Below are 72,089 nucleotides of genomic sequence, written 5' to 3' on the forward strand. Positions count from 1 at the left end.
CAACTCAACTAATAAACATAATTGACTTTCTGACTAAGATTTACAAGATAACCATAGATTGCTTCAAACCAACAATCTCCGTGGGATTCGACCCTTACTCACGTGAGGTATTACTTGGACGACCCAGTGCACTTGCTGGTCAGTGGTACGAGTTGTGAAAAGTGTGATTCACAATTTGTGCACCAGACACTACAAAAAAAAAGAGAGGTTAAAATGGCATTGATATTCAGGCAATTTTAAAGAACCTTCATAATATCCATACATTATGGCAACTTTTGTTGCTGCCGTAATTGGCTTTATTTATTTTGACGGTTCTGGTGATTCAAAACCGCCGTTTTTACACGTATATAAAATAATAAAACACAATCCTAGCTCATTCAATGAAATGAATATATGACGCTCTCATCTCCCTTCTATCTCTCCTTCATCTCCGACAACGCCGTTCTTCCCTCTAGGGCTTCTCCTCTCTCTGCCGATTACGATCTCTCCAGGTACCTCTCCCTCTCAAGTTAAACTAAAACAGTTACTCTGTTAGAGAAGCCGAAACCGAAACTGAAATGCTGTTTTATTTTCTTTTTTCTGTTAGGGCTGTGGAGACAAAGATTCCGGCGAGAGGCAATGATCTGGTGGCTACTGACCTCAGCATTTCAATTCCAGAAGGCACCTATTCTCACATTAGTAATTAAATTACCGATTTCTTCATTTTTGTTGGGTTAGGGTTTCAAAATTATTTTTGGTGCTGATTTTTGGGGGGTTTTTGTTTCTCTGTAGCTCCGCGATCGGGTCTTCCGTTGAAGCATTGGATTAACGTTGGTGCGGGGGTGATTGACGCCGGTTAGGGTGATACTGTTCAACCAGTCGACGATCTCAGGTCTTCTTTCGTGATTTTACCCCCTCCTCTCTCTCTCTCTCTCTCTTTCTCTCTCTCTCTCTCTCAGATCTTCTATTGCTTACTTCTATTAAGGTGTTTCTCCGATCTCCGATCTCAGATCTCAGATTTCATATCTCAGAAAAAAATCTGTCATAGCTTAGTTTCACAAAGCTTACATCCTTATTTGCGATTACTTGTAAATGTTCAGATTTTTCGTGTTTAACTTTCTATGCATTGTTATCTTCTTAAAATTATTCTAGATTGTTTATATTTGCACTCTGTTTATCTGTCGAGAAGAAAATTCTAAATTTTTTGGGATACACTGCTCTGTTTATTACTCTAGTGATACTACTTAAAATATTGTAGAAATATTTTATCACACTAATCTTTTTTAACAAACAAATTAATCAGATACTCATACAGGTGTTGAATTAGTTATGTAATTATATGCACTTTTTATGTAATTTATCTTCACTTTTTATATAATTTATCTTCACTTTAACTTTCCAAAAAAAATTTGGAAAAAAATGAAAAAGAAAAATCTATCTCTCTTACTTTAGTGTTAAGAATGATCAATCTGCTTACAGATGCATGATTTATTTATTTTTTAAAATCAGATTTGATAAATATTATGCTTATCTCAAGTGCTTATAAATATCTTTTTGATAGAACAGGGCATGACCAATTCTAATCCAATGCCAACTTGCGTGTTATACTACTTTGAGGATCCTACCTTATAAGCCACTTCAAGTCATTTTAAAATTGCTTTTTGAGATATTTCTCTGGAGTTATCAATCATGATATTCAAGGCATCCAGTTTTTAGTTCTTGTTGTATCAGTTTCTCAAGTTTCTCAGAGAAACTAAGTTTGCTAATTCTGTTACTTGAGAATAAGGCTTATGTGTCTTGAAGCACTACTTGCATAACCTCTAGTATAATCATACATATATATGGCGTATAAAACAAGAAATGCAGTATGCAATATCATGCGTGCATTAATTGAACTTCCCCAAGGAGTGGTTTATTAGGGGATTATTTATTGTAACATATATATATATATATATATATATATATATATATATATATATATATATATATATATATATATATTATTTTTATTTATTCTCTTTTATTGTCTTTTCCATTTATTCACTGTTTATTATCAGAGATTTTTTTTATTTAGTTTTTTTTAAGTTGTTGCTTATTGAGATGGAATAAGATTTACTGGTTGTTAGCGTTATTGTCATATATTGATTTTTGTGTTCAAAATTCTAGATGCTTTAAATTTCTAATATTAATTTTTGTGTTCATATACTGTTGTTGTTAAGAAAATTGCTCGAATTCGGCTCGGCGGTTCACATTCTCGTTAACTCGGCCGGTGTTCTTGATAGCAAGTACTCGACCATAGCCAACATTGCAGTGGAGAATTTTGATCACATTTTCAGGTACTCTAACTGGTTATTGTTTCTGACTTTCTATTCCAAAAGTGAAATTAAACAGTTAGGATCAATTGATAAGCCTTTTATAAATTGTTGGCAATTGATTGACAGAATTTTAGTTTAGTTAGTCAAGTAGCTGCATAGTATTAGTATGAGTTGGGATTCGAAAAGTAGAAATAATTTTTCAATATAGGTGTTCTTGCAATAATCAGATTAGTGCTAAATTTAATTTGTCTAATTCCGAATTTGTCCAATTTCTTCTTGTTAAGAGCTCCCAATCCCAATTTGTTTTGTTCTGTGTTTTTCTTCATGATCATCTATGTCAATGTCATCTATACAAGAATAATTAAGAACATCTCAGATTGTATATAGAAATTCTATGAATACAGACTCATGTCTTAGATAATGTAAGTATTTATACCTATATTTAGATCAAGATCATCTTCATCAGCAGTCAGGTTATCATTATTATCTACCTCAGAAGGGTGCTGCTACTGTGTTATGCAACATACCCCATCAGAAGGACGTGTTTGAATAAGAATTTTATACCAGAAAATATAGAAATAGGAAAGAGAGATTCAGTTGAGAAAATCTGTTTGTATCTGTATTCTCTGATTTTGAGATTTTAGATAAAAAGAAAATTAAACAAGTTTGGCTTTAAAATAAAGATATTTTGCATTGTTAAATTATTTGATTCTTTATATAACTTTATTTCTCCTAATGTATATGTACTGTGTAAATTATATATATATTTTTTGTCATGAGACAATTAACAAGGAGGACCTCTTATTTGTTCTGAAAATACACTAAATTATGCTGTAAAAGAATATAAGAAATTTGTGTTTAGTACTGTGCTATACTATGTTGTTAACTGATCTTATTTTAACTGTTAATGCACTCCAGCTCAAGATGAAAAATGGAGATGAGATCTTAGCTATTAAACATGTGGATGGAGGTGCTGTTGCATCACTTAGCTTTTAGGATGCCATTGATATGACTCTATAGTGGACATATTATTAGGATAATATATTTTATTGTTGGACTATAATTAAATTATCATGAACTAACTTGGTTACTTTTTATATCTTATAAAATATGATGATAGGAAATGCAGACACTTTAAAATTTTGCAAGTCAATTGTTGAATGCTTAATTACTCAATGTGCTTATATTGTTCTGGCATTCATGAGTTTGGATTCTGAAATTGTGTATGTTTATTATTATTTGCTATTTTATTCTTCATACCTTAAAATTTCTCTTCATTTTCCATTCCTTTCTTCACTCAGCTGACAATATTTTATTTTATTTTTTACAAAAGTACCAATATTTTCACTTTTGGATAATTTAAAATCTGTGTATGTTTAATTAATTACTGTAATAATTCTCACCCACACTACTAATCTATTTTCATGTGAAACAGGTTTTAGATTTTTTTCAATTCTTGCTGCTAGCTAATTTACTTTGAAAGCTTCAAGTTTTAATATTTGCTAGGAAAAAAAAAAAGAAAAATTATCATTTGAAAGAGGTGATTATAATTTTCTCATATTTTCTTTTAGAATACTATTTAAGTAAGTTTTTAATATCGTTTTTAACCATGCTATATATGCTTTATTAAATAAACTTCCGAAATTTTTCTGAGACATTTTAACATATGGATCTAATTTGAAGGCTATAGCTAATATATGATAACCCAGACCATCTTCATATACTCTCATTCCGTTCTCTCATCTCTTCATCCTTCACATTCTCCATCTCTCTCTCTCTCTCTCTCTCTCTCTCTCAATTCCTCGTGTTTAGGTCTGTGTTCTTCAATCTCAATCTCCTTTTGTCTTTGCTTTCATGTTTGCTACTTTTTCTCGAGTCATTCAATGGGTGATTTGGTGCAAAGTTTTTATTTTTCTTGCTTTTTGGTATGTGCTTATCAGTTTTGTTTTGCATGGGTGCTTCAGATTTCATTTCTAGGCACTACAAGTTTTTTGTTTATTTGTGGCGGTTTTTTTTTTATTTGTGGAGGTTTCAAACCCCCACAAAAAGGATTGTGGCAGTTTCAAAAACCTCCAAAATTTGAGGTGCCACGAGCTCCTTTGTGGCAGTTTTTCACAACCCTCACAATGTCATTTAGTGGCGGTTTTCTATCCCTTTTGTGGGGGTTCTATGCTAGCATTTTGTGACAGTTCTTGGTTAATGTTTGTGGCGGTTCAAAACCCCACAAAAAAAATTTTTGATTTAAAAAAAAATAGCTATTCTGTGGGGGTTTCAAACCTCCACAAACCTGTCAATATTATTCTTAAAATATTAATCTGGATGTTAGAAATACTTAAGCAAGACATTAAAAATGTAAAAAAAAAAAATTAAAATATTACATATTTAAACAAAATCAATATAGTACATTACCATCATTTTCTAATCACATTAATTATAACAACAAAATATTAAAAATAACATGTATTAAATATAGAATAATTAGAGAACACTATGTACATAATATATATATATATATATATATATATATATATATATATATATATATATATATATATATATCAAGTGAACTAATATCTAAATCAGCACTAACCATGTCTTCTATTCTTTTTTTAATCTGCAGATTACATATTTTCTACTTCAGTTACTGAAAAGCAATAAAGAAACAAATACAAAAGACTAAGAATAATTAACATTGAAATTGAAAAGGTACAAGTACAAACCTCAGAGATGCATATTGTTCGAACTCATTTTCAAGGGCTTCAGATCACAAATAAGTTACATTTACATGTGACTAATGATGAAATAGATGTAGGAGGATTATGCATTAGCATTTGACTTATAATTAAAAGGCAAATAGATGAAATTATTTATATGCTGAAAAATGCATAATAATAAACCCAATATAATAAAAAGTGAAATGATAGTCGGTATGAAAATACACCCTGACCTTATCATGTTCGCTGATACCAAATACATATTTGTTTTCAATTTTTATTATATTGGATTTATTTTTAAGTACCTAGTCCGATTCATGCATCTTCATAATCAATGAATTCACACAACATACCAATTCTCTATTAATATTCATGATATTTGCTCTTTATCTTCTTTATCTAAATTATTACAAACCACAACTAAAAATCTATTATCTAGCATTATTGCAACTATTTCTTTTTCTTTTCCATAGCCTTAACAAGAGGGATGTATAGACTGCTCCAGCAAAATCTACAATGTGAATAGTCACAGAATTTGAATAATAATAATGCCATATTACCTGGTATGAGTAATGGGTGTGCAGGTCCACGGATGACATGAAGCAAGTTTGTGATGGGTGTGTCTGAAGTCAAATATAGAAATATGATAAACTGGACATTTAAAGCTAGTACAATAAGAGTATGTTCAGGAGAAAGGAGCGCAGGGAAGAGTTTGAAGAGTCATTATGAGTTCATTTTACTCTTCAAATATATCCATTCTTTCTCTTTTTTTTGCAAAACCTCAACTCACAAACACGCCAAAGGATCACTAAAGAAGGATGCAAATAAGTTCTGCTATCTATCAAAAGGGTTTCTATCTTCAATTGTATCTAACTATCTATATTGGGGAAATATTGATGGTTCAACCCACCGTCAGAGCTAAGAATGAATAAGTGACAGTCAAGGATAATGGAGCTTACATGTATCCAGCCTAAAGGAAAGAGTGATAAGTTGTCCTGAACTTCAAATATTTCTTCTTCATTATTCAATGTTAAACACTGAACAATAAATTAAATTAGACATACATTGCTCAACTGAAAATAATTAAAATTATAACAAACAGTTAAAAAAATCATTAATGAATCATGAGAGAATTACAATCTTGAGTCTCTTAATTCTAAGGAATACTGTATTTAGCTCTATTCATATATGTTTTGCATTATTCCATTTGAGAATCATTTTATCCCCCAACGATAATCCCAAGAGAATTGGCTTAAGAACCAGTTTCCTTTAAAAGTAATTGAAAAAATCCTATCATATGATTTACAGTTCCAACAGAGGTTTAGTAGCACTTTCACAACAAATGTAGATAAATAATCTCAAATAACAATAAGAACAAATTATGCAGCACTCATAAACTCCATGCATCACAACCTCAGATCAGTAGAAGTCTCACTTTGTCTGATAGGATAAAATTGGAAATAGAAAAAATGAAGAAACGGTCTATATAATCATTTAAAAACAACAAACTGAACCACAAGAGTAAACATAACCATTATCTTACCAAGTCTGAAGTTGACTCCTGCTTTGGGATAATAAGTGTAGTGATATGAAAAATCCTGTTTTTCTGTAGACATCAGATTGCAAGCACAAAAATGTATTAAAATTAGCAACCAAAATATTTCTAGAACCCAGAAGTAAACAAAATTATGACTTCTTTTACCAGGGAGCCTACAAGAACACCACATGTCTCTAAGTTTTTCCGTGTGTTTTTGGAAGCCAGTCTCAAAAAATCTTCCATCATTTTCACAGGCTGCAACACAGAGTAAAGTGAACTTATAATAATTTATTACCCGGTTTAAGAATCAAACAAACCACACATAAGAACAAGTCACAATGAATGATCAAGAGAGTCCATGATGTGCTTTGAACAATTCCATTTAAAACGTAAAATAAATCAGGCTTACAATATGTAGGTGTCAGTATATACTGGGACCAGGTCCAGAATCTTGAGAAGATTTAGCTGGTCCAGGCCTTGGATCTGCAACTTTTGAAGGAGGAATGGGAGAAGACTCAGGATACACCTTAGCACTCTCTGATTCCATCCTACAAACCCTTGGCGTCACCATTAGCTGCTTTGATGACTGGAACCTTTACCAATCAATCAATATATAAGTTAAATAGAGGCTAACCTCTGGCCTTTATAGACTCTGCAGACGCGGGAGCCATTTTTGATTGACCAAGACCAAACTAGATTATGCAACTGAAAAAAATAAAAGCAAAGAAATTAATTTTGACCAAAACCAATATAAGAAAGATAAAGGCTTGCTTAAAGTACTCACTCATTTTGTAATCGGCGTAGAGGAAGCGGATGCTGAAACTGAAAGCAAAGAGAGTTGCTAATTGCAAAACCTAAAAGTTACACAAATATCAGCATAAATGACTTAAATGCATAATGATAATGCTGAAACCAATTTCTATAAACTAATGCTGAAAAAGGAAATGACTATCCATTGGATAAATCACTGCATATACTAATCAGTAGCTATCAAATCTTTGATCAAAAGGGGGAAAACTCCCTGGAAAAAAAAATTAAGAACGTTCCTTTTAAAATGAAACATCAGCATCATCTGTAATAAGTAATGAGAAATGAGGATCTAATTAAGGTGATAGAAGAAATGACAAAAAGTTAAGCTTATGATTTGTATGGATCACAAGCTCTCCCATTTCTAAAAGATACTTCAAACAGTAACATCAAAATAAATTGTTAATTGAAGAATTGGCTAAGTATTCTTGAGCAGTTAAGAATAATTGCAAGAGAAGTAATAAAGAACAAAATTAGTAACCAAAACAACAATAAAGACAATGCAACACTCATATATCATATGAAACCTTTACTATTCTCAAGATCTTAGTCCAAGATGAACTTGGAAAACTACATTGCAATCAATTTATAATATCTTGCAATCATAATATCTCAAACAAAATTAAAGAGCAAGAAAATAAAATATTATCACATAAATCACAAAGAAATTGAATAATATAGAAACGTAGAATATCCCAGTGAAACATGAAATTGTGGCAAGAATGAACAAGTAAAAGCATGCAAGCATATTCAGACGAGCCATTTCCATTTCCAATTCCATTTCAATTTGCAGGACGCCGCACAATGGTAAAATTCCATAATCATGAGTCCAGTTAACATAATAACCAAATGACAATTGCTTCATTGTTGAAACAAGTACGGTATTAGGCACCAATTTAACACATTAAAATGATTACCCTAAGCTGGTAGTGGTTGATCAAGTACGGTAAAATAGCACGAAGGAAAAGTCGCCGCGCTGGTTAATCAATTGGAACTTCAAAGAAGAAGAGAAACAGAGACAAATGAAATATGGAGAAAAAGAAGAATACCAGCGGTAGCTCGAAGGAGAAAACAGATCTGAAACAGTGGCTCGATTCAGAAGCCTTCGACCGCGGAAACTACGGCGGCAACGATGGTAGAAATCACGGCGGCAACGGCGGCATAAACTGTAGCGGCAAGCGTAGCGATAGAGCAAATAGATCTGAAACCATAATGTTGATGAGGAGGTGGCTCAATTGAGAAGCTTCCTGTGACAACTGTGGCGGCAACAGCGGCAAAACTGGCGACTATAACGGCGACGGTAACGGTGGCGGAACCAGCGACTACAATGACAACTACATCGAAGGTAGATAACTTAGGGTTTTGTTCATCGCCATTCTCTTCTCTTCTCTCTGCCTCGATGGTAGATAACTTAGGGTTTTATTCATCTCCTGAATTTTCATGTATTACTCTGATATCTAGTGATCTGCATTTGCTTTTGCTAACTTTGGCAATCCTCTCTTGATTTATATAACTGAACCCAAAACGTAAATTAAAAATAGGATAATTATTGTTATTACAATAATAATAATAATAATAATAATAATAATAATAATAATAATAATAATAATAATAATAATAATAATAATAATAATAATAATTGTTGTTGTTGTTGTTGTTGTTGTTGTTGTTGTTGTTGTTGCTCTCTTTTTAGTTAGTTAGTTAATATAATACGAGTTTTATACGATTTTTTTTTATAAATTATAATTTGAGAATAATATATTTGCTCTATTTATTTTTTTGTCTCTTTTTATCTTATAAAAAAAATTAATTTGCATATATACAACTACTTGAGAAGGAAAAGTTCACAAAACCACTGTTACAGCCACAAAATTATCATTTGAAAGAGGTAATTATAATTTTTTTTATAACTTCTTTTAGAATACTATTTAAGTATTTGTTTGATATCTAATTTGCACATACAAGAATTTCTTTTTATAGTAGCGTCTGCTGATATATACTAGTTAGTTGCCTAGTTAATATGAGAGAGAGGGAGAGAGATTTTTAATTAATAAATTTTTTAATATTCCTATTTGTAGTCCCTCTTAGTCATGTCAATCGATAAGTCATGGATTGGAAAACCATGAAACACGCACGAGTATAAAGATGGTCTAAACAAGTTTTTGACTTTCGCTTTTGAGCATTGATCTCTCGGGGGTCATTAGATTAAATGCCCTTGTCCAGTGTGTGGTTTTGGCAAGTGGCAAACAAGAGAAAAAGTTTTTGAACATTTAATAGTCAAGCCATTTTCAAAAAACTACAAAGTTTGGTATTTTTTTTTTCTTTCTTTTTTATAAGATAATACTATTTTTGATTCTTTCTCTTTCTTTTTATATATGTAGGAGAAGATTGAAGCACATAGCAGCCAACAACCAATGGAATCAACTGTTAATTCTCCTCTTGATGCTCTTGGAGTAGTTTTTGGGAAAGAGCACCCTGGTCGTGTTCGAGGTTTAAGTATGGGAGCTGTTCCAACAATTGCTTTCAAGAACAACACTACAAGGATTAGTCAAATGAAGTTAGGTTCTTCAAATGATGTTGGCACATCATCTACTTGTGGTCCAAATGTGCAAGAAGAGTTGGATACCATTAAAGTGCAATTGCAAGTGCTAGTCTCCTATATTGCTTCTAAGGAAGGAGGTAAAATTCCAATACAATTGGCTGGAATGTTCCCTACTCAACAAGTTTCACAGATAAAAATACAATTATCCTCTCTTTTTTTTTCCTTTGCTTTAATATGCTACAGCCTACATAGAATGATGTTTGAGATTGTTGTTGCTCCTCATATATTACTAAATTCTTTTATAATTACTGAAATGTAGATGGTTGTCGAATTTTTTGGTGCTTTGTTTAAGTGGATTTTGTTGGTCTGGATAATCATTTTTTGTGCTAGTTCTCTTAGTAGATAATGTCATAATGTGTTCTTTAGTGTCAACTAGTTTAAGATTTTCTTGCATTAAATCCTTTGTAAGGGTTACTCTCCTCATCCTTCTCTTGAAGGTTTTGAGGATGAGAAGGAATGCATTACCATTGGCTCTGATGAAGATGAAGCTAAGTAGTTCAATTCCTCCTATTTAAATATATATATATATATATATATATATATATATATATATATATATCATCTAATAACTAACATTATATATTCCCATAATTAATGAATAAGAAGGTTATCTCACAATGAAGAAGCATATGAATTTTCTTCAGAGATTAGAATTAATTAGCATGTATGTGTGTCTGTATTGAATGAAGGAAATTTAAATGCTTCATTATTGAACTACTATGTAATCCTCGGTTATTATTAAGGACTTAATTAAAGTGTTTGAAATCTTTCTCATATTTTGATTGATTATTTTTAATTTAATGTGTATGATGAGTGTTTGAAATCTTTCTCATATTTAATTTGTTCTTATATGTGAATTTTTTTAGATGAATTCAAATTCATAATTATCCACTTATTATTAATATATGCCTTTTTCTTGTATTTTCTTGTGCTCATAATAATTATATTTTTGTTGTAGGAATTGGATCAGGAGAGTGAGTGTAAACCCCGGTTAAATTAGTAGATAATTAGTTAATAAATTAGTTTTTTAATAAGAAGGATTAGAAATGTGAATATTATATCAAATTAGGATAGAGCTCATTGAAACAAGAATTTTGACACCAATTTCGAAGAAAACGGTTCAAAATTAGACCGAACGGGATTGAACCGATTGAACCGAGTCCAAACCGGGTTGTCGGTCCAACCGGACCAACACATTAAAAGAGCCGAAATCCCCTTTCTTCTTCATTTCCCCTGCTGCATCGTGAAGAACCCCAGGGAGAAGAAAACACTCCCGAACCTCCTACGATAAATTTCCAAATCCCATAACTTCTTCGTTCGAGCTCCGATCGTCGCACCGTTTGCGACCACGCGTTCACTGCGTCGAGCTCTACATTTCTAACAGAACAATTTCATTGGTAAGCTACTAAACACCCCCAGCCACTCCTTTCCCCTAATTTTCACTAAATTAAGTGGAGGTATTAAATTTCTTTGCTTTTTGATGTTTTAGGATCCAATTAGCTTGAGAAAAATGTTCACTCTTGCTTATGTGAAGCTTGGGTAAGGTGAGGATACGATAATTCTATTTTATTTTCATTGAATTTGAGCTTTGAGTATTAAATTGGATATATATGTGTTATGAATGTGTATTAGGTTGTAAATAAATAATTGGAGCTTGAAATTGTGAATACTGGAACTTGGAGGAAGCGGATTAGTTGAGGTTTTGAGGGCTGTGTTCTTTTAGGAAAATTGTCTTGAAATAATACTTGGGAATCGGCTAAGGTATGGTTTAGGTTTCTTGCATTTAATATATAATGTTCTGTGAAAACTTAGGCTAGATGACCATAGGATAAGTTAGAATGCAGGTGTATGTTTAATGTTTAGTAATTTGTCGATGAATATATTTGGTTGAAGTTTATTGGATAATTAGTTATTAATTTTGGATGGTGAATATTATTGTTGATGAACATGGTTGGTATGGTGCTTGTTGATTAATTAATGATTTGGTGAATTATTGATTTGAGGTATAACTATTGTGGAGGTTATTGTGATAATGAGGTATTTTGTGTTAGAAGTTTAGGATTAGTGAACTATGGTCCTTAGTTGAATTTTGGTTGTTGGATTTGAATATTGTATGAGTATAATTATTGATCTAAGGTAGATTTATTGTGGTAACTATTATGATGATGATGAAGGGTATGTTGAGTTGAAAAGAAAGCAGGTTTGGACCCGAAAAGGGTGGCAAAGTCCGAGTTTTAGAGGAGATGCTGCCGAAATTTTATAAAAAATAGAGATTTTGTTTATATGAATATTTAAAAAGATTTAGATTTAAAGGTTATATGGTTTGATTTTGAGTTATTAAGAAAATGAGCATGTTTTTAAGTTTGATTCATTTAGAAAAGAATGAATTATGTTTTGAATTGGAACTATTGATGGACGAAATGGGAGGTGTGATAATGAAGGATAAGGATTGAATATGATTGACGTATAATGATGAATGAGAAGCGATTGAGAATGATGTGGATGTTGATGAATTATAATTGAATTATTTAAATGGCTTATGAATTTGAATAATCTGAGATACGAGATTCCCTAGATTAAGTGTCGTGGCTTGCCACCACGTGTATCAGGTTGAAAACTCGATACTCTGTTGACACTACGACGTGTGACCGGGCACTATATAAATTTCCGAGAATGTTACCCCCATTGAGCAATATTGACTATATGAGAAAAAGCTATGCATAGACTCTTGGGGATGCACGTCGGGGGACAATCTAAGGACAAGAGTGGGATCAGGGGATTGAGGTGATTAATGGGAATCAGATGAATCCTTTCTTGATTAGGATTAGGGTTGATGGGAACATGGAGATCAATCCACTCTTCATGATCTTCTGTAGAACCTGCGAGCAGGACTTCATCAAGTTTCAATCTCTGAATTCGATCGTTTCAAATCTTTGGTGATAGAATTCACCGGAAACAGCCGTTTATTGCCGGAGACTTTCTTGGTGGACGATTTTTGGGAGGGCCATTAAAACTCTGCCTGGATTAAAATTCTCTATTCTCGACCCCAATCCAATTTATCCATACATTCAAATTTACCCTACATATTAATGAAAGTTTATTTGTGAACTTTTTATTATTTGTGAACCGGTCCCAATATTTTTTATTAATTTATTTTATTACCTGGTCTATCAAAGACCAGAAAATACTTTCCCCACCGTAGAAAGCTCCTCATAACAGAGAGCTCCAATAATGTAGAGGAATCAACGAAGAAACAAGAAGGAATTGAAGAACCTAGCTACCTATATATTCCATCGTTGACTTGACTTCACTTGCTTCTCTATTTAACCCTTAGCAAGCTATAAGGAATCACACGCCACTAACACACACACATACAACAACACTACAAGCATCATCAACCACTAACTTCCTCTCCAACTTTCAATGTTCCTTTAATCAAACATTATCTCTTCATAAGCTTTAGAGCAGAAATTCATTCGCACTTCTTTTCTTTGCCATTTCATAAAAAGATTGCGCGATGACGGAATCATTAGTTTCTTTGTTGACGAGGAAAACTTCTTCAAGCAATTGAGGAATCTTCCATTTCATTGGTCATCTTCGAGATGGTGTATGGAGAAGCTTGTGATGATTATTGAATGCAAGGAACAAATTTTTCTGATTGGTAATGATTTTGATAAATTACATTGCCTAACTGGTGAAAAACATTTCTTTTTTATTTGATCTTCAATTTTTAAATTACTTAAATTTAGACAATAATAAATTTAACATTATCCAATATCTTATTAATGTGGAAATTCTTTTAACAACATTCACCATTTTGATTTGTCTAATAATGACAATCTTAAGAGAATTTTTAATATACTCTATTAAAAATTCTCCTAAGATTGCCATTATATGATAAATCAAGATGGTAGATGTTGTTAGAAGAGTTTTTACGCTGATTATGATATTGAATGACGTTAAAATTATTGTTGCCTAAATTTAAGTAACTTAAAAATTAAAGATCAAACAAAAAAGATATGTTGAGGATTTATCAAGATCATTATTAATTACAAAAATTTTTTTAGGACCCCGGAACATACAATTGCCGTCAACTTCTTGTTGGTATATATATGTATAATAATTATCATCTTTTAATATGATATATGCATAATAATAAAAATTTATATATTAATTATTTTTATATTTTGTTAAAAAATATTATCAGGAAAGAGTAACTCTGAATGTAAATATAAATGAAATTGAGGTGAGCTTATGGGATAGGGTTTATTTTGTTAAAAAAACACAATCTTTTTACTTAGTTTTTGTTATATATTAAAACTAATGATTCCGAAAAATTATTTTCGTTTTTTGAAGGTTTAGAAATATTATAAATTTGTTTGAATGTATTAAATTATTTTTGCTATATAATTCAGTTTTGATCATAACAAAAATAGAATTAATGTACTTAATTTAGTTTTCATATATAACAAGAACTAAATAAAAAAAAAGATTGTTTTTAGTTTAGTTTTTAATGTAATTAATTTATTGACATATTTTATTGTGATGTTTATAAATTGTATCGCAAATTTTCTCCGGTTTAACTTATTTTTTATTTTATAAATTTAATGGAAGTAAAAGTCAAATTAAAGTGGATAGATTGTTATTTTTTATCTCCAGAATGCTAACAAATTATGTTATATCTCATGTAAAAAAGCATATATGTTAAAACAGAAATAGACTAAATTAGTTCGTTGTTGTTCATGCTAAGAAGAAAATGAGATTGAAATGAGGACAAACACAACACTGGAGAATTCGATTACAATAAGCATGATAATTTAATTTTGTCAGACAGTGATTTTTTTTTTCTTTTTCCACAAATATAGAAATATAGTCACTGACTAATTATTAGTGAAAGAAAATAAGGTGACTTTATGTCTTAAAAATTGTAGAAATTTTGTCATAAGAGAATATTATTTCTCAGCTTAACTTATTATTAAATGAAATAAACATTATTTCATTTATTTGATTGTCTGTTTTAATACAAAGTTTCATAATTTTATTTTTAATAGTAGAGATCGATAATGATAAAACTCACTTTATTTACTCGTCAAAACACATTTAAAATAGAGGGATATGAGATATTCACACTTTAAAGTATGTTTCATTTTCCTTTTCAACCAATATAAAATTTTATATATATATATATATATATAATAAATAATTAAAAATAATATCTAAAATATTATGCGTACATCAATTTGGTTTATGAAAAAAAGGAGTATATATATAAACTTGTAAAGATTCTATAAAAATATTGAAAAGTATATTGGATTACAAAATAATATTTTATTTTTATTTCTTTTTCCTTAAAACTCTAATTCCCAAACAATTCTAAAAGAGAAAAAAAAAAAAAACTGCTTCAAGCTTATATGGACTAGACCAAAGCTTATATATCAAAAGTTTATTTTATAAAATAAAAAATGTCTATTTGTCTTTTGAATTTCATATCAAAAGTTATATATAAAAGTATGAAAAAAATCCTTAAAAATTATAAAATATTACATAACAATGATCATATTGTAGAGTCATATTATACAGTATATAAATGAATTTATAAAAATAAAAAAGCAGACGAAAAATGACTTGAACATAACATTAATTTTGTGATATGTTCTCCTTATAAATAATATCTCAAGTTGAGTGACAGAAATTTTTATAACATCAACTTATTGTAAAAATAGTATAAATTTAAGGTAATTTAATTAACTTTGCATGTAGAAAAGATCAAGCAATTATCACAAGAAGCTTATAAATAACACATGCAATGTACTAACAGTTTTGATGTGAATTATATAAGGAGACGAAAATGAATGAAAAATAACTTAGGGTGTGTTTGGCAAACACGTTGGGGAGGAGAGAAGCCCGTTTGAGCTTCTTGAAAGTTTCACTTTGATGTTTGGCAATTTTTATCCTTGTGAACGCAGAATTGATTCTGCCTCTGAATCCACGTTTAGGAAAAGCTCAAATTTGTAGCTTCTGCATTTCACGTTTCACGTTTCACGTTTAGGAGAAGCTAAAATATTTCTTTTTTACCAACCCTACCCTTCATTTTCTTTTATAAGAATGATACTAGTAACTATTATCTTCACAGTCATTCTTTGTAGTTCTTCCTACTTCTTCATAATTTTTTAGTTCCATTTTTTTTCATCAAAATCGTTCAGATTTATTTCAATCACTGACAAATTGAAATTTTTTTATTTTTATTTGATTTTATTCATATGAATTTTATTTATGTTTTATGGTATTTTTTTTGTTCATATGATATATGTTGTTGGTTTTATGGAATTTTTATTATTTCTTATCTGTATAATTTTTTTCTATTCTTTGATGTACTTTATTTTTGTTTTGTATTAATTTTTTTTATTTTTTATTCTGAATTCGTAAAATTTGTAATTGTAATTATTATATACTATGTTTATTATCAAAATTTTGAATAATATAAATTATGATCCTATAAAAAAGGACAAAATAAATAAAAAATTAATTATAAGTAATAATAGAGTCATAAATAATAAAAATTTATAGTGTAAAATAATACTAAATTAAAGAGTACTGACGATACTAAAAAAATTATAGAATATTTTCTTTTTGTGTGACATTATAAAATTTATAGTACTCTCTTTTATATTTTTATTTTTTATTGTATTTATTTTATTTATATGATAAATATTTTTTATATTATTTTTTATAGTATTCTGATTTTGCATGTATATAAAATTGATGTCTATTTTAGTAATTTTTCATCTAAAAGTGATTTTGAGTAGTATAATCCAAACAACATTTATTTTACTATAATCAATTTTGATATAAAGATTACCAAACATAAATCACGTTAACCCAAACTAACTTATCATCAAAATCAATTTTACAAAATCAATTTTACAAAATCAATTTTATGCAAACTCTGGTTTGCAAACTGGAATCCAAACACACACTTAATAACGAGGATAATGCACAGAATCATAAGGCAACACAAAAGCATGCGTGCTTATCTACAATTTTGATGTGACCCCACATTTTATTTTGGTCTGTTTTGCCCTCAAACTCATCACAAAGTTAAGCTTGAAATGAAAGAAAGACACCACTTAAATAAAGATCCCAAAAATAAGTTTATGGTAAAGACGTCTACGTAGCAAAACTTAAACCATACATTCTAAAGCCACATTTTTCACTTAAAACCGTAACTTTTCACAAAGAAAAGCGTCACCTAATGGAAAAAAGTAAATTAGAAGATTTAAGAGAAGAAATAATTAAATTATCAAAATTAATAGATCAAAAATTAATGATTTTAACTAATGTTAACTGTAATGACACTGAATTCTTAAAATCAATACAAAATGATTTTTTTCAAAATCTTTATTTTACTATAAGTTTTATTGAAGGACTTCAAAAACCTGAAAAAACTTATTTTTCACACGAAATTTCTAAAGAATATTACCATGAAAATGACTCCCCACATCTTTATCATACTTTTAACCCACAATTAAATTCTATAGTAGATATGCTTGAAGAAATATTAGTATCCATAAATTTTCAAAGAAATAAGGAAAAAGAGAATCCCAAAGAAGAAAAACTTCAAAATATAATCAACATAACAGAATTAAAAGTAAAACCACCATTGAAATTATGAATATTGAAGAAAAATTAGAAAAAATTACAATGCTTTTTAAACAATTAAAAATGGCTCAAGAAAATAATATTATGGAACAGGGATTTCAAATAGAAGAAGAATTAGTAAATTTTGAAAATATAGAAAATGAAGAACACATCCTAGATTATTCAAGTGACGAAGAACCAGCAATTTCAATACAAGTAAAAAATGAAGCTGGAACATCTAAAGATAATCAATCTCAATTTAAATGGGAAACAGGTTTTGATAATTATGCTTTTAAAAAATGATTTATAAATAAAGATTCAAAATATACAAAAATACCATCAAAATACGTTCCTAAAATCCAGGAAATGGAAGGAGAAAGAATGCTCGATTTAGACTGTAAAAAGAATGAAAAAGAAATTTTCGAGAACTGGTTGAATTCCTTCTTATTAGAAGCCTTTACTAATCCAAAACTTAGTGAATTGTCTGGAAGAGATATTTGGAATTACATAAGGTTTCATACTAAAGGAACTGTAAGAGATTATATGTTATCAATAGAAAACCAAATAATAGAAGAATTAGCAACAAAAATAACAGCTTATGATAAGATATTACATATAATGATGATTCTATATAAAGAATTTTTTGAAAAAAATATTATAGATCATAGACAAGAAGTCTATAATAAAGAATATCAAGAAGCAAAAAATCATTTAGCTAATATTCAGATATATGATTTATGTAATGTGGAGTCTTATATATGTGAATATAGAATACATTATTATAAATTAAAAGAAGAAGATAAAGACCATTATCTTAGTATGTATATAACAAAACTTCCATATCCTGCTAATGAATTTATAATGGGAAGATTTATAAGAGAAATAAATAGAGGGACAATTGAAAATAATTTTGGTGGAGCAACCTCTGCAATAAGAGAGGAAATAAAAAAACGTTGTATGCAAGAAGCAACTCAAAAAAGATTTGCAAATATAATTAGAATTTGCTGTCAGGATAATGAAGAGATACCCCAAAAATATGATCTTAATAAAAATTTTCAAAGAAAAAGAAAATATCAATTTAGAAAAAGAAAATACTATCCAAACTGGAGAAAAAAGAGGTATTTTAGAAAAAGAAATAACAATAAAAACAAAAAACAAAAAAATGACTATTGCCCAAATAAAAAAGAAAATTGTAAGTGTTGGTATTGCCAAGAAGAAGGACACTATGCAAATGAATGTCCAAAAAAGAAGGATAAAAAGGATTTTACCAAACAAATAGAAATTGCTAAGTCTTGTTTCATGGAACCATTAGAAGAATCTGATGATAACTTAGACTATATTTTTGAATATGTCTCAGAAACAGACTCAGAGACTGAGTAATAATGCCACATTTATTACTATAAAAATAACAGAAAAGTTTATAAATGCTTTCATAGATACTGGAGCAACACAATGCTTTGCTAGTACAAATATAAAACTTGATTAGAAAAATTAAAGAAACCATTAAGAGTTAGAATAGCTGACAAATCAATACATAAAATTGACCAAAAAGCAGAGATGGCTGAAATATTTATTCAAAATTATAGGTTCATTGTTCCATCCATATATATGTTAGATTCTGGAATGGATTTTATCATAGGAAATAATTTTTTAAAGCTATATCATCCATTCATTCAAGAATTAACATATATAGTTTTAAAAGCTCCACACGATTCTTCAATAAATCAAAAATCAAAACGTATAAAAATACCAACTACTACTATAGATAAAATCTTAAAATTTAAAATATTTTCTATATTAGAAACATGTTATTTAAATTTATACTTTCAGATAAATATTCCAAAAAATAATATTGAAATAAAGATAGAAGAACTTTTGGATAAAATTTGTGCTGAAAATCCTTTAGATATTAAAAATACAAATAAAGAATTAGTAATCATTAAATTAAAGGATCCTACAAAAGAGATAAATGTTCCAAATAAAATTCCTTATTCCGCAAGAGATAGAGAAGAGTTTTCATTAGAATGTAAAGATCTTTTGGAAAAAGAAATTATAAGATTAAGTAAAAGTCCTCATGCGGCTCCAGCCTTTTATGTCGAAAACAATAATGAAATTAAAAGGGGAAAACGAAGAATGGTAATTAATTATAAGAAGATGAATGAAGCAACTATTGGTGATCCTCATAAACTTCCAAGAAAAGATTCTATTTTAGAAAAAATCAAAGGAGCAACTTGGTTTGCATCTCTTGATGCAAAATCAGGATATTGGCAACTTCGTTTAGACGAAGAAACAAAGAAATTAACTGCTTTTACTTGCCCAACAAAAGAATCAACAAGTGTGTTGCTCTATGAATGGAATGTATTACCATTCGGATTAAAACAAGCCCCGGGTATTTATCAAAGATTTATGGAAGAAAATCTAAAAGAGTTAAATGAATTTGTTTTAGTTTACATTGATGATATACTAATTTTTACAAAACAGGATAAAGAAGATCATCTTCAAAAATTATTAATAGTTTTAGAAAGATGTAAAGAAAAAGGATTAGTTCTTAGCAAAAAGAAAGCAAGAATAGCAAAACAAGAAATAGAGTTTCTTGGATTAATTCTATCTACTCAAGAAAAGCTAAAATTTCAACCAAATGTTTTAAAAAAGGTAAATTTATTTCCCAATAAAATAGAAGATAGAAAACAATTACAAAGATTTTTAGGGTGTATAAATTATATTTCCGATCAAGGATTTTTAAAGAATATAACAGAATACACTAAAAGCTTATTTCCAAAAATAAGTACTAAAAAATAATGGAAATGGGAAGAAAAAGACAGTATGCAAATTCAAAGAGTTAAAGAATTATGTGAAAAACTTCCAGAACTTTATATTCCAGAAGAAAACGACTAATTAATAGTGGAAACAGATGCTTCAGACATAACCTGGTCGGGATGTCTAAAAGTTAAGAAAGCTATAAAAGGTTTGGAACAAGAATCACTAGATTCTAAATATTCCCCAAAGGAATTACTTTGCAGGTATATTTCAGGGACTTTTACTCCAACAGAACAGAGATATACTACTCATGAAAAGGAAACTCTAGCAGCAATTAAATCTCTTAAGAAATGGAAAATTGATTTACTACCCAGAGAATTTACATTAAGGACAGATTCAAGTTACTTAACAGGTTTCATACGATATAATTTAAAAGTTGATTATAATCATGGACGATTGGTAAGATGGCAATTATTTTTGTTACAATATCTAATAAAGATTGAATATATTAAGGGTGACAAAAATGTTATTGCAGATACATTAACAAGAGAATGGAGTTCGTCTACAACGCATTAGATCACGAAATTCAAAAATATGAGCAAGAACTCAAAAAATGCAAGCATTGTCAGCAAATAAGGACACAAATCCAATCCCTCAAGAAGGCCATTGAAACAATAAAATCAACACAACAAGCAAAGCCATCAGAGTTCAGCCAGCTAAGCATGGTGGACAAATCAGGTGAAGAAAAAATTTCAGAAAATAAAACAATTGCTGAAATTATTAAAAAATCTACCTAAGATAAAAAATATTATGTAATTTATAATGGCCCCATGAAAGGAGTATATGATGCCTGGAAAAAAGCAGCACCATTCACACATCAATCAAGGATAATTCATAAAGGAGGATTTTTAACACTGGAAGAGGCAAAGGAATCCTTCAAGGAATATGAAGCTCTTCATCCAGAGCAAACCCTAAAAAGAGCAGATAAAGCTCCAATTCAAACCCAGAGAAAAGGAATAATAAGAAACATTCCTACAAGGGTTTGAAATCTAGGAAAAGAAAAGGGTCTGTAGATCAAATCTCAGAGAAACCCTTAATATAGTTCTGAATTGGACTGAAGAAAAAAGGGCAATTTTGGGATATTATCCTATTGCCAAAGAACAGCTAACAAAGCTGGTTATCTTTCCAGATGCTTCCCCATCTGACACTTATCAGTTCTTCCAGTGTGGATTAATTGATACAATTTTAATTTTTAATGATCTAAAAATTATTAGTGAGTTTTCTGCAGGATTCGTTGATGCAGTAAAGAGATTTAAAAATATGATTGACAATGTAAATCCAAGGAATGTATCCGTAAAATTTACAAACAGTCAACCTATTTTTAATGAAGAAGAAGAATGCTTGGTTCCAGCACACCAAGTAATATTCATGTCCGTCTTCCCAGAAAATTTTCAACCAATTGATCGAATTCAAGATTTAACAATTTACAGTCATGAAGGAAGACTAGCCAGCACATTAGCAAGGGTCTTTGAAAGAACTCAAAAAATAACGAAGGAATCTCACACAAGAATTAATTATAAAAGTAGAAATACTCTGCTTGTGTCCAGTAAAAGAAATGAAATTGAAGAAAGAGAGATGAGACTCCTGGTGAAATTTGAATCAGCATTCTATAACTTATCTGGACTTTTAGAAAAACTCCCTGAAGGGATAAAGAGGAATCTCTGCTATTTGATAAAAGACAGAGAAGACCACAAATGCCAGCTATGTGCCTCAGAAATATCTGAAGAAAGTAATAATGAAACGGAATCAACCCACATGATAAAAGAAGAGGACAATGCATCTGAAGCCCACATGATAAAAGAAGAGGACAGTGCATCTGAAGCATCCCTCAACATTATTGCATAATGACGTAAGCGCTTAGGTCATAAGGCACCAACAATGTAGCTGATGCAAGATAATAAACAATGATGTAAGCAATGACGTTATAAGAAGGGTAAGGATGGGAATTGTCCATCAGACCCAACCATTATAAATAGATTGCTTAGGCAATTGTAAGAGGCATCAGAAAACAGAAAGCAGAAGGCTAAGAGTATTCATATGCTGGGAGAGCAAGGAGGAAGCTGCCGAGGCGATTCTGTAGTCTGACAAAGAATTCCCTTAGGGAGAAATAGTTCTAAACTCCCCTCTGGAGTTAGTATCTACAATCTCCCATCTGGAGATAAAAACACCTTATGTAAAATATACTAAATAAAGAAAGTTTTTCTCCAAAAAGGTACATCTTCATCCTAGTCTTTTAGTTATGAATTATTTAGAAAGTTTAGAATTAACAGAAGAATCTGATTATTATAGATTAACTGCTTTATTAGATAATTAAAAATAGGCTGTTCTAAAAACAGAATTAAATCTCAAATCAAATGAAAATTTTAATAAACAAAATCTTTTAAAAGAAGTTTTTAATAGAAAAAATATAATATACTATGAAAAAATTCAACTTGAAGTCCCTATAAAGATAAAATCTGCCAATGAAGAACTTGAAATAGCTTTGATAAATGATGAAGAATTGAATAAACAGATTGAGAAAATTAAAGATCAACAAAAAAGATCTAAAATTGGATGGATTCATATTAGTACTATACAAGTCTTAATCAAATCTACATATATGAAAGGAATTAATTCACCAATAAGTTTAGCAATCTGTGACAAAAGAATTACTGATGACCCAATAGATCAAATAATTGGAATTGTTCATGGAAATTTAGCAAACGTAAATGTTAAATTTAATACCCATCTTGGATATGCTATACCTTTATCAACTGAAAATCTTGGAAGATCTATAAGTTTGGTTTATAAATTTCACATAAAGAATTTAATGGAACAAGATGATGAACCATTTTCAATTACATATGCAATAAATTATGCTTTAACAAATAGCCATCATAGTATAATATTTAAAAACAGAGAAAGAATTTATGTCGATGAATTATTTCAGAAAATTGTAAAAACAGAAATATCAAAATATAAAGCTATTAAAAATCCAGTTCTATTATTAAAAGAACCATCAGGAAAATTGGTTTCATCGAATTTTCAAATAAGAGAATCTAAAATTAATATCCCTTTAAGTTTATCTAAGTTAAAGATTAAAGAAGAAAATTCTGAAATAAAAGAATTAACAAAAAAGGTCGAAAAATTAAATGAAACCCTAAATGCTAAATTATGACAATAAATAAAGAAGAAATATATGTAACTTATCAAGATAAGAAACAAGAGCTCTTTGAAAGAGAAAATCGTTTGAATTATTTGCAGTTTTCTGAAATAAATCAAAGAGCATTTGAAGCTCTAAAAATAATCTATGACAAGTTGAAAAGAGAAGTTGAAGAGCTAGAAAAATTAATAGAATCTCTAGAAAATAGTGATGAATCGATAATGGAGTTTGCAAAAATTCTAAAATAAATAATGAAGCATAAAAAAGATTGAAAAACCAGAAAATAAAATAAAAAGGAAAAGGGCGAAAAAATTAAAAAGTAAAATAGGGGAGTATAAAAGGGAATTAAATAATCTTCAGATCGAAATTGATGATCTTATAATAAAAAGGATAGAAATAAGAATAAATATAAACAAGTTGGAATAAAACTTAAAAAATTTATAAATGCCTGGAAAACCATATTATGATTTAAAAGAATTAAAGCTGTTGAAAGAAAAAATGGAGAATGAAGTTGAAAAATTAGAAAGATATTTAGAAACAAGAGAAAGTGTAGAAATAAAAAAAAGTTTTGAGGATTTGAGAAATTATATTAAAGAAAAAGACAAACAGATAAAAGATTTTATATACAATAATTCATGCAAAAAAGAATATTACAATTATGATAGAAAAATTAAGCCAGAGTTAAAAAACTATAAATATGAAATCAGAATTATAAATATACATCAAGGATTAGTAATAAATGATCATATAACAAATACAAGAGAAATAGTGGAAATGGTCAATACTTTAGATTATGAAGTTGCAAATTATTTTTATCAAAATCCCTTAAACAAAGCACCACCAATTGAATCTATACAAATTATAAACTTGTTCGAAGCAAAATATGAAGAGTTAATAGAAATTTCGAAAAAGAAATTAAAAGAAAAGTCGAAATTAAAAAATTGGTATCAGAGCCAAGTTAACGATTAAAGGTAACACTTTCTCTTTAAACAACACTTTTAGTGATACGCTTTTAAATCAATAACAACCACAAAATGAAAAATGTCTTTACGGAAAGACGAAAATGGCATCTTTACCGTAGCATCCCCCATAAAAGAAAGCCAAAACACATAAGAAGAGGGTCTCATACACAACATATGGGATAACTGGGAAGAAGATAGACACTAATTTTCTTACACTAATTTTTCACACACCCACAAAAAAAAAAATTTAATAATTCAACATGTTCAATATAATTAATTAAGCCTACAGAAGAGGGACATGTAACGTTTAAACTTTAAAATATGGTGTTTTTTTTTTTAACGAATTAAGAGATACGTAGAGACTGAATTTAAAAATGTCTATACATCTCTTTTTTATTAGTCATTTTATGTCAATGTGTCTTATAAAAAAAATTATTAGTCAAATAAAAAATTACAATTTTTAAAAAATTTTAACATGCTTTTTTCCTTCAAATGTATTTTTCAAACACACCCTGAATTATAGCACCACTATATATAAGCATATTTTTCTGTGGGAATACGACTGTGACTTATTATAATTGCATCAAACCACATACAAACAATGAGTTAAATAGTTAAATACAAATACTCTCTCTATATATATATGAGTCAATGAGTCATGGCATTCGTTAATTGACTTAATTCCGTTGCTATTTGCTAATGGAGGGTATTATGGAGGCAATTAGTAACTAATAAATGAATGCAAACAGCACAAAGAGGGATACTTTTAGTGGTGACTTATTGTTGTTTGAGAGTGGAGGCTTTCTTTGTGACTTATTTAAAAAAATTGATAGAAAATAATGGTAAGTTCTTAGTTTTGTTTGTAATCAAAATTATGTATGTTATATTTTGTAAAAAATAAAAAGTTATTTTAGTAGCAATTTTGAATATTAATAAAAAATTGAGTAAATTAAATTTTATTTCGACATAACTCTTTTATAAAGCTCTTTGTATTTCTTATAAAATATTTTCTGTGAAGTTCGTTCTTTCATAATTTTCATGCTTTCACAAGTGAATGAATAATGATGGTTACTTTCTTGAAAGAAGCATAATGGAAAAATGAACCCAACCTTTAGAGCAACTCCAATACTAAGAAATAGAGTTCTTCTTCTGACATATGGAGATTTAATTACCATTGGAGTGAAAAGAGAAAGAGGGTTCTTCACGAGGATCAAAGTTGAGAATCCCTCTAAACAGAAACTTGCAACAACTAATAAAATCATGCCATGTGGTAAGTTAATAAAAAAAAATAAAAAATATATTATATATATATATTAAATACTTATATATCTATTTAATTAATTATTTATATTAATTATTTAATAATTAGTTATATTAAATTATAATTAATATAAATAATTATATTAAATCAATATCAAATATTATTTATATTGTTATATTAAATCATAATTAATTAAATTTATTTTACATAAAAAATAAATTTAATTTTTATATATTATAAAATAATTTTTAGTTGGATTATTTATTTTTATTTATAAAATTTAAAATACTAATTAAATTTAAGTTATTTATTTTAATATTTTATAATATTGAATTATTTTGAATTTATAAATTTAAATAATATTATTATAAAAAAATAATAATTATATTAATTTTAATTACTTTAATTAATTAATTAAATGAGACCACAATAGGGATTAAAATTAGTTCCTTTTAATGGAGAAGAGTGAGATTCTTTGAGTTTCTATTTATTAATTATGATGCAAAATCTGATGTGGAGTTACTTTTTATGACAGGTGGGCCATAAATAGAGATTGAAATGAATTTTCTACTGGAGATCCCTCTTAGAATAAAACCTAAATCAGCCCCTAACAATTACCTCGAAAGACAACGAGGCCCCTAACAAAAAAAAAACCCCAACCCGGCCCCTGACAAAAAAAAACCCAATTCGGCCCCTGACAATTGCTTCGAAAGGACAACGAGGCTCCTGTGCCAAAAAAAAATCAATGTTATTTTTTTTGGCACAGGGGCTAATCAGTCCCAAAAAAAAATTACCAGAAACCGAATTGGATGTTTTTTTTTCTTGGGAACCTCGTTGTCTTTTCGAGATAATTGTCAGGAGTCGGATGGGGAATTCACTCATGGTCTTATGTTGCAACACCAAGAGTCAACTCTAAGTCTTTGAGGAAGTTTCTATGAGTTTGTAATTATTGGTGGAGTAATAAATACGTGTTGGAAAAAAATGTGTACCAATCTGAGATGAATGCCGCTCTTTCTTTATAGAAAAATTAATAGACAAATTATTTGCTTAGACAAATAATTTAAAAGAATAATATATATAACACGAAATAAAAAAATGTGTATAAAAAATAAATAATACTAGATAATTATTTTTCTTTCAATTAAAATTATTAATTAATTTTTTAAAATTATTTTTTGTATTTCCAATTCTAGATAATATTATTAATAAAAAACACTTAAGCACAAGAACTTATAATATATTGAGTTTAGTTAATATATATTTTATTATGATAAATATTAAAATTATTAATAAAAATTTATTCTAATAAATATACAGTAAATATATTAAAAATAAAAAATTATATTTTTTAAATAAAACACTTTTTTAATTAATAATTTTAAAGAACTTTTTAATAGTTTGTAGGAAGAGTTAATAGTCAAATTCGTTTATAGAAGATCTCTCAATTTTTAAATTAGTTCTCAAATGGTTTTTTAGTCGTATTAATCCCTAAAAGATAAAATATAAGTCAAATTGATCCTTCTGTCAGTTAGATGATGACGTGTCATGTGCCACATGATATGATGACGTGGTAGGTTAATGCTACGTGTCACAAGATGATTGATTGACGTGTCAGGTTAATGACACCTAGCACCCTATGTGTCACTTGACAATTAAAAAAGTTATTTATAATCAAAATAGTCTTAAAAGTCCAGACGTAAATTATTTTCAACTCTAAAATTTTAAAAATTAATCAAATTAGTCTTTATATAAATTTTTTTCATAATATTAAATTTAAAATATTTTTTGATACTACTAATTTTAATATTATTTTTTAGACTTTATTAAACAAAATATATATTTACATTTACATAAAAGAAAACGAGTAAATAAACAAAAATATACATAAAAAAATAAAAAAATTGGTCATTTATACTTAAAAGATTAGAAAAAAGTTTGATAGATTCTAAAAATTATGTTCACAAGTCAAAATTCTTGTTCTTTAAAAATAATTTGAGGAATTACTAATTGTATAGGTATCGTTTTATGGCACCTTAATATAAGGTTAAATAAAGCAAGAATAATTTTGATTTGTGAAAATAATCTGTTAAATTATATGGAGCAATTTTATAATTATTTGAGTATACTCTCCCATCCTTCTATTTCTATGTTGTTTTCAACGGTAATAGAAATTGTAAATGCTAAAGAAGGTTGGTTAAGTTATATATAAAGGAGACCACTTTAATAAAGATATCAAAAATATTTTTTTAAAAGACGTGTACACGTGTCATAATATGATTAGATATTTTTATTAAATCGGTTAATAATTTATTTTTTAATAAACCAAAATAAAATCAGTTTATTATAGCAAAAATAATAAACCTAATTGTCCGCATTATAATTATTAGATTCGATTTTTTTCGATTGATTTACACAATTTAAATCGAATTATATTTAAATTTTTAATAAAAAGACAAATATATCTTTAAATTTTTATTTTACAGACATTTAAATTTCTAATAATTTAAAAATATAATTAAGTCTCTAAAAAAAATTCTAACCCTAATCCCTTATCCCTGTCCAAGCCCAAATCCAAGCTTAATCTCTTACTAATCTATCAAACTGACCCGAAAATTAAAAAATCTAGGTCTAGTGTCTCCTTCCTCTCCCTTTTCTCACTGAAACTCGAGCTCTCATCTCTTTGTTCACCGACTTAATCTTAAGCTCACCGGAGATTGCCGCTGGAAGGCTTTCCCAACAAAGAAACCCTTCGATAACGATAGAGAAGATCTCCGAAAACGATTCTTCCTCTCCCGTCCTTGCTTGAATGATTGTCAACGAAGAAGAAATCGATTAGTGAGTACCTATTAGCTTCTTCTCTCATTTTCTTCCGCTCCTTCCACTTCCTCTCTTAAATTCCATGATTTTTCATTTTCTTGTTAGTTAAATTATGATTACGATGGCTCTGTAATCTAGAACGATAAATAATTTCAGATTATGATACCAGATTTTTTGTTTCAAGCACTTGCTCAAAATATTTCATCAAAATAAAGAGGTCCCTGTTCATGATAAAGGATTTTTAGTTTTTCAAACATTTTCCCAATGCCCCATCCTTTTGTTTTTCAATTCATAATTGACTGGCTTTTGTCCATCCTTTTTTTACTCATCAAGGTTTGAGATTTGAGTGAACTGAAGATACAATTTCTAAAAAAAATGGTATTTTTTATTTTTATTTTTTTATGTAACTATATGATTGTAGCTTTCAAATGCAAATTTGACTTTATCTTTGGCCTCCAATTTTTACTGGTGAGATTTAACTATAGTGAATGCATGATTGTTGAGTTGCGATAGATATGAACAAAGTGAGTGACTTTTATTTATAATTAGAAGTAATACACCTTAGCATACATGTATCTATTTCTTCCATTGTGGTGGTTGTTCACTGTGATTTGATTGGGCAATTGGAGTTGGAAGTATAGTTATTGAAGTTGTGGGGATAATTTAAGAATAATGAGACGAGTATGGATCTAAATTTTTTATTTTAGTTTGGCAATTTTACTGTTCAAACATCTAAAGGTTAGTTTCATTGGTATAGCATTACTGAATGATCTTGAGAAAATGTTTATGTGACCACACACACATATATTTTTTTTGAATGCTTTTAAAATATAAAATTTGTTACAAATTTCTTACAAATGCTTGTTAATATAACTGATTTTTTATGTTGGTGAACAGGTTAGTTGAAGTCCATATATTCTCTTTTGTTGTTGGAAGAGCATTTACAACAGATATGAAAAAACTAAAAGTCACTAGTAGAAAAAAATCTCTAGATATTACTCAAGTTTTTAAAGATGAAGACAATTTGAAATCAAATTCTTTGAATTAATGGCTTGAGATCTTGCATAGAATATGAATCACTGGATATAATCCTATTTGAAGGTCTTTTGACATTTCCAATGATTAGTTATCAATTTTGTAGAATTATCATACATTTAAGAAATCGGTAAAAATCTACAACTGAAGATTTGTATCATCTCAGCCCGTCAATATAATAATACATTCAGCCAGTGACACTCTGCAGCTTTTCAGGAGGTGGCAAAGAAGTATGTAAAGGATAGAGTTGCTGTCTATCAATCTTATGTTGGAGATCACATTATTATAGCTTAGGAGATAGGTGTATAACCTTAAAGAGTTGCTTACTGGTTATTGAATCTCATTTCCTTAGGTTCTCATCTCATTAGTGATTCCTTTGTATTTTAGTATATAAGATTTTGGGTTTGGCTTTGTATAGAAGTTATTGGAATTACTCAAATGTCTTCCATGTCTGCTTCTATTCTAGCTCTCTATTGGCTTTCCTGGGAGAGACTAGAAAGTTAGGATTTTTTATATGCTTTTGCAGGGTCTTCCATGTAATTTAATTTCATGAATGGTTTTAATTTTCAATAGAAGCATATTGTTGATTTCACTTTAATAGTAATATTAGTTTTCTCTCACATCTACACATTGCTGTTTTAGTATTTTGAATGGTGGTATTTATTATTGAAAAAATTGTTATAAAAGACTTGTAAGAATATTTAATTACTAAAATTTTTTTATAAAAATAAAATTCAAAAATCTTTAATATTAACAAGGATTGACTGCCTACAATTATAAATCAATAAAGCCAAATTCCAAGAAATGGCTACAACAAATATAGGATCACACTGATGCTCTAAGAACATCAGAAGTAGACATGAAGAATATTTATCTGTCACTCAGTATGATACAAATGTTCAAGAGGACTAATGTTTTCAATGGATTGATCCCTTTAGAAGGCAATGCCGCAGTCGTCTACTCAGAGCCTCCAACTTCTCAAATCCGTCACCCTTTCCCTTTTTGTCAGTTGTCTCGCCTTTCTTCTTTTTCTTCTTTTTGACCTTGTTCTTGTTCTTCTTGAGCTTCTATTCATCTTCTTTTGACTCTGAGCACTTTTTTCTCATGTTTCTCAAAGATGTTGCAAATACATCTACTGTCAATGATATTATTACGTACTCAAACTTAACAAATAAGCATGAGAAGCAACAACAATAAACCACATTGATATAAACCAACATTCAAATTAGAATCTCACTTTACTTACACATCATTTTCAAGATCACCCTTTAGTTTAATCAATAAAACCAAGAACAAGAAGAGAAACATATAAACAATATGAGTGCATGCACGTGTGCACATGTCTGTATGCAATATACGTATACCTGAGGGAGGTTATCGACCCTTAAATCTACACAAGGTTCTTCATCATTGCCTCCTAAAGAAGAACATTTGCCCCAACTTTCTCTGTTTGAGCTTGTACATGAGAAACAATCTTCAATTTGATTATTTATCTTATCCTGTAAAATCATAAAGTATGGGGATATAAGAGTCGCATTCATAAATCTATAATAACAAAATATTAAACATTCATAAATCTATAATAACAAAATATTAAACATAATACAAAGTTATTACAGATCCGGCCCATGGCCCCCACACCTGGAACAGCCTCCGAACCCGACTAGCCGGGTCGGATCCAATTTCCCTTCTAGAAGGTTCAAAACTGGCCCGCTAGAGCTTCTAACCAATAATCAAATCCAAATACCTCCCTTATCTTAACCAAACAGGATAAGATAAGATGATTACCATCACCTATATAATGGGGAACCCCAGCCCTCCTTAGGTATGACATCCACTCTACACATTCTACACCTCTCTGATCCATTCTGACTTGAGCATCAGAGTGTCTTTGTAGGTACCACCCCCATTGCTCTAGCCGAACAATCCGGCAGTCGCCTCGACCTGAAGGTTTCCGATCCATCTCACAACCCGTGCAAGAGACATCTTGTACATTGGCACCGTCTATGGGGACCTACAACATCGCGACGGAATGGCGTACATCTTCGAGGAGCAATCCCCAAGCCACTACGATAACTCACAAATGAGGAATCCAACTCCCGAACACCGAGAAGCTACACCCCACACCCATGGAAGGATAGCGAGCGCTATTCGCCAGACTACCCCTCCGCAAAACAAAGAAAACGGCCTCAAAACACGGGCTCCCGAAAACCTGAGAGAAAAGGCAGCTTAGATAATCCAAGATCTCTGCCTCCGAGTGAAAGAACTCGAGGGCCGAATTGCAACCAAGGAAAAGCACCACACCGAGAACGGAAGCCACGCGACCTCCCGATCAAGATCTCGCCATGAAACCAGGCACGGTAGATCGCCCGGACGGCAACATGGCAAAAGGTACGATCGCATCTCCTGCGACCAGGATCGCCAACACAACACGAATGACGGAGGGCACAGCAGGTCACCTGAACGGCGACACAACAAGAGGTACGATCGCAGCGTCTCCCACAACTCGGATCACCAACACGACACGGACAACGACCAACGACACTGAGAGGCCAAACGCATAAGTAGCGACTACGTGATAATGGGAGCTACTCCCTTCACTGAAACAATCCTGAGAGCAAAACTTCCTAAGGGATTCGACAAGCCCACGGATATGAAGTACGATAGAACAAAAGATCCCCAGGAACACCTAACGGCCTTTGAAGCCAGGATGAACCTGGAAGGAGCCGCTGATGCAGTCCGATGCAGAGCCTTCCTGGTAACCCTAGTGGGACCTGCGATAAAATGGGTCAATGCCCTCCCAAACGGGTCTATAACCGGCTTCCACGATATCTCGAGAAAATTTATGGCCCAATTCACCACCAGGATCACCAAAGCCAAACACCCTATTAGCTTGTTAGGAGTCACCCAAAGACAGGACGAAGCCACGAGGAAATACCTGGACAGATTCAACAACAAATGCTTAACGATCGACGGACTCATGGACTCAGTCGCAAACCTTTGTCTGACCAATGGGCTCATGAATGAGGATTTCCGAAAGCATCTCACCACCAAGCCAGTTTAGACCATGCACGAGATCCAGAGCGTCACTAAGGAATACATAAACGATGAGGAGGTAAGCCAGGTCATGGCTGCCAACAAACGGCAGAACGGCACCTCGCTAGAATCCCCTACCAAGAAAAAACCCGAAGGAACATCCCAAATAGACAAACGCAAATCGACCCCCCAGAGTCGGATAATTCTCAAATTACACCAACCATAGTCGTAAATATCATCACTGGGAAAAGATACGCCAGGGAAGTTGAAATCAGCGCTGAAAAAGGACCTTAAAGTCCTAGCAGTAAAAAACCAAGCCCCAGCCATCATCACCAAAGCAATAACGTTCTCCCCCGAAGATTGCCAACACGGCACCTCGGCAGAAGACACTCCATTCGTCATCTCAACAAAAATTGGAAGAGGACTCGTTAGAAGAATACTCGTGGACATCGGGGCAGACTCCAACATCCTCTTCAGGGGAGCCTTCGACAAGCTTGGGTTCAAGAGTGAAAACTTACAAACACACCGCAACGTGGTAACTGAACTCGGAGATAACTTTCTCAAACCGGACGGTTCCATCGTCCTCCCGCTCACCATCGGAACCGGAAGCCAGAGGAAGACCGTTCTATCCGAATTCGTAATCCTCAAAGACTCTATGACCTACAACGTGATCCTCAGAAGAAAAATAATTAACGACCTCTCCGCTGTCATCTTTACCAAATTCTTACTCGTGAATTTCACAGCAAAAGATGGATCTGTCAGAACAGTCCATGGGGACTGAGAAACCGCGGTCGAATGCGATAACACTAGCCTAGCCCTCCGTAAAAGATTCCGCGATGTGGCCGACATCTTCTTGGCTGACCTGGACGCCCGACAAGACGGGCAGCCTAGGCCAGAGCCAGAGGGGAACACGGAGAAGCTACAGATAGGGCAAACCATGGAGGAGTATACGTTCATCAACAGAAACCTCCGATACGACCTTAAAGAAGACCTCATAAAGCTCCTAAAGTGGAGTAGAGACTTATTCGCATTCACTCCCGCGGACATGCCACGAATAGATCCCGACTTAATGTCCTACCAACTAGCCATGGACGCCATGGCCAAGCTGGTAACACAGAGGAGACGAAAAATGTCCCTCGACCGAGCAACCGAAGTCAATAAACAGGTTAAAGCCCTCCTCGAAGCAGGCTTTATCTGGGAACTACCCTACACAACCTGGCTGGCCAATGTCGTGTTAGTCAAGAAAGCAAATGGAAAAAGGCGGATGTGCGTCGATTACACGGACTTGAATAAAGCTTGTCCAAAAGACGCCTTCCCCCTACCAAACATCGACGGGCTCATCGACGCTGCATCCGGCCACCAGTACCTCAGCTTCATGGACGCCGACTCTGGGTATAACCAAATACCCATGCATCAGCCCGATGAGGAGAAAACGGCCTTCATCACCCCTGACGGAACGTACTACTACATAGTCATGCCCTTCGGCCTGAAAAACGTCGAAGCCACTTACCAAAGGCTCGTCAACAAGATATTCCAAGGCCTGTCCGGGACCAAGCTGGAGGTTTACATAGACGACATTCTCGCCAAGACCAAATCTGGCGAGCAACTCATCAGCGACCTTGAGCTCGTAATGAACACCTTGAGTAAGCACCGAATGTGCCTTAACCTGACAAAATGCACCTTCGGAATGGAAGCAGAAAATTCCTGGGGTTCATTATCACACAACGCGGGGTAGAAGCAAATCCCGAGAAATGTAGAGCCATCATCGAAATGGCAAGTCCAAAGATTCTCAAAGACATCCAGAAACTGACTGGCCGACTGACCGCCCTATCCCGTTTCCTCGACACGTCGGCCCAAAAGGCGATACCCTTCTTCAAACTTATGAAGAAAGGAACTCCCTTCAAGTGGGAGTCAAAATGTGAAGACGCATTCCAAGACTTCAAGAAAGTACTAGCAGAACCCCCCATTTTGGCTAAACCCCAAACAAGAGAGGTCCTCTACCTATACCTGTCTATAATGGAAGAAGAACTTGCGGCAGCACTCGTCCGAGAAGACGAGAACAAGGCTCAGTGGCCTATCTAATTCATAAGCAAAGTCCTCCAAGACACGGAGTCACGCTACTCTCGCCTCGAGAAACTCGCCTTCACACTCCTCACAGCTTCCCGACGCCTTCGCTAATACTTCCAGGCTCACCCATTACGATCCGAACCGACCAAGCGGTCAGGCAAGTCCTACGCAAGCCCAACCTAGCGGGAAGAATGCTAGCATGGTCCATAGAACTATCCCAATTCCAAATAGAGTTCAAACCTCGGATCGCGATCAAAGCACAGGCCCTGGCAGACTTCATCGCCGAGATGACTCTGGGATACCCCGCCGCCGAAACCTGGAAGCTGCACGTGGACGACTCATCTAACACGACTTCCGGGGGAGTCGGGGTGATACTAGAAAACCAAAACGGGATCGTGATCGAACAATCCATTCCATACAAGTTCCCGATCTCAAACAACCAAGCAAAGTACGAGGCTCTCTTGGCCGAATTAACACTAGCCAAAGAGGTCGGCGCCAAAATCTTAAAGGTATGCAGTGACTCCCAGGTAGTCAGCTCCCAAATCAACGGGGACTACCAGACACGAGATCCCCTTGCTTCAGCAATACCTTGCCAAAGTAAACAAGCTAACTGAAGAATTCGATCATGTAACAATCCAACACGTCCCCAGGAAACGAAACGCAAGGGTAGATCTACTCTCAAAACTGTCTAGCACCAAGCTAGGACAAGGAGATAGGTCGCTAATTCAGAAAGTCGTCAGAACTTTCTCTGTTTCAACCACAACCGACACCGGCCTACCAATCTCTGACTAGGAGTCATGGACCTCCCCCATACTACAGTACCTCCTTAACGGAGTACTACCCGAGGATCCCAAAGAAGCAAAACGGATAAAAAGGGAAGCTGCCAACTACACCATTGTGATGGGACAACTGTACAAACGGGGATTCTCGCAGCCCCTACTCAAGTGCGTTGAACCCGGGGACACGGAATACATACTCCGCGAAATCCACGAAGGCTGTTGCAGTCACCACATTGGGGGCAAAACCTTGGCCCAGAAAGTTATCCGAGCTGGATACTTCTGGCCCTCAGTTATCAAGGACTCTATGCGAATGGTGAAAAAATGCAGCAAATTCCAGATACAAGCCGACTTCCACCAAGCCGCCCCACACCAGCTCAACATCATAACGGCAGACCGGGCGTTCGGAACATAGGGCGTCGACCTCGTCATCCTCTTTCCCACAACACCCGGATAGATCCGATATCTCATCATCGCCATCGACTACTACACCAAATGGATCGAGGCCGAACCACTGGCCTCCATCACGGTAACCCAATGCCAAAAGTTTTTTTGGAGACACATAATAACCCGATTTGGGATCCCCGAGATTGTAATCTCGGGCAACAGAACCCAATTCACAGATAAAAAGTTTAAGGAATTCTTGGAGGGACTGCACATATCCCACCGTTTCAGTTCAGTGGAACACCCACAGACAAACGGACAAGTGGAGTCGGCAAACAAGATAATAGTCAAAGGACTCAAGAAACAACTCGACGGAGCCAAAGGATGATGGGCCGACGAACTCAGACCAGTCCTCTAGTCATACCATACCACAACCCAAACCTCTACAGGGGAAACTTTGTTCTGTTTAACATACGGTGTAGAAGCCATTTTTCCAGTAGAAGTAGGAGATCCCAGCCCCAGAAGAACAATCGAGGATAACAACGAGGAGGCAGAATAGGACCTCACAGACGAAGTGAGGGGCATGGCCCACATGCAAGAGCTAGCCCTAAAGCAAAGAATCAACCTGAGGTACAACCGCGGCGTAGTCCGACAAAAATTCATACCCGACGACCTCGTCCTACGATGAAACAAGATTGGCGTTGCCACCTACGAAGAGGGGAAACTCACCCCTAATTGGGAGGGACCCTACAGAATCAAGGCAACAATCGGGAAAGGAGCCTACAAGCTCGAACGACTCGACAGGACCGAGGTACCGAGAACATGGAATGCTGCCAACCTACGACGATACTACACTTAAAATAGACTTCCAAAATGGGTTAAAGTTACTCCTCCCCTGTACTTCTTTATTTGATTAATTAAGTGTTTTCCCTGGGTACTCTTTCCCGCCCACATGGGAGGGTTTTAACGAGGCTCGGTATTTTTAAATAAAGTTTATTTTACCTCTCCCTCTTTACCTCAGAGAACGATAAACCCCTTCCAAAAACAAGGAAAGAACGTCCACCATCAGGGACTGATCACTCCCGAAGCCCAAAAACGGATATCCATACGACACGGTTAAACGGCCTAACGACGGCCCACCCCTACACTATGAGTCACACAAAATGACTCAAGAATAAATGACTTGGTTGAAATACGAATTCATGATTGAAAAATCGCCCGAACGGCCTAAAACACAAATTCGTAGTTAAAATACCTAGGTCTCAAAGCATAGCCAAAACGGCCAGACGTTACAAAACACGGCCAAACGGCCAAAACACCAACAAAAAACTACAAGTTCTTAGATCCAATACAACTACAAAATACATTAAAAGCCTACTATAGGTCGACAATCTGGCCATCCCAGATAGTCTTAAATTCCCCCATCACGGACACATCCTCATCCGGCGCAAGGACCAAAGTCTGAGCCCTCATCGCCTCCTCAGTAGCAACAATGGCATCCTTAGCATCCGCTAACAACTCCCCCTTCTCCTTCTTCAGACCCTTGGTCTCAATCTTCAGTGCAGTAACATCAGCCTTCAGGGCGTCCACCTCAACAAGAAGCACGGAAGCTTGAGACTCAGCATCGTAAGACGGAGGATCTCGGCCCTGGCTTCCTCGGACGAATTCATCGCCTTCTCCCTCGCCACCTCAAACTGCTCCTTCAGCTTGACCACCTCGGCTTGAGAATGGCGCAACTTCTTGTCCAAAAGGCCAACCTGGGCCATCACGGGCTCAGCCTTCCAAACTATAACCGCAGACCGGAGGAGAGAGCGATACACTGATTTGGCCTGAAAATCCACATCACAATCATCAAAGAACCCCTCAGTACCGGGCATCAGATGCTGGTCAATGAAGTTTGACGCGTCGAAGTGCCGATCCATCACAGAAGGCACAGCACCCTCCTCCTCCAGATTCTCGCTATTGATCTCCTCGGGCCTCCTCCGCTTCTGAGAAGCCTCGGCAGCCGAGACTACGATTACCTCCTCCTCGGGCGAAAGCACCGGACCCAGAGAAACTTGAGGACCGGCCTCGGCCCCAGCCGAGACCACCTCGTGTGAAACAACCCAAGAATCTACGGCAGGACGGGACAAATGGGTGGAAGGGGAAGCCGATAAAGCTTGCTCACGATCCATAGCAGCCTTGAACCTTGCCAAGGAAGTCAAACCACCAGCCATCTCAACTGCAAAAAGGAAAAAGAAACATAAGTACCCAACCCGGTAGAACAGGAAAAAAAATGGGAGGAGGGGGAGCACACACCAATATAGGTATGACAAGCCACCGGGTCCCCCATGATATCCCGGGGATTCAGCAGCCACTCCCCAAAGAGATGCCAAAGGACACTAGCGATGTCCTTATCTTCCGGGGACAAACCCTCGAAAGTAACTTTTGTCAAAACCAACTGCCCGGCTCCGAAGTTCCAATACGTGGGGAACCGGCGCTCATTCTCCAACGTCAACCAAAAGGGATGATTCCCCCGGGCCGGGCGCACCTTGAAGTATTCCCACTTAAAACCATGAAAGGAATCTTCATATAACCCAAATATACGACGATGAGGCTGAGCCCTAAACGACATGTAACCCTTCTTATGCTTCCGTTCCTTGGATGGCAATATGCACAAGAAAAGAAATAAGAAGACATCAACGGAGGTCGGAAGTTCCAAGAAATCGCACACGAGCTCGAAGGAACACACCGCCGCCCAACTATTGGGATGTAACTGAGAGGGAGCCACGGAACATCGGCTCAACAACGCTCGCACAAAAGGGGAAAACGGCAGACGCACGCCGAGTCGGTAAACATTGAATCATAAACCCACATCCAATCCGAAACGTCGGCGAGTCAAGGTTCAAATAACAGACCCTCTCGTTGACCCTGGATAAAGAAAGATCGTATTGGCGTTCGGCATCGCCTCCACCACACACAGCCCCTTGGTTGCGGAGCCGTTGAAGGTACGCTTCCGTCATTCGAGACGGCGTCCCCCAAACATCACTAGTCACCCAATAATAAAGATTGGGAACACCCCCAGCTGGGATCACAGGAGCCGCCGCACGCTCGATTCTCCGCGGAGTAATACATAAAAACAGGAGGAGCACCACCATCAGTCCACTAAAACTACAGAGCAAAAAGCGACAGAAGAAAATAAGAAAGTACCACTGTCTCACGCGAGCCACACCTACTAACAGTGGTGCTCGTGCTCCCCAAAAAACAAACGCTACTACGATAAACGCCTACAAACAGCGGCACTCGCCCCAACTAAGACAAAAACACTACGCCTAACCAAAACACGAAACCAAAAAATGAAAATGCAGCTACGCAACATAAACAGAATACAAACAAGGATAATTCGGAAGAATCACCAGCCTGTTGAAGAAAAGGGCGAACCAAAGAAAAATAGAAGTAGGAAGCAGGAAAGCAGGTAGCGAAGCACCAGAAAGGAAAAATGTCAGAAAAGGTGTGAAAGGTAGAAGAAAGAAGAGGAGAAAACAAAGCGCTTCAGAAACTAAAGAAGGAGAGGGAAAGGAATAGCCAAATCAAAACGGTTATGAAAGGCAAAAAGCCAAAAACGTCCCTCAACTCCAACCAAAAGCATAGGGGTAAAAAGGGAAACGACAACTCAAAAGTCCCCTCGCATTAAATGCGCACTCTGGAAACGTAATCAATGAAACCCCTCGAGAAACACAACCGGCACAAGAAAACGAAAAATCCTGAGCCGACATTCAACCCTTAAAATACAGGGAACACCTCCACGCGACCCCGCCCCATCGCCAACCCAACAAACGATTCGTCGGGACCGAACTACCAACCTAACGACGCTGCACTCGGCAAGACGCACATCCTCCAGCGACAGAGATCGACCGTGCTCGCCCTCCCGCTGCGGGTGCAACTGTTACGGATCCGGCCCATGGCCCCCACACCTGGAATGGCCTCCGAACCCGACTACCCGGGTCGGATCCCATCTCCCTTCTAGAAGGTCTGGAATCGGCCCGCTAGAGCTTCTAACCAACAATCAAATTCAAATACCTCCCTTATCTTAACCAAACAGGATAAGATAAGATGACTACCATCACCTATATAAAAGGGACCCCCAACCCCCTCAGGTATGACATCCACTCTACACATTCTATACCTCTCTGATCCATTCTGACTTGAGTGTCGGAGTGTCTTTGCAGGTATCACCCCCCATTGTTCCAGCCGAACAATCCGGCAGCCGCCTCAACCCGAAGGTTCCCGATCCATCTCACAACCCATTCAAAAGACATCTTGTACAAAAATATATATATATATATATATATATATATATATATATATATATATATATATAATATCAATGCTATATTTTTAAACAAAATTAATGAAAAATACTATAATTTCTTGCACATTAATATTTCAAAGATATTTTTTTTGACTAATTAATATTTCTAATATGTTTGACTATACTTGTAAAATAGAAAAAATTCTTCATGTTCGTAGGATCTTAATTTGAAAATAAATCCTAAAATTTTTCTAATAATAATAATACGATACTTGGTATCATAGTAATTTGTTGTATTATAGTGTTCTTAGTCCAAACAAAAAATCATACACCCAAATGTAACAAAAAAATAATTAGTTTTTATGAAAAAATAATTACACAAATTACAATATGTTTAATAACGTATTAGTTTGTGAGTAATTATAATATTTTTATTAATTCTGTAAAAAAATACAATATTAACATTATTAGGATCAAAATTTTCATATATATATATATATATATATATATATATATATATATATATATATATATTATGATTTTTTTTATAGGCCGATTTTTACATTATTAATTCAAACTTTGTATTATCATTTCATATTTTGTTATTATAAAAGTATGAATGTTAATTTTTTTTATATGAATGTTATTCATAAATCATAATATATATATATATTAATTTATTTTATTTTTGCTGAATAAAAATTGATGTATTAGATTTTTGGTTATTTATTATATATGAATAAATATTCAAATTGATCTTTAAAAAATTTTAGATCGGATACTTTATTTTTTTTAAAAAAATTATTTTTTAAAAGTCCTCGTTTATTACTCTCATCATATAGATTAGTTCCTCAATTGTTTATTTTAAAAGAATTTAATTTGTCTTAGAGTGTATTTTTTAAAAACTTAACTATTTTATAATAAAATTTATTGAAAACTTATTTGTTCAACAAACATATTAAAAATAACAAAAAAAATTAATTTATCATTTAAATTTTTTTAAGTCTCATTTATTATTCATATTTTTTAGATTTATTTTTGTCGGTGTTATAAACTTTAGGATCTCATTTTATAATTTATTTTAAAATATAAATTGGATAAATGAGATGCTTAAAACAAATTGGAACATTTATTGCTAAAATATAATTATGTATAATTTATAAAAGAAGTTTATAAAATTTACTTACTACTATTGATCCATCAATTAAATTCCATCACTATCTTTCGTTTTCCTTTATCAAATATATGCTTTAAAAATTATCTATTAAATTTAATACTGTTTAAAAAAATTATAATTGAAAGTTAGACATATATAATAATAATAATAATATGTTAATAATTTGTTAACTAATTTTTAGAATGAATTTAATGACATAAATACATTACTCATATATCATTTATTAGGTATATTTAATATTAATCATTTAAATTAATTCAATAACTATAAATACTTTTTCACATTTTTATATAAAACCCAGAATCATATATATATATTGCTAAATTTGAGAAAAAGAAAAAGAAAATTTAGCGAATTATGGATAATCATGCATGTCATGCTTTTATGGATAATAAATAATAAATAAACAATGAAAGCATATCTCTACTTTTATGGATATAATCATGCTTGTCATGCTATTCAATAGTATATATAAACACATTTGTAGATTAAATGATTTTATTTATCTTAAAAAACAAATTCACAATTTAACCTAATTAGCAAAAATTGTACAATATATAAAATTTAGAATAAATCCTTCAATATAACCTGGTTATATTTCTCTAAAAGACAGCATGATTATTCCTAATAAAAGAGAAATGTACACCTAATTTCTAATTTTGTGAATTTTCTCCATCAAATATAAAGGAGATATATTGTTCACCCAATCAAAATGCCATGGTTCAGCCTTTGGGACCAATAATCCAATATGCAAAAAATGACAAAATGTGTGTTTTTCTCCTTTCTAAAAGCATCATTAACACGCAAAATAAAAATAAAATAAAAAATTAGTCCAATAAAAAAAAACAGAAATTATTTTTAATATGGAGGTGAAGATAATATTTTGGTTAAAGATAAATATTTAAAATGTATTACAATATTATAAATGTATAAAAAAATATTCAATACACATCTTATATATTGTTAGAATAATAATATGTGTCTAATACATACCCTATATATTACCAAAATAATAACATGTGTCCAACTAAATAATCTAATTTTTAACAAAAACACCGATATATCTTTCGTATAAAAAAAAATTAACCGAAACATGATTCATGAATGGGAAAAGGACACATTATTGATTATCCCACCAGCTAGCAATAGCAATGACTTGTTGACTTCATCGCTTGACTTGACCCGAAACCATTAAAAACGTTATGGTTTTACTATCCAAAAGACTTTATAAGCTTATAAAAAGAGGTAAGGAAGTTTCATTGTAAGTAACAAGAACAAACATAGAATATGAAAGTATATAAAAATATCAAAAATATTATTTATACACTAAATTAGTTATTAAAATCAGTCACTAATATATTTGTGTATAAATATATATGGTTTAATTTATTTTTAATGTGTATTTATATTTTAATATATATTTTATACTAATAATTAATTTTGATAATTGATTTTAGTGTACACGTAGCATAATCTTAAAAATATACACTTTTTTTTATAAAATTTAAGTTGTGATTTTTTATATTTTTATTTTTATAAAATATAACAATAAAATTATTATAAGAATATATGATAGATTAACGAAAATTATGTCTAATATAGTAATATTGGTTAATGTTTAAACACTTCTAGTGTTATTTACTATAAAAAAATAAAAAAATATATAAACTATTTACATAAATATAGGAACATCATTGTGTATATATTTCTCAATTTGGAGAGTCTTTGCCGTGTTAGACTTCATAAAGAATGAGTCAAGTCATTGTGTAATTTACACCTTTTTTGTTATTAATAAAAAAGGTTTTCTTTATAAAATTAATAAAATTATACTATATAAATGAAGCTGTAACACCCTACCATACAGAGTCTTATGCTTAAGTCATAATTCAGAGATGGCAAGGTATTACGACCTCTAAAACAAAAACATAGTACGTATAGTAGTATGAATAATTGATTATAACTAGGAGCCTTTGTAGAAAAAGGGGTAAACAAAAACCGTAACTCGAAAGCGCAACACTCCGATCGATAACGTAACGAACAGGAATAAGCTAACGCGAGATCATATATATACAAAAGAGTGTCAAAAACAGGAATATCAAGACTCAAAATCCGGCTGCGAAGATAACCGGTCCGAGCATAGCAATATATACATATAATAAAATAAGGAAAACCCCAAGGAAAACCCAAAGGGACACAAATACAGAAACCTATTCTCCCAAAACCTCCTATAAGAGGAGTCATCAAAGTTTATATTATTTAATGGAGATAAAAGTATCTAAACAAGATATATATAAACCAAAACAGAGTCCCGAGAACAAAGGATCTTCGCTAATCCAGAAGTCTCCAGCATGCCTCAACGAGAAGCCTCGCGTCCTGCATCTGAAAACCACAAAATCCGCATGGGTGAGAACCAGAGGTCCCCAGCATGGTAACAGCTTCCACATATATAATACATAATAATAGAGGAAAGCCGAAGGCAATCCTAGAACTTCCTCCAGATAATATCAAAGCTTATAAACAAGCTAAACCGTAAGTGGCAACTGACTAAAGATCCTTCAGTCTAACTAATACTTCCCTTTCCAATTCCTTCAGACCTCCCAACCACCAGCAGGAGTATAATATAGCAAACACAGTTATATCAGACAAGAGATTTACAAATAGAAACAGATAAGGCATTTAGACAATTAGCAAGTAATATGCAGTCAAATAGGCAATCTCAAACAATTCATGTAGTATGCTTATGATGCATGCCTGTCCCTAGTGGCTGATGATATCATCTGTCGGTTATAGAGCCAACCCGACAGGTCCTGGTAGCTAACCTTGGACTGTCCCTCTGTCGCGCATCCCCAACTCGAGTTATACTCATCATAAACTTGATCATAATCATGATCCATATCCATCACCCTCACTGGTGAATATTTACGGGGGCGAGCTCATCCGGGCCTTTCACAGTGCCCGGCCACACTTACGACATTGGGTTAACAGAGCTTCGAGTCTCAACCTGGAGCACGTGGTGGCTAGCCACTGCTTCCTCCCAGGGAAACCCTCATCTCCGATGGTGGAAGTGCAAACATTCACAATTCATTCAACAACATATATGCATTTATACTTGGCCATAATCATGGCTCCGCCGTAACACGGCAATAATCTAGCCATCCGGCTCACGGTTAAATCCATAACCAGCCAATTCATTAACAATTACGGCCTTTCATCCCATGGCACAACAAGTACTTCCACCGCCATCCTCCGCATCTCACATAATCATCTTTGATCCTCAATGATCATTCATTTTTCCCCTTGCTTCACTCGCAAGTTACCACATTCACTAGCCCTTTTCCTCATGCTAGGCATGTCATAATGATTCAAGACATAAGTGGTGAGATCGGAGGCTTAGAAGTATGAAATTTGGCTTTTAAAACTCAAACATCAACTTTGAGATGAAAACAGGGCCACGCGTACACGCACTCCACACGCATGCGTGGATGGCCTTAAAACTCATCGACGCACAAGCGTCATACGCGCGAACGCGCGGATTGGAAATTAGCCAAACGACGCGCAAGCGTCAGCCACGCGTACGCGTGGGTGCTCTTGCGCCCCAGGCACAAAACTAGCACAACTCTGGCACAACTCTCTGGAAAATGGCTGGGCATTCGATGCAGCGCATCGACGCGCTCGCGCACACTACGCGCACGCGTGGATGGTGCTTCCTGGAAGAACGGCGCGCACGCGCCAAGTGCGCCTACGCGCGGAGGGTTATTCTGCTAAAAATTTTCTAAGTTAAAAACTGCATAATTCACAGATTCAACCCCCAATCTTCCGATGGTCATAACTCTCTCATTTTAAATCATTTTTCACCCGTTCTTCGAACGGCATGGACATTCCGGATCCAATTTCATTTCTAAATAGATTTGGTACAAATCAGAGATCCGTAGCCCAAGTTATGTCCCGTCAAAATATGCCCAAAAACCATGTTTTCATACAAAACCATAAAGTGCCATTTTCAAAACAAGCCACTTTCAACTCTTTTCAAAATCAATCAAAACATGCCAATTTAATCCCTTTTCTTTGAAATCAATCAAAATGTACCAAAATCAACATCAAGCCATCCTCAACTCACACATTGACACTTTACCAAGGTTCCCAAAACCACATCCAACCATTTTAACACTTCTCAATCAAATGGCTAAAGGACAAACACAATATCATGTCATACATCCTTCCTCATCCCAATTTCCAATAATTCCATTTCCAATCAACCATCATTATACATAATCTTCATCATACTCACCATCAACATAGTACCACCCATCAATTCAACCTCAATCATTCATCAAGCATATATCACAACATGCATTTTCTTATATATCACACAATCAAGGCATCAATATTCATAATCACATATATGATCACATCATATATCTCAATCATTCAACAACATCATCAATTCAATGCCTATCTTAGGGCCTCTAGCCTAAGTATTTCCTACCATATTACATATTAGATACGGGAAACCGAAACCATACCTTAGCCAATTTCCCAAGCTCAACCGGAGCACTTCCAAACCACCTTTCCTCAAGCTCTCAAGGTCTCAACACCTCCAAGAACAGATTTTGTCACACAAAACCCTCTCCCAAGCTTTCCAAAATCACCAATCAAGCTCCAATATTCACATATACACAACCTAAGCCACAATCATCATACCAAAACACAACATCTCAATACCCAAACCTCATAGAACAACAAATTACACTAGGATTGAGAATCTTACCACACTCAAGGTCTAAGGAGACAAGATTAACCTTCTCCTTCAAGAGAGTTGGGCCTTATAACATCAAAGAACCCAAAATCTCAACATTTTTGCTCATGAAACACGAAATCAAGGCTGGAATTTCGAAGAGCAAAACGTGGCTTACCTCAAGATTGATTGTATGGATTTTGTAGAGCTCTTCGCGGTGAACGCGTGGCCGCAAACGGAACGGCAATCGGAACTCTAGATCAAAAGTTATGGTAGTTTGAAGATCAAGTGAGAGAAAGAAGTTGAGAGAGTGTTCTTCCCTTCCTCTCCACCATTTCAGCGTGTTTGAGTGTGTTGTGAGGAGAGAGGGTGCTGAAAACTAGGGTTTTGGTTTAGTTTAGTTGGGCCAAGGGTCCACTTTGGGTCCGGTTGGACCGGTTTGACCCGTTCGGTCCAATCTTAGTCCGTTTTCTATAAAATTGTTATCGAAATTCTCGTCTCAGTCTCCTCTATCATATTAAGCCATAAAAATAACATTTTTAGCTTTCTAGAATAAATTCTCATTTTATGGGTTAATTAACCGTTAATTAACCGGGTCTTACAGAAGCCAAATTAAGTTTCACTTTAACTTTATTGACGAATGTTTTTTTTTATTTGTGCCTTTTTTTATTTGTCGCGGTTTAAATCACTTAAAAAAGATTTTAGTTATTTTAAAAAAATCTTAAAATTCGAAGTGTCATGAGTTTTTTTTATGGTCGCTTTTCATAACGGTCACAACTTCATTCATATTAATATCTAATAAATCTTATTATTATATATTTTTTTTTAAAAAAAATATTTTTTCTTAAAATAGTATGTATAGAAATTAGACATTTTTTCTTATATGTTAACGTTTTTTTTCGATCGGTGGTTCCAGACTCGCAATCCCAGAAGAAAGAAAAACACTCAGTGTTTCACTGTATTTTTTTTTTAAAAACCAAAAATAAAAAAATTTAAATATGCGACCTTTAAATAAGTATAAAAAAAACTTTGGTGCTTACACAACAATAAACTACAAATTTATGAAAATACTAATAATCAGCCAAAAAAACAACTACTAAATAAATTTTCAAATTTAAATGGGAGACTCGGAGTACTTACTCCACTACTATATGCATAAGTTCGTACTTGTACATATTACACAAATTAATCTCTAATAAATTTTATTATTAAATAATTAAATTCTAAAAAACATTACACATATTAATTCTCTTTTAAAATTATAAAAAAATAATTTGTCTAATAGAATTAATTTTCAAAAGGCCAAAAAAAAAAAAACAAAAATTTACTAAAAATCCAATAAATGTGATCGAAAATTTGTTGAAGATCAACTTGCTGGTGGTGGAAAATAAAAAAGAGGGACCCATCAGCAAAAAAATTCCACATTCTTTTAAATTTGTGAATTGTGATAAAATAAAAAACTTTGAATTGATAAACTCTACGGAGTGCTGGTGGAAAATTCAGTCCAAAGAGGGACCCATCAGCAAAAAAATTCCTCACGCTTTTAGCACCTTATAATGTTTATAAATAACCATTAAACAAACACATAAAAAATTCAAAAAACACCATTCTCTTCTTCTTTTCCTTCTTCAATAGCTTCATAAAATCCTATCTTCTTCTTTCTCTTGTTGTTCTTCTTCTCTTCAATCATCAAAGCCAAGCTTGATCTCCACCCTTTAGAACTCTCCAAAGAGACCTTGGTCTCAATGCACTTTTAGTCAACGGTCAAGGCTTCCACCCATGCACCATCGATGGTGTGTGCTGCGACACCGCCACAGCCACCTACGTCCTCCGCATCACGCGCCGTGTTTTCACCTCCAAGAATCTCAATGGAACCCTCTCTTCCACCATTGGACATCTCACTGAGCTTAAAGAACTCTCTTTATCTGATAACCACCTCGTTGACCGCATCCCAAACTCCATAGTCAACCTCAAGAAGCTCGAAATCCTCGACCTCCGTGGCAACGGCTTCTCCTGCGAAGTCCCGCCTCACCTTTCTTCGCTTGCAAGGCTCCGAGTCTTCGATGTCTCCTCCAACAAACTCTCCGGCAACCTCAACTTCCTCAAGTATTTTCCAAACTTGGAAAAGCTAAACGTCGCCGACAACCTCTTTGTTGGTCGTATCCCGGTTTCTATTCGCTGGTTTCGGAACCTCAGACACTTCAACTTCTCCGGCAATAGTTTCCTCGAAGGCTTGACGCAATAATTTGAGAGGTAATGTGTATCGAGTATCACTAAAATTATTTTTTTTGGATTTATCTAACAACTCATTGTCTGTATCACTTCTCATTTCTTATGTCACAAAATAAAAAAAAATAATTTAAAATATTTAAATCTTTATCTAATTTTTTATTAGAAGAAGTTTCGAATGGTTAGATCATTAGAAATCATTACAATATATTAATTTAAAAGATAATAATCTTAGAGGCCAAATTTTTCACTCAATAGGTATTTTATTGAATCTCATTTTATTTAGTCAATTTAATAATAGATTATCTAAAAAAGTGCCTCTCTCATTAAAAAATTGTAAAAAATTTGGTGTTTTTAATCTAGGTGAAAATAAGTTTTCAGGAGCTATATCAAATTTAGTAATAAATAGTAGGTATATGCCTTTAAAATTAGAACTTATGGTTGTCAAAACAATACATATTACATTAAAATAATATTCTAAACACTTTACAAGTTCTAACCATTCTAAATTGTCCCACCCAATTTGATATAACTCCTGAAAACTTATTTTCACCTAAATTAAGAATACGAAATTTTTCACAATTTTTAAATGAGAGAGGCATTTTTTAGATAATCTATTATTAAATAGACTAAATAAAATGAGGTTGGACAAAATACTTATTGAGTGAAAAATTTGGCCTTTAAAATTATTGTCGTTCAAGTTAATATATTGTAATGATTTCCAATGAATCTAACAATTCGAAACCTCCTCTGATAAAAGATTAATAGAGAAATCCAAATATTTCAAATTATTTTTTTCTTTGTCTTGTGACATAAAAAATGAGAAATTGACCCAGACAAAGAGTTGTTAAATAAATCTAAAAGAGTGATATTTGGTAATATTCGTGGCACATTACCTATTAAATTATTGCCATCCAGCGATAATACTTTGGAATTAAGCAACACATTCGAAATGTTGTCATTGATTGAATTGTTATGTAAAAAAAGATGCTGAACTTGATCAGAAACAAACTTCAAGAACTTTTTAATTAGTTCCAATGAAATTCTTGAGTTCATAATAGTTAAAAGTGGCAGAGAATTTTGTGTATATATCCATGAAAGAAGTTTGGAGCTCATAGCATCTAACATCAGAATTTGAAGTTGAAAAGGAGAGATCCATTAAGAATCAAAGTCAAAGATCAATGATTGTTGAGTTCACTTGTTAGGTAATACGATTTGTCAAGAGTATTACCATAAATAAGATAAATTTTTTGACAATGGAGATTTATTGGAGGTGGAGGTTTCGAGCCCTCTTGCTCATCACGGATGTCACGGAGGACCGTGCCAACGTTTAAGTGTGGGGAGGTCGGTAACCGTCTTTCGTAAGTAATAACTCTTCTCTCTAACACCTAGATCTTAATTTCTTGTGTTAGTTAATTATGATAATTTACATTTTGTAGTTAGTTGTTTGCATTTAAGTGTCTAGAATTCATTTTTAAGTGCTTTTTGCATGATATATAGTTGCTTATAAATATCTCTAGAGCTTTGTACATATTTTGTTTATCCTTGTTGAGTGATTGGATGTATATGAATTAGATGAATTATTTTTCATCAAACCACTTCTTATTAGGACTACTTGGTTGAAGTAATGAGTTTCTTTCTAAGAAAATTATTTTAGGGCATTTCACTAATTTGAATTAAAATTTTTATTGAACTTGCTTGAAGAAATCAATTTTGAAACATGGTTTAGAGCCAAAACATATAAATCTAGTAAAATTTTGAGTCTAATTGATTGGTTGCATTTCTTCAACCAATATTTTATTTCGCTGTGTGTTGTTCTATCTAAAATTGTGATCTTTGACTTGCTTGATTCTATATATCCATTGTTTAATGTATGAATGTATTTATGTGATTGAGGCCTTTGTTTCACTAAAGTTCACATACCCAAAATGGCCCTACCCCTTTTATCAACCCTTGTAAACCAATGTTGAGCCTATTTAATTCCCTTTGTTCTTTATTTTAGCACATCACTAACTCTAAGCTAAGTGAAAAATAATAAATACCCTTCATTTGAATCTTTGGTTAACTTAGACTAATGAGAGTGTGCATGATCTAAGTGTGGAAAAATTGGAGTTGAGAACATTTGGGTGGGTGAATTGGGTATTTTATAATTCTTGTTGAAAGTTTTGAAAAATTGGATACATATTCATGTATTCAATACTTAAATCATATGCATTATTCTCTTATGTATATAATAATAATAAAAAGAAATCAATAAATGAAAAAAAAGAAAAGAAAAAAAAAGAGGACAAAATGTCCCAAAGTAAAGTAGTGATAACAATGCATATGTATTGTGTTTAAAAACGGGATGCATGAGTATATAGAAAAAGATAAATAATGGATAGTTAAGCTTTGCATTATGGTTACATGGTTGTCCTAAGTTAGGTGGGAAGTTTAGGTTAATCAAAAATTTAAATTCTAGTTCACTTGACCAAATACAATCCTACCTTGCCTCTAACCCCATTATAACCCTTGAAAAGTCCTCTTGATATGTGTATCCATGCATTGAATATATGTTAACTGGTAGAAGAAGAACAAGCCTTAGAAAACAAGATTAGAAGAGAATTGAGAGAATCGACCCTCAAACACTAAAGAGATTAGAGTGCAAACACTTCTAGTGAGGGTTTAATGCTCAATCCTATGTTCTCCGCTTTCATGAGCTCTCATCTTGCAAGTTTATTTATGCTTTAATTTGAGATTTAAATTAGTGAAATTTGTTGATCATCATACTATTTTAGCCCTATGTGTTTATATATGTTCTTGGAGATTGATTTATTTTTAATTTAATCAAGTGAGTAGAAGCATTTTGCATTAGTTGCATTCATATAGATAGGTTACATTTCATAAGTCTTACCATTCCCTTTATTCTTTTGGTCTTCTAATTTTTAGTACGAGGATATGCTAATATTTAAGTGTGGGAAGATTGATAAACCACAATTTTATGGTTTATTTTGGATTGAATTGAGTGGATTTTATCAACTCTTTTCACACTTATTCATATAAATTGCATAATTTTATGATTTCTTCCTAATTATGCTTTATAGTTGAAGACATGCTTCTAAGGCCTTAAAGATGATAATTTTTAATTCTCTTATATTACCATTCGATGCCGTGATGCGTTTGCTAAGTGATTTCAGGGTCTATAGGGTAAGAATGACTTAGAGGATAAGTATGCAAAAGTGGAAGGAATACGAAGAATTGAAGTTTTGAGAATCTGGTGCTTGTGTGTACGCTTGGCTCACGCGTATGAGTGACTTGTGCAAAGTTCGACTGGCGCGTACGCGTGACATGTAACGCGTGGTTTCCTTAAAATTGCACGTGCCAGCGATTTTTCTAGACCTCAAATCAAGCTAATTCTGAATGGAAAAAGACCAAAAGTTGAAGGGAGAATGGAGGCAACCAAGCATACACACATTTACTTACTTTTTAGCTAATTTTTGTTCATAGATTTCTAGAGAGAGAAACTCTTCTTTCTCTATAGGGTTTAGTGCACTTTAATTACATTTTGTCTCATTACTCATTTGGATCTTATTAGACTTTCATTTTGTTGCTTGAATTGTAGTTTCTATAGCTTAATTTCATTTGGAACCTTGTTGACTATTCTCTTTTATTTTATTGGTTTATGGATCTTGTTAGTTTTGAATTTCTATTAATGCATTGAAGTTTCTATGATTTATATGTGTTAATTGAGTTGTGATTATTGCCAATTAGTAGTAGGTAGATTTAATTGCGTTTAAATTTCTCAATTAGATGATGCTCTTTTTGCTTGTTCTCCAAGTGATTATAGAATGTTTATTTTAAATATGGAATAGATTTCTATTCTTGGTTTCGGGATTGAGTAATTAGAGACTCTTGAATTGTCAAAATCAAATGTTGATTGATAATTGAGGATTGCTAGTTGACTTAAATGCCACTAAATTTAATCTTTAATTAGGATTTGATTAGGACTTGTGGACTATAGTCAATTGTGCTTACTTGACTTTCCTTCAAGTGTTAGAGGATAACTAAGTGAGAACAATAGATAATTATCATCACAATTGAGGATAACAATGAGGATAAAAATTCTAATTCTCACCCCTAACCAAGACTTTTTATATTGATTGATTATTATTCCCTTTTGTTAGCTTTGATCACTTAGCTTTTCTAGCTTAAGTTCACATTCATTATGCCTTTGTTAATGTTATCATTTCATTGCATCTTGTTAGTTAGTTAATTTCTTAATTGGTAATTCTAATTGTCCCCTTTTAATTGTTACTTGTTCATGTCTTTATTTTCTTGTCACTTTACTTTTTCCGCAAGCAATTCAAAAACCCCGAAACTTTTCTAACTAATGATGTGCATTCAATTGCGAGTCCTAGGGAAGACGACCCGGAATTCTACTCCCGGTAATTGATTTGATTATTGTGACACTACAAAAAAAGAGAGGTTAAAATGGCATTGATATTCAAGCAATTTTAAAGAACCGCCATAATATCCATACATTATGGCAACTTTTCTTGCTGCCGTAATTGGTTTTGTTTATTTTGACGGTTCTGGTGATTATGGCGGTTTTGAACCGCCGTTTTCACACGTATATAAAATAATAAAACACAATCCTAGCTCATTCAATGAAATGAATATATGACACTCTCATTTCCCTTCTATCTCTCCTTCATCTCCGACAACGCCGTCCTTCCCTCTAGGGCTTCTCCTTTCTCTGCCGATTATGATCTCTCTAGGTACCTCTCCCTCTCAAGTTAAACTGAAACAGTTACTCTGTTAGAGAAGCCAAAACCGAAACTGAAATGCTGTTTTATTTTCTTTTTTCTGTTAGGGCTGTGGATACGAAGATTCCGGCGAGAGGCAAGGATCTGGTGGCTACTGACCTCAGCATTTCAATTCCAGAAGGCACCTATTCCCGCATTGGTGATTAAATTACCGATTTCTTCATTTTTGTTGGGTTAGGGTTTCAAAATTATTTTTGGTGCTGATTTTTGGGGGGTTTTTGTTTCTCTGTAGCTCCGCGATCGGGTCTTCCGTTGAAGCATTGGATTAACGTTGGTGCGGGGGTGATTGACGCCGGTTAGGGTGATACTGTTCAACCAGTCGACGATCTCAGGTCTTCTTTCGTGACTTTACCCCCTCCTCTCTCTCTCTCTCTCTCTCTCTCTCTCTCTCTCTCAGATCTTCTATTGCTTACTTCTATTAAGGTGTTTCTCCAATCTCCGATCTCAGAAAAAAATCTGTCATAGCTTAGTTTCACAAAGCTTACATCCTTATTTGCGATTACTTGTTAAGGTTCAAACTTTTCATGTTTAACTTTTTATGCATTGTTATCTTCTTAAAATTATTCTAGATTGTTTATATTTGCGCTCTGTTTATCTGTTGAGAAGAAAATTCTGAATTCTTTGGGATACACTGCTCTATTTATTACTCTAGTGATACTACTTAAAATATTGTAGAAACATTTTATCACACTAATCTTTTTTAACAAACAAATTAATCAGATACTCATACAGGTGTTGAATTAGTTATGTTATTATATGCACTTTTTATGTAATTTATCTTCACTTTTTATATAATTTATCTTCACTTTAACTTTTCAAAAAAAAATTGAAAAAAAATGAAAAAGAAAAATCTATCTCTCTTTTTTTAGTGTTAAGAATAATCAATCTGCTTACAGATGCATGATTTATTTATTTTTTAAAATCAGATTTGATAAATATTCTGCTTACCTCAAGTGCTTATAAATATCTTTTTGATAGAACAGAGCATGACCAATTCTAATCCAATGCCAACTCGTGTGTTATACTACTTTGAGGATCCTACCTTATAAGCTACTTCAAGTCATCTTAAAATTACTTTTTGAAATATTTCTCTGGAGTTATTAATCATGGTATTCAAGGCATCCAGTTTTTAGTTCTTGTTGTATCAGTTTCTCAGAGAAACTAAGGTTGCTAATTCTGTTACTTGAGAATAAGGCTTATGTGTCTTGAAGCACTACTTGCATAAACTCTGTAATACCCGGTCTAATCGAAATTTAGTAAATAATAAGTTAAATAGGAGCGAATATGGTTGGAAGATTTGGCAATCGGAATTTGATAATTTAAATATGATATTTGGATTCAGTGAATTTTTCCGAGTCGGAAAATATAGTTTTCTGCGTAAAAGTGCGCAGTGGAATTTTGATCGGCAGTACCGGCTGAGATCTGTCTGGTACTACAACTGAGGAAATTGATTATGGGTAAATAAGATTAAGAAATGAGGAATTATAATTAGGGAAGGTAGAAATATTTAAAGTGCGATTTAGAGCGCTAATCTTAAAGGTTTTGGCCCAAAATTGGGCCAATGGGCAAAAATAAGTGAACTGGGCCTAAGTGGGCCCAAGACCCAACATATATAAACATTAGTTGTGAGCATTTCAGCTCATTTTACCCTAAAAAGAAGGGTTGGGGCGCTGATTTGAGAAGAGAGAAGAGAAGAGAGAAAACCTAACTCTCTTTGATCTTCAAACCACCATAACTTGAGCTACGGAGCTCCGATTGACGAGCCGTTTGCGGCCACGCGTTGCTCTTCTCATCCTCTACAATTCTATCTAAGTTTGGTGGTGAGTATTTTATTCATCTCTGCCCAGTTTTCGAAATTCCCCACTGTTACACGTTTTTAGGTAGTTAGTATTGAAATCTTGTGATTTTGGGTGTTTAGGGATACTCCAACATGGATTCTAAGTGGGTTCTATTCCTACTTCATATGGGCTGAGGTAAGAAGTGCTCAAACCCTTGTGATTTGTCATTTTTATGAGCCCTAGGTTGATGTATGTATGTGACATTGGTTATGTTAGTGTATTTGGTGATGTTGGTGCACAATTGGGAGATTGGTATTGCTTGAGGAGCTTTGGTAAGGCTTGGAGCTAAGGTTGGTGAAGAATTTCAAAGAAGAGGCTCAATTGGTTTGGCTACAAGAGGTACGGTTTAAGTTTCATTTAAATACCGTGTGTTGTGATGAGAATTCCTAGGCTAGATGCCCCTAGGATTAAGTTTGGATTGTGTAAATGGTTGGTGCTAATATGCATAGTTGATATGTAATGTGAATTAATGATTGAGTTGAGAATTGTATGACCTTGTATGCTTGGTGTATTGAGAATTTGATGTACTGGGTAATGAGTATTGATTTGTGGTTTGTGCATTTAAATTGTGAAAATTGGGCCGGAGGCCGTGAATTTTGGGCCGGAGGCCGGAAAGAGGTAAGAAAGGTAAGTCGATGTGTGCATTGTATGATGGCACAAGTGATTGGATGAATTTCAGATAATGAATATATGAATGATTAGGTTGGTTATTGAATAATAAGGTTTGAGAAGTTGAAGTGTGGAATTTGGTAATTTTGGGTGAAATTATGTAGACGAGGTATGTTTGGTTCGGTTGAGATATATTATGTGATCATATATGTGATTATGATTATTGATGCCTTGATGGTATGATGATTCATTAGAGATATGTATGTTGTGATATATGCTTGGGGAATGATTAAGGTTGATTTGTGGGTGAAATCACGTGATAGTGAGTATGATATTGATTACGTATAATGATGGTTGATTGAAAATGGTATTATTGGAAATTGGGATGAGGAAGGATGTATGACATGATATTGTGTTTGTCCTTTAGCCATTTGATTGAGAAGTGTTAAAATGGTTAGATGTGGTTTTGGGAATTTTTGGTAAAGTGTCAATGTGTGAGTTGAGGATGGCTTGATGTGGATTTTGGTACATTTTGATTGATTTTAAAAAGGGTTGAAATTGGCATGTTTTGGTTGATTTTGAAAAGAGTTGAAAATGGCTTGTTTTGAAAATGGCACCTAGTGGTTTTGTATAAAAACATGGTTTTTGGGCATACTTTGACGGGACATAACTTGGACTACGGATCTCTGTTTTGTGCCAAATCTGTTTAGAAATGAAATTGGATCCGGGATGTCCATGCCGCTTGAAGAACGGGTGAAAAATGATTTAAAATGAGAAAGTTATGTCCGTCGGAAGATTGGGGGTTGAATCTGTAAATTCTGCAGCTTTTAACTTAGAAAACTTTTAGCAGAATGACCCTCCACGCGTAGGCGCACTTGGCGCGTACGCGTCGTTCTTCAAGAAGGCACTATCCACGCGTGCACGTGGTGTGCACGGGCGTGTCGATGCGCTGCACCAAATGCCCAGCTATTTTCCCGAGAGTTGTGCCAGTTTTGTGCCTGGGGCGCAAGAGCACCCACGCGTACGCGTGGCTGACGCTTGCGCGTCGTTTGGCTATTTTTCAACCCGCGCGTCTGCGCGTATGACGCTTGCGCGTTGATGAGTTTTGTGGCCATCCACGCGTGCGCGTGGAGTGCGCGTACGCGTGGCCCTGTTTTCATGCCAAAGTTGATTTTTGAGTTTTAAAAGCCAAATCTCATACTTCTAAGCCTCCGATCTCACCTCTTATGTATTAAATCATTCTGATATGCCTAGCAATGAGCTAGGGGATGTGGTAACTTGCGAGTGAAGCAAGGGGAAAAGTTATGATCAATGATGATCAAAGATGATTATATGAGATATGGAGGATGACGGTGGAAGTACCGTGTATGCCATGAGCCGGAGGGCTATATTTATTGATAAATGGCCCGTTCTTGATTAGACCATGATTCGGATGGCTGAGTTATTGCCGGGTTACGGCAAAGCCATTATTGTTTATGGCTGAGTATAAATGCATATATGATTAATGAATGAATATGTTAAATGGATAATAATGAAAAAATATTGAAATGTGATGTGCGACCCCGGGTAGTAGGCAGTGGCGTTGTCCACTTGCTCCGGGTATGAGACGGGAAAGGAGGATTATGATAAACGAGTTTAATCGTGGGGTTTTGAACAAATGTGTATTTGTGATACCTGGGTAGTAGCAAGGGTCGTGGTTCGTCCCGCTTGCTCCGGGTCATTGTCTGAGGATTGATAATAATGAAGGGTGATTATGAATAAATGTTTATTTGTGATACTTGGGTAGTAGCAAGGGTTGTGGTTCGTCCCACTTGCTCCAAGTTAATGTTTGAGATTTGGTAACAATGAATGTTGATAATATGAATTGAGATTGAATGAATATATGTTTGAGATGCCTGGGCAGTAGCAAGGGTTGTGGTTCGTCCCACTTGCTCCGGGCCAATGCTTGAGATACCTGGGTAGTAGCAAGGGTTGTTGTTCGTCCCACTTGCTCCAGGTCAGAGATTGCGACGCCTGGGTAGTAGCGGCAGTAGTGGTGAATCCACTCGCTCCAGGTTGAGCTTTTAGACACCCGCCTAGGTAGTAGCCGCAGTAGTGATTATTTCACTAGCTCTGGGTTGAGCGGGCAGTAGCAAGGGGGTTGTAGCTCAAACCTACTTGCTCCGCAAGGGGTGTTTCTGTCCAATGGTTAGCTACCAGGACATGTCGGGTTGGCTATATAACCGACAGATGATATCATCAGCCATAGGGCAGGCATTCATCATTTGCATATGTTTGAATTGTTTGGGTTTGCCATTTGTCTTGGATTTCTACATCATATATGCCATGTTACCTGACTATATGCTACTTGTTCTACTTGTATCATGTTTGTGTATTACCTGCCTGTATTGCTTGTGTTTGTACAACTGAGAGGCCCCTCATGCTAGTGTCGGTGGGTGTGAGGGCTGTTCTTGATGGGATGAATTGATGATGTGATTGCATGATGATGTATTGATATAGAACTGCTGAGGCAGAACAACTGGTGATGGTTTTGCTTATGATTCTGAGTCTGATTCGTGGAAGAGTCAGCGAGTTGGGAAACATGTGAAACATGAATTAAATTTAGCACTCCCTTATGACAGTTGCCTATTCATGGATTAGCGAGAACCTAGGATGAATAATTGGTGAAGAAGTTTAGGATGCTTAGTGAGTTTTTGTTGCAGTACATTGAATTTATTTGGCACTTTTACCGTACTGGGAACCCATGGGCCCGGGGTTCTCATTCCGTATATATCTCTTATTTTTCAGATACAGGTCCAGATGCTCAGAAGTGAGTTGTGGGTCACCTGAGAGACGGCGAAGATCTTTATTTCCTCTACTTTGTGTTTTGATTAGAATCTCTCCACCTTTGTTTTGGAAAGTTTATATTATGTATTGAACTCTTTGAATTTGCCTATAGAGGCTCTCATGTTTCCTTCGGGAGAGATTAGGATATACTGTTGTCAACTAATTTCATAATGTACTCTAGCCGACCTAAACTTTGCGGGTCGCGTTTAGTAGCTATTTACTTATGTTATATATATCTATCTGTTATCTATCTCTTAATCTCCTCTACGCCTTGTCCGTATATCGTTTTCGGCTTCACGGTTTATCTTTTGTTGTCGAAACGTGAGAGATACGTCTTCGTGATTTTATTTCTACTCTTTTCAGGCTTCTCGATTAATACTCCTTTCGAAATTACCTATATTTATTTATTAAAAATCCACCTGAGAGTCGTACCACCGTAATATCATTGACTTATGACTCGAGCATAAGGATTTGAATATTAGGGTGTTACATTATGGTATCAGAGCAGTTCGTCCTCGTGAGCCTGAGGGATGGAACTGCTTATGCTTCAATGCATACTCTGAGTCTGTGCCTGTGCTAGTTAGGGTATCTAATCGATACATCTAGCATGAAGTCCATGAGTGTACCTTTGGTACTTTGAAGCACTATACTTCCGATATTGAGACTGATCAACTTGATATCGATTGTTTGGTGTGTATAGGAACCAGATGACACCTCGTGGACCCGGTCGGGGACGTGAAAGAGATCGTACTAATACGCAGGAACCGGAAATCAACCCGAATAACCCGGTAAACCTTATGGCGGCGTTGGAGAATATGGCTGCTGCTATGCAGGCCACTACGGAGGCTCTTGGGCAACAGATGAACAATAATGGCAATGGCGGAAGGGAAGCTCAGGGCCCGATGACACTGGCAACCTTCTTAAAGGTTAATCCACCTAAGTTCAAGGGTCCGACTGAAGCTGATACTTGGTTTCAGGCCATGGAGCGAGCACTGCAAGCGCAGTTGGTGCCTGAAGAGCAGCGTGTTGAATTCGCTACCTATCTACTCACGGGGGAAGCATCGCATTGGTGGCAAGGGGCTCGACGTCTCCTGCAACAGGGGAATGATCATATCACTTGGGATGCTTTCCAGGTGGAATTCTATAAGAAGTACTTTCCGAATTCCGCCAGGACAGCCAAGGAATTGGAGTTACTGCAGCTAAAGCAAGGTGCTATGTCCATATCTGAGTATACAGACAAATTTGAGGAGCTATTCAGGTTTTCCCGCATGTGTCAAGGAGCTCCGGGAGACTTCGAGGAATGGAAATGCATTAAGTATGAAGGAGGGCTCCGGAGCGACATCTTAAGTTCAGTGGGACCAATGGAGATCCGAACTTTTTCAGAGTTAGTGAATAAGAGCAGAATTGCTGAAGAGTGTGTGAAAAGGAGGGTTGCAGAGAAGGGAAGTCATAGAGAGCACAACCAAGGATTCACACCAAGGGGTCGAGAGTTTAAGGAGAGAAGATACGTACAACACTTTTCCCTAGGACAGAATAACTTTGCGACGAGTAAGGAGTCCCAAAGGAATGGTAAGGGAAAACGGGCAGCGGCTGCTTCTGATGTTTCAAGCTGTCAGAGATGTGGAACTCATCACCCAAATAGGCCGTGCCGATTGGGGTTAGGTGTATGTTACAAGTGCGGGTTACCAGGGCATGTATCAAGAAATTGCCAACAAGGAGAGAGTCAGGATGCGGGCCGATTGCGACAGTAAGATTGAGGTAATTGCCTTAATACAAATGGATAAATGCCTGTGATGTAAATGACTTTCTGTTGAGAATGATGTGTTGTGTTTGTTATGTAGTTGGTTGATTTCTGGATTTTTGGTGAAATGGATTGAACTCGTGACTTTTAGTTCCTTTGATTTAAATAGATAAAGGATGGTCCTAAATGATGGATTTGGAAACGTTAATTCGAATTGTCGGTCAAGTTAAGTGGTGGTTTAGTACTTGAGGAAATAAGTGATGGAACTAATACTTGACGAGAAATCAAGGTGGCATAGCGGAAGCTTGCTAAAGCGTTAGCATAGTATGGTAATAATAAGGAAAAGTAGAGCATGATTGGAAATGCTTTATGCTTTGAGTACTTAAAAGTTTAGTGAGCTTATGCAGATAATGATTCTAGGTAATTGGAATTAATTGCGGCTGTGAGCCTTGATGGTTCTGAAACGGATGAGGAAATTATCATTGATGCATAATTGGATTTAGATGATGAGAGAGTGCGAGTTGTCGTGTTTGAGAGATGAGTACCATGATGTTTGGTCATAGTGACCTTGGAATTAGATTGAGATTTATAATGATTGGTTTTGAAAGACGAATGTGAAAGCCACTAAATTGAAATACAGATGCAGTATTGAGATTGGTTTGAGGGAGCCCGTGACGGGTGGTAAACTCCAATTTTTGGGGAGGTACTGTTGAAAATTTTTCTCCAAAAAATTTGAAAGAGTGCTGGTTATGGTTTTGAGGATAATTTTTTTTATATGAGAAACTTTAACGAAAGAGATGTGTCTCGAATGCTTTTATAGATTATTAAAGGAAAGCGGATTCTCATGATTTTTGTTAAATTGTTATTTCGAACTCATTTGCTTTCTAGAAATGAAAGGGGTTTTTGATTGATGAGTCAGAGACTTTATAACAGCAAGTCATGTAGAAATTCGAAGGTTTGAGAATAAGAAAGTAAGTTTGGAGGTTATGCTTGGAGTTGAGCTGTGATTAGTGGTAATTGGCTTGGCAGAGGGAGAGGATAGTGATGGATGGAATTTTCGAGGGCGAAAATTTCTGTTAGGGGGGTAGAATGTAATACCCGGTCTAATCAAAATTTAGTAAATAATAAGTTAAATAGGAGCGAATATGGTTGGAAGATTTGGCAATCGGAATTTGATAATTTAAATATGATATTTGGATTCAGTGAATTTTTCCGAGTCGGAAAATATAGTTTTCTGCGTAAAAGTGCGCAGTGGAATTTTGATCGGCAGTACCGGCTGAGATCTGTCTGGTACTACAACTGAGGAAATTGATTATGGGTAAATAAGATTAAGAAATGAGGAATTATAATTAGGGAAGGTAGAAATATTTAAAGTGCGATTTAGAGCGCTAATCTTAAAGGTTTTGGCCCAAAATTGGGCCAATGGGCAAAAATAAGTGAACCGGGCCTAAGTGGGCCCAAGACCCAACATATATAAACATTAGTTGTGAGCATTTCAGCTCATTTTACCCTAAAAAGAAGGGTTGGGGCGCTGATTTGAGAAGAGAGAAGAGAAGAGAGAAAACCTAACTCTCTTTGATCTTCAAACCACCATAACTTGAGCTACGGAGCTCCGATTGACGAGCCGTTTGCGGCCACGCGTTGATCTTCTCATCCTCTACAATTCTATCTAAGTTTGGTGGTGAGTATTTTATTCATCTCTGCCCAGTTTTCGAAATTCCCCACTGTTACACGTTTTTGGGTAGTTAGTATTGAAATCTTGTGATTTTGGGTGTTTAGGGATACTCCAACATGGATTCTAAGTGGGTTCTATCCCTACTTCATATGGGCTGAGGTAAGAAGTGCTCAAACCCTTGTGATTTGTCATTTTTATGAGCCCTAGGTTGATGTATGTATGTGACATTGGTTATGTTAGTGTATTTGGTGATGTTGGTGCACAATTGGGAGATTGGTATTGCTTGAGGAGCTTTGGTAAGGCTTGGAGCTAAGGTTGGTGAAGAATTTCAAAGAAGAGGCTCAATTGGTTTGGCTACAAGAGGTACGGTTTAAGTTTCATTTAAATACCGTGTGTTGTGATGAGAATTCCTAGGCTAGATGCCCCTAGGATTAAGTTTGGATTGTGTAAATGGTTGGTGCTAATATGCATAGTTGATATGTAATGTGAATTAATGATTGGGTTGAGAATTGTATGACCTTGTATGCTTGGTGTATTGAGAATTTGATGTACTGGGTAATGAGTATTGATTTGTGGTTTGTGCATTTAAATTGTGAAAATTGGGCCGGAGGCCGTGAATTTTGGGCCGGAGGCCGGAAAGAGGTAAGAAAGGTAAGTCGATGTGTGCATTGTATGATGGCACAAGTGATTGGATGAATTTCAGATAATGAATATATGAATGATTAGGTTGGTTATTGAATAATAAGGTTTGAGAAGTTGAAGTGTGGAATTTGGTAATTTTGGGTGAAATTATGTAGACGAGGTATGTTTGGTTCGGTTGAGATATATTATGTGATCATATATGTGATTATGATTATTGATGCCTTGATGGTATGATGATTCATTAGAGATATGTATGTTGTGATATATGCTTGGGGAATGATTAAGGTTGATTTGTGGGTGAAATCACGTGATAGTGAGTATGATATTGATTACGTATAATGATGGTTGATTGGAAATGGTATTATTAGAAATTGGGATGAGGAAGGATGTATGACATGATATTGTGTTTGTCCTTTAGCCATTTGATTGAGAAGTGTTAAAATGGTTAGATGTGGTTTTGGGAATTTTTGGTAAAGTGTCAATGTGTGAGTTGAGGATGGCTTGATGTGGATTTTGGTACATTTTGATTGATTTTAAAAAGGGTTGAAATTGGCATGTTTTGGTTGATTTTGAAAAGAGTTGAAAATGGCTTGTTTTGAAAATGGCACCTAGTGGTTTTGTATAAAAACATGGTTTTTGGGCATACTTTGACGGGACATAACTTGGACTACGGATCTCTGTTTTGTGCCAAATCTGTTTAGAAATGAAATTGGATCCGGGATGTCCATGCCGTTTGAAGAACGGGTGAAAAATGATTTAAAATGAGAAAGTTATGTCCGTCGGAAGATTGGGGGTTGAATCTGTAAATTCTGCAGCTTTTAACTTAGAAAATTTTTAGCAGAATGACCCTCCACGCGTAGGCGCACTTGGCGCGTACGCGTCGTTCTTCAAGAAGGCACTATCCACGCGTGCACGTGGCGTGCACGGGCGTGTCGATGCGCTGCACCAAATGCCCTGCTATTTTCCCGAGAGTTGTGCCAGAGTTGTGCCAGTTTTGTGCCTGGGGCGCAAGAGCACCCACGCGTACGCGTGGCTGACGCTTGCGCGTCGTTTGGCTATTTTTCAACCCGCGCGTCCGCGCGTATGACGCTTGCGCATTGATGAGTTTTGTGGCCATCCACGCGTGCGCGTGGAGTGCGCGTACGCGTGGCCCTGTTTTCATGCCAAAGTTGATTTTTGAGTTTTAAAAGCCAAATCTCATACTTCTAAGCCTCCGATCTCACCTCTTATGTATTAAATCATTCTGATATGCCTAGCAATGAGCTAGGGGATGTGGTAACTTGCGAGTGAAGCAAGGGGAAAAGTTATGATCAATGATGATCAAAGATGATTATATGAGATATGGAGGATGACGGTGGAAGTACCGTGTATGCCATGAGCCGGAGGGCTATATTTATTGATAAATGGCCCATTCTTGAATGGACCATGATCCGGATGGCTGAGTTATTGCCGGGTTACGGCAAAGCCATTATTGTTTATGGCTGAGTATAAATGCATATATGATTAATGAATGAATATGTTAAATGGATAATAATGAAAAAATATTGAAATGTGATGTGCGACCCCGGATAGTAGGCAGTGGCGTTGTCCACTTGCTCCGGGTATGAGACGGGAAAGGAGGATTATGATAAACGAGTTTAATCGTGGGGTTTTGAACAAATGTGTATTTGTGATACCTGGGTAGTAGCAAGGGTCGTGGTTCGTCCCGCTTGCTCCGGGTCATTGTCTGAGGATTGATAATAATGAAGGGTGATTATGAATAAATGTTTATTTGTGATACTTAGGTAGTAGCAAGGGTTGTGGTTCGTCCCACTTGCTCCAAGTTAATGTTTGAGATTTGGTAACAATGAATGTTGATAATATGAATTGAGATTGAATGAATATATGTTTGAGATGCCTGGGCAGTAGCAAGGGTTGTGGTTCGTCCCACTTGCTCCGGGCCAATGCTTGAGATACCTGGGTAGTAGCAAGGGTTGTGGTTCATCCCACTTGCTCCAGGTCAGAGATTGCGACGCCTGGGTAGTAGCGGCAGTAGTGGTGAATCCACTCGCTCCAGGTTGAGCTTTTAGACACCCGCCTGGGTAGTAGCCGCAGTAGTGATTATTTCACTGGCTCTGGGTTGAGCGGGCAGTAGCAAGGGGGTTGTAGCTCAAACCTACTTGCTCCGCAAGGGGTGTTTCTGTCCAATGGTTAGCTACCAGGACATGTCGGGTTGGCTATATAACCGACAGATGATATCATCAGCCATAGGGCAGGCATTCATCATTTGCATATGTTTGAATTGTTTGGGTTTGCCATTTGTCTTGGATTTCTACATCATATATGCCATGTTACCTGACTATATGCTACTTGTTCTACTTGTATCATGTTTGTGTATTACCTGCCTGTATTGCTTGTGTTTGTACAACTGAGAGGCCCCTCATGCTGGTGTCGGTGGGTGTGAGGGCTGTTCTTGATGGGATGAATTGATGATGTGATTGCATGATGATGTATTGATATAGAACTGCTGAGGCAGAACAACTGGTGATGGTTTTGCTTATGATTCTGAGTCTGATTCGTGGAAGAGTCAGCGAGTTGGGAAACATGTGAAACATGAATTAAATTTAGCACTCCCTTATGACAGTTGCCTATTCATGGATTAGCGAGAACCTAGGATGAATAATTGGTGAAAAAGTTTAGGATGCTTAGTGAGTTTTTGTTGCAGTACATTGAATTTATTTGGCACTTTTACCGTACTGGGAACCCATGGGCCCGGGGTTCTCATTCCGTATATATCTCTTATTTTTCAGATACAGGTCCAGATGCTCAGAAGTGAGTTGTGGGTCACCTGAGAGACGGCGAAGATCTTTATTTCCTCTACTTTGTGTTTTGATTAGAATCTCTCCACCTTTGTTTTGGAAAGTTTATATTATGTATTGAACTCTTTGAATTTGCCTATAGAGGCTCTCATGTTTCCTTCGGGAGAGATTAGGATATACTGTTGTCAACTAATTTCATAATGTACTCTAGCCGACCTAAACTTTGCGGGTCGCGACTAGTAGCTATTTACTTATGTTATATATATCTATCTGTTATCTATCTCTTAATCTCCTCTACACCTTGTCCGTATATCGTTTTCGGCTTCACGGTTTATCTTTTGTTATCGAAACGTGAGAGATACGTCTTCGCGATTTTATTTCTACTCTTTTCAGGCTTCTCGATTAATACTCCTTTCGAAATTACCTATATTTATTTATTAAAAATCCACCTGAGAGTCGTACCACCATAATATCATTGACTTATGACTCGAGCATAAGGATTTGAATATTAGGGTGTTACAAACTCTAGTATATATATATATATATATGGCGTATAAAACAAGAAATGCAGTCTGCAATATCATGCGTGCATTAATTGAACTTCCCCAAGAAGTGGTTTATTAGGGGATTATTTATTGTAACATATATATATAAATCTTGTACATTCATGAATTCATGAATTCTTATAGGGGATTATATATATATATATATATATATATATATATATATATATATATATATATATATATATATATATATATATATATATATATATATATATATCATGGTTTATTATTAGAGATTTTTTTTATTTAATTTTTTTCTTTAAATTGTTGCTTATTGAGATGGAATAAGATTTACCGGTTATTACTGTTATTGTCATATATTGATTTTTAATATTAATTTTTGTGTTCAAAATTTTAGATGCTTTAAATTTCTAATATTAATTTTTGTGTTCATATACTGTTGTTGTTAAGAAAATTGCTCGAATTCGGCTCGGCGTTCACATTCTCGTTAACTCGGCCGATGTTTTGGATAGCAAGTACTCGACCATAGCCAACATTGCAATGGAGGATTTTGATCACATTTTCAGGTATTCTAACTGGTTATTGTTTCTGACTTTCTATTCCAAAAGTGAAATTAAACAGTTAGGATCAATTGATAAGCCTTTTATAAATTGTTGGCAATTGATTGACAGAATTTTAGTTTAATTAGTCAAGTAGCTGCATAGTATTAGTATGAGTTGGGATTCGAAAAGTAGAAATAATTTTTCAATATAGGTGTTCTTGCAATAATCAGATTATTGCTAAATTTAATTTGTCTAATTCCGAATTTGTCCAATTTCTTCTTGTTAAGAGCTCCCAATCCCAATTTGTTTTGTTCTCTGTGTTTTTCTTCATGATCATCTATGTCAATATCATCTATACAAGAATAATTAAGAACATCTCAGATTGTATATAGAAATTCTATGAATACAGACTCATGTCTTAGATAATGTAAGTATTTATACCTATATTTAGATCAAGATCATCTTCATCAGCAGTCAGGTTATCATTATTATCTGTCTCAGAAGGGTGCTGCTACTGTGTTATGCAACATACCCCATCAGAAGGACGTGTTTGAATAAGAATTTTATACCAGAAAATATGGAAATAGGAAAGAGAGATTCAGTTGAGAAAATCTGTTTGTATCTGTATTTTCTGATTTTGAGATTTTAGATAAAAAGAAAATTAAACAAGTTTGGCTTTAAAATAAAGATATTTTGCACTGTTAAATTATTTGATTCTTTATATAACTTTATTTCTCCTAATGTATATGTATTGTGTAAATTATATATATGTTTTTTGTCATGAGACAATTAACAAGGAGGACCTCTTATTTGTTCTGAAAATACACTAAATTATGCTGTAAAAGAATATAAGAAATTTGTGTTTAGTAGTGTGCTATACTATGTTGTTAATTGATCTTATTTTAACTGTTAATGCACTCCAGCTCAAGATGAAAAATGGAGATGAGATCTTAGCTGTTAAACATGTGGATGGAGGTGGTGTTGCAGCACTTAGCTTTTAGGATGCCATTGATATGACTCCGTAGTGGACATATTATTAGGGTAATATATTTTATTGTTGGACTATAATTAAATTATCATGAACTAACTTGGTTACTTTTTATATCTTATGAAATATGATGATAGGAAATGCAGACACTTTAAAACTTTGCAAGTCAATTGTTGAATGCTTAATTACTCAATGCGCTTATATTGTTCTGGCATTCATGAGTTAGGATTCTGAAATTGTGTATGCTTATTATTATTTGCTATTTTATTCTTCATACCTTAAAATTTCTCTTCGTTTTCCATTCCTTTCTTCACTTAGCTGACAGTATTTTATTTTATTTTTTACAAAAGTACCAATATTTTCACTTTTGGATAATTTAAAATCTGTGTATGTTTAATTAATTACTGTAATAATTTTCACCCACACTACTAATCTATTTTCATGTGAAACAGGTTTTAAATTTTTTTCAATTCTTGCTGCTAGCTACTTTACTTTAAAAGCTTCAAGTTTTAATATTTGCTCGGAAAGAAAAAAAAAGAAAAATTATCATTTGAAAGAGGTGATTATAATTTTTTCATATTTTCTTTTAGAATACTATTTAAGTAAGTTTTAATATCGTTTTTAACCATGATATATATGCTTTATTCAATCTCCTTTTGTCTTTGCTTTCATGTTTGCTACTTTTTATTGAGTCATTCAAGGGGGTGATTTGGTGCAAAGTTTTTATTTTTCTTGCTTTTTGGTATGTGCTTATCAGTTTTGTTTTGCATGGGTGCTTTGCATGGGTGCTTCAGATTTCATTTCTAGGCACTACAAGATTTTTGTTTATTTGTGGCGATTTTTTTCTATTTGTGGAGGTTTCAAACCCCCACAAAAAAGATTGTGGCAGTTTCAAAAACCTCCAAAATTTGAGGTGCCACGAGCTCCTTTGTGGCGGTTTTTCACAATCCCCACAATGTCATTTAGTGGCAGTTTTCTATCCCTTTTGTGGGGGTTCTATGCTAGCATTTTGTGACAGTTCTTGGTTAATGTTTGTGGCGGTTCAAAACCCCCCACAAAAGAAATTTTCCATTTTAAAAAAAATAGCTATTCTGTGGGGGTTTCAAACCTGTCAATATTATTCTTAAAATATTAATCTGGATGTTAAAAATACTTAAGCAAGACATTAAAAATGTAAAAAAAATTAAAATATTACATATTTAAACAAAATCAATATAGTAAATTACCATCATTTTCTAATCACATTAATTACAACAACAAAATATTAAAAATAACATGTATTAAACATAGAATAATTAGAGAACACTATGTACATATATATATATATATATATATATATATATATATATATATATATATATATATATATATATATATATATATATATATATATCAAGTGAACTAGTATCTAAACCAGCACTAACCATTTCTTCTATTCTTTTTTAATCTGCAGATTACATATTTTCTACTTCAGTTACTGAAAAGCAATAAAGAAACAAATACAAAAGGCTAAGAATCATTAACATTGAAATTGAAAAGGTACAAGTACAAACCTCAGAGATGCATATTGTTCGAACTCATTTTTAAGGGCTTCAGATCACAAATCAGTTGCATTTACATGTGAGTAGTGCTGAAATAGATGCAGGAAGATTATACATTAGCATTTGACTTATCATTAAAAGGCAAATAGATGAAATTATTTATATGCTAAAAAATGCATAATAATAAACCCAATATAATAAAAAGTGAAATGATAGTCGGTATGAAAATACACCTTGACCTTATCATGTTCGCTGATACCAAATACATATTTGTTTTCAATTTTTATTATATTGGATTTATTTTTAAGTGCCTAGTCTGATTCATGCATCTTCATAATCAATGAATTCACACAACATACCAATTCTCTATTAATATTCATGATATTTGCTCTTTTATCTTCTTTATCTAAACTATTACAAACCACAACTAAGAATCTATTATCTAGCATTATTGCAACTATTTCTTTTTCTCTTCCATAGCCTTAATAAGAGGGATGTATAGACTGCTCCAGCAAAATCTACAATGTGAATAGTCACAGAATTTGAATAATAATAATGCCATATTACCTGGTATGAGTAATGGGTGTGCAGGTCCACAGATCACATGAAACAAATTTGTGATGGGCGTGTCTGAAGTCAAATATAGAAATATGATAAACTGGACATTTAAAACTAGTACAATAAGAGTATGTTCGGGAGAAGGGAGTGCAAGGAAGAGTTTGAAGAGTAATTATGAGTTCATTTTACTCTTCAAATATATCCCTTCTTTCTCTTTTCCTGCAAAACCTCAACTCACAAACACGCCAAAGGATCACTAAAGAAGGATGCAAATAAGTTCTGCTATCTATCAAAAGGGTTTCTATCTTCAGTTGTATCTAACTATCTATATTGGGGAAAACATTGATGGTTCAACCCACCGTCAGAGCTAAGAATGAATAAGTGACAGTCAAGGATAATGGAGCTTACATGTATCCAGCCTAAAGGAAAGAGTGATAAGTTGTCCCGAACTTCAAATATTTCTTCTTCATTATTCAATGTTAAACATTGAACAAGAAATTAAATTAGACATACATTGCTCAACTGAAAATAATTAAAATTACAACAAACAGTTAAAAAAAAATCATTAATGAATCATGAGAGAATTACAATCTTGAGTCTCCTAATTCTAAGGAATACTGTATTTAGCTCTATTCATATATGTTTTGCATTATTCCATTTGAGAATCATTTTATCCCCCAACGATAATTCCAAGAGAATTGGCTTAAGAACCAGTTTCCTTTAAAAGTAATTGAAAAAATCCTATCATATGATTTACAATTCCAACAGAGGTTTAGTAGCACTTTCACAACAAATGTAGATAAATAATCTCAGATAACAATAAGAACAAATTATGCACCACTCATAAACTCCATGCATCACAACCTCAGATCAGTAGAAGTCTCACTTTATCTGATAGGATAAAATTGGAAATAGAAAAAATGAAGAAACAGTCTATATAATCATTTAAAAACAACAAACTGAACCACAAGAGTAAACATAACCATTATCTTACCGAGTCTGAAGTTGACTCCTGCTTTGGGATAATAAGTGTAGTGATATGAAAAACCCTGTTTTTCTATAGACATGAGATTGCAAGCACAAAAATGTATTAAAATTAGCAACCAAAATATTTCTAGAACCCAGAAGTAAATAAAATTATGACTTCTTTTACCAGGGAGCCTGCAAGAACACCACATATCTCTAAGTTTTTCTGTGTGTTTTCGGAAGCCAGTCTCAAAAAATCTTCCATCATTTTCACAGGCTGCAACACAGAGTAAAGTGAACTTATAATAATGTATTACCCGGTTTAAGAACCAAACAAACCACACATAAGAACAAGTCACAATGAATGATCAAGAGAGTCCATGATGTGCTTTGAACAATTCCATTTAAAACGTAAAATAAATCAGGCTTACAATATGTAGGTGTCGGTATATACTGGGACCAGGTCCAGAATCTTGAGAAGATTTAGCTGGTCCAGGCCTTGGATCTGCAACTTTTGAAGGAGGAATGGGAGAAGACTCAGGATACACCTTAGCACTCTCTGATTCCATCCTACAAACCCTTGGCATCACCATTAGCTGCTTTGATGACTGGAACCTTTACCAATCAATCAATATATAAGTTAAATAGAGGCTGACCTCTAGCCTTTATAGACTTTGCAGATGCGGGAGCCATTTTTGATTGACCAAGACCAAACTGGATTATGCAACTGAAAAAAATAAAAGCAAAGAAATTAATTTTGACCAAAATCAATATAAGAAATATAAAGGCTTGCTTAAAGTACTCACTCATTTTGTAATCAGCGTAGAGGAAGCGGATGCTGAAACTAAAAGCAGAGAGAGTTGCTAATTGCAAAACCTAAAAGTTACACAAATATCAGCATAAATGACTCAAATGCATAATGATAATGCTGAAACCAATTTCTATAAACTAATGCTGAAAAAGGAAATGACTATCCATTGGATAAATCACTGCATATACTAATCAGTAGCTATCAAATCTTTGATCAAAAGGGGGAAAAGTCCCTGAAAAAAAAATTAAGAACGTTCCTTTTAAAATGAAACATCAGCATCATCTGTAATAAGTAATGAGAAATGAGGATCTAATTAAGGTGATAGAAGAAATGACAAAAAGTTAAGCTTATGATTTGTATGGATCACAAGCTCTCCCATTTCTAAAAGATACTTCAAACAGTAACATCAAAATAAATTGTTAATTGAAGAATTGGCTAAGCATTCTTGAGCAGCTAAGAATAATTGCAAGAGAAGTAATAAAGAACAAAATTGGTAACCAAAACAACAATAAAGACAATGCAATACTCGTATATCATATGAACCTTTACTATTCTCAAGATCTTAGTCTAAGATGAACTTGGAAAACTACATTGCAATCAATTTATAATATCTTGCAATCATAATATCTCAAACAAAATTAAAGAGCAAGAAAATAAAATATTATCACATAAATCACAAAGCAATTGAATAATATAGAAATGCAGAATATCCCAGTGAAACATGAAATTGTGGCAAGAATGAACAAGTAAAAGCATGCAAGCATATTCAGACGAGCCATTTCCACTTCCAATTCCATTTCAATTTGCAGGACGCTGCACAATGGTAAAATTCCATAATCATGAGTCCAGTTAACATAATAACCAAATGACAATTGCTTCATTGTTGAAACAAGTACGGTAT

At 34.0% G+C, this 72,089-nt stretch overlaps 2 protein-coding genes, 1 long non-coding RNA gene and 1 pseudogene across 3 annotated transcripts; 3 read left to right on the forward strand and 1 right to left on the reverse strand.

The window, feature by feature from the left end:
- Nucleotides 1-5,439: 5,439 nt before the first annotated feature.
- LOC112778151 (uncharacterized) lies at nt 5,440-8,217 on the reverse strand (annotated as a pseudogene).
- Nucleotides 8,218-11,180: 2,963 nt separating this feature from the next.
- Nucleotides 11,181-14,537, forward strand: LOC140181952 (uncharacterized). Its single transcript, XR_011877652.1, has 3 exons — nt 11,181-11,351; nt 11,444-11,498; nt 11,587-14,537. It is a non-coding gene; the product is annotated as an uncharacterized lncRNA (long non-coding RNA).
- A 17,670-nt stretch (nt 14,538-32,207) lies between these two features.
- Nucleotides 32,208-32,690, forward strand: LOC112778152 (uncharacterized). Its single transcript, XM_025822505.1, has one exon. It carries the CDS (start codon nt 32,208-32,210, stop codon nt 32,688-32,690), a length of 483 nt encoding a protein of 160 aa, XP_025678290.1.
- Nucleotides 32,691-34,432: 1,742 nt separating this feature from the next.
- LOC140182207 (uncharacterized) lies at nt 34,433-34,744 on the forward strand. The gene has a single exon (XM_072228347.1). It carries the CDS (start codon nt 34,433-34,435, stop codon nt 34,742-34,744), a length of 312 nt encoding a protein of 103 aa, XP_072084448.1.
- The last annotated feature ends 37,345 nt before the right edge of the window (nt 34,745-72,089 follow it).

Source organism: Arachis hypogaea, chromosome 19, assembly GCF_003086295.3.
Source record: "Arachis hypogaea cultivar Tifrunner chromosome 19, arahy.Tifrunner.gnm2.J5K5, whole genome shotgun sequence".
Classification (NCBI taxonomy): domain Eukaryota; kingdom Viridiplantae; phylum Streptophyta; class Magnoliopsida; order Fabales; family Fabaceae; genus Arachis; species Arachis hypogaea.

Coding starts and splice junctions, on each gene's coding strand:
- LOC112778152 (XM_025822505.1), top strand. CDS start 32,208: ATGGGAGCTACTCCCTTCACTGAAACAATCCTGAGAGCAAAACTTCCT.
- LOC140182207 (XM_072228347.1), top strand. CDS start 34,433: ATGGCAAGTCCAAAGATTCTCAAAGACATCCAGAAACTGACTGGCCGA.